This window comes from Chelonia mydas, chromosome 10, assembly GCF_015237465.2.
Source record: "Chelonia mydas isolate rCheMyd1 chromosome 10, rCheMyd1.pri.v2, whole genome shotgun sequence".
Classification (NCBI taxonomy): domain Eukaryota; kingdom Metazoa; phylum Chordata; order Testudines; family Cheloniidae; genus Chelonia; species Chelonia mydas.
In genome coordinates, this window is record NC_051250.2 from 51,115,022 (window position 1) to 51,187,110 (window position 72,089).

General features: G+C 43.0%; 1 protein-coding gene and 1 long non-coding RNA gene across 25 annotated transcripts; one reads left to right on the forward strand and one right to left on the reverse strand.

The window, feature by feature from the left end:
- The first annotated feature begins 10,030 nt into the window (after positions 1 to 10,030).
- On the forward strand, positions 10,031 to 31,724 carry LOC122461922. Its single transcript, XR_006284186.1, has 3 exons — positions 10,031 to 10,043; positions 21,410 to 21,412; positions 31,323 to 31,724. It is a non-coding gene; the product is annotated as an uncharacterized LOC122461922 (long non-coding RNA).
- TPM1 (tropomyosin 1) lies at positions 16,965 to 40,321 on the reverse strand. Of its 24 annotated transcripts, none has more exons than XM_007068884.4 (10): positions 39,942 to 40,191; positions 39,218 to 39,343; positions 38,907 to 39,032; positions 30,030 to 30,163; positions 28,428 to 28,545; positions 27,611 to 27,681; positions 26,688 to 26,763; positions 26,155 to 26,217; positions 25,795 to 25,864; positions 16,965 to 17,862 (listed from the first exon to the last, which is right to left on the reverse strand). In XM_007068884.4, the coding sequence occupies exons 1-10, from the start codon at positions 40,053 to 40,055 to the stop codon at positions 17,780 to 17,782; spliced, it is 981 nt and encodes a 326-aa protein (XP_007068946.1). In that variant the 5' UTR covers positions 40,056 to 40,191; the 3' UTR covers positions 16,965 to 17,779. The 24 variants fall into 24 exon arrangements, with proteins under 24 accessions (XP_007068946.1, XP_037766323.1, XP_007068949.1 ...); XM_037910395.2 differs by lacking the exon at positions 39,218 to 39,343 and adding an exon at positions 24,395 to 24,473 and having other exon boundaries at positions 16,965 to 22,763; positions 39,942 to 40,188; XM_007068887.4 differs by lacking the exons at positions 26,688 to 26,763; positions 39,218 to 39,343 and adding an exon at positions 27,258 to 27,333 and having other exon boundaries at positions 39,942 to 40,321.
- Between the last annotated feature and the right edge of the window lie 31,768 nt (positions 40,322 to 72,089).

A 72,089-nucleotide genomic window follows, 5' to 3' on the forward strand; every position in this document is an offset into this window, starting at 1 on the left:
GTGTAGACAAACCCTGAGTCACATGGTCTTGTTTCTGTTTCTTGGTTGGCTGACCGAATCTTTTAAAATAGGAAAATAAGGCATTGTGCCCTTCCAGGATGAATTTACAGGTGTGTAAACATTTCTGAAGCTTGCAGGATTTGCAAACCTTTTCAGCAATTCACAGAGGTTGTCTGAATGATCACCAATAATTAAGGCTACATTTTAGTCATGGGTATTTTTAGTAAAAGTCAGGGACAGGTCATGGGCAGTAAACAAAAATTCCTGGCCTGTGACCTGTCCATGACTTTTACTATATACCCCTGACTAAAACTTGGGAGGGAGGAGGGAGTGGGGAAGGGCGGCCCGGATACTGGGGGAAGGAGGGAATGGCGGCACACAGCCCAGGACCTCTGCTGGTGCTGGGGTGGGGCGGTGTTTGGTGGGGCCAGCAGGCTCCCTACCTGGCTCCGCGCCTCCTCCCACCCCCAGCAGCAGAGTTTGGGTGTCGGAGAGAGCAGGGGGTTGGGGCATGGGATGGGGTGAGGCGGGCTCTGGGCGACACTTACCTGGTGGGGCTCCCTGGAATTGGCGACATCGCCCTCACTCAGCTGCTAGGCGGAGGCATGGCCACCTCTGCCTGCAGACACCGCCTCCACAGCTCCCATTGGCCAGGGTTCTGCAGAGCTGTCTGGCCATACCTCCACCTAGCAGCTGAGTGAGGGAGATGTCGCTGCTTCCGGGGAGCCTCCCCCCCCAGGTAAGTGCTGCCCAAAGCCTGCCTCACCCGGTTCCATGCCCCAACCCCCTGTCCCCTCCCATACCCAAACTCTGTTGCTGCTGTGGGGGGAGGGGTGCAGTGGCCCGAGACTGCCCCAGCAGCAGCAATCCCATTTGGCTAATAACTTGGTGCAGGGGCTGCCTGAGCTGTGACTTCCGTGACCTCTGTGACAAACCCGCAGCCTTACCAATAATGAATAATGTGACCCAAGAAATTGAACTCATGGCTTTGACTCATAAAAATATTTACAAATCAGGGTTTGTTTGCTTTATAACTATTTGACCAGCTCTAATATGCATCATCAACTGGCTTTTTTTAAGCAAAAGATCTATCTTTTTTCATTTTGTCCCTCTAAAAAGCAGACCCATTGCTTTTTAGAGGAACAGAGTTTATAGGTATGTCTGGCGACACATTCCTCTGTCCTTCCCCATATCAAATGCAGGATAGACTAGCCAACTGTTTCTCACCAATGCTTATTTAATTTCAAGATTCTGGGAATAAGATACTATGGACTCAGTCCTACTCCCATTGAAGTAAGTTGTAAAATGCCCATTGTCCACACCTAGACTAGCAAAATAGTAGCATTGAAAAACATGGTAGCAAAGTCGTTTTTAACTAAGAATTCTGTAAACACTAACAGACAATTTCTAACAACGTTAAAAATGAATTAGATGGTCATGATTAACTGTAGCTGGACCACAGCCAGCCAACACAATTTAAAGGTGTTACATCCTGCCTAGTCTAGTTAAGCATGACCTAGCCTAGACAAGACCACTGATATAATGTGGCAGGACCGGTGTTATAGCAATGCTCTATATCTGTAAGTAGTTAATAGATAAGGTGGCAGTAGGTCGGGGTGAAAAAACTATGGCCTGTGGGCCGGATCCGGTCCATCAGGGCTTTGGATCCGGCCCATAGTATTGCCACCCCTGTGATGCCGCAGGCCCCGCGCTGCTGCTGGAAGCGGCCGGCACCACATCCCTGCAGCCCCTGGGGGATGCAGGGGGAGGCAGAGGGCTCTGCATGCTGCCCTCGCCTGTGGGTACCTCCCCCAAAGCTTCCATTGGCCATGGTTCCCTGTTCCCGGCCAATGGGAGCTGCGGGGGAGGTACCCACAGGTGAGGGCAGTGCACAGAGCCCTCTGCCCCTCCTGTTCCCCAGGGGCTGCAGGGATGTGGTGCTGGCCACTTTCAGGAGTGGTGCGGTGGGTCGTGGGGCCAGGTCAGGCAGGCAGGGAGCCTGTATTAGCCCCACTGTGCACCGCTGCCACCCCAGAGGCGCTCCAGGTAAGTGGCGCCGGGTCGGAGCCCACACCCTGAACCCCGCACCACAACCCCCTGCCCTGATCCCCCTAACCCCCGGCCTTGAGCCCCCTCCTGCACTCTGCACCCCAACCCCCTGCCCTGAGCCCCCTCCCACACTCCACACCCCTCTCTGCACCCCAACTCTCTGTCTTGAGCCCCCTCCCACACACCACACCCCCTACTGCACCGCAAGCCCCTTCCTGCACTCCACACCCCAACTCCCTGCCCTGAGCCCCTTCCCACACTCCGCACCCCTCCTGCCCCCCAACCCCCTGCCCTGAGCCCCCTCGTACACCCCGCATCCCTCCTGTGCCCCAACCCCTAGCCCTGAGCCCCTTCCTGCACTGTACCCCCTCCCAAATCCTGCACTCACTCCCGTACCCCAACCCCCTGCCCCAGCCCTACATTTATGGCCCTGCATGCAATTTCCCCAACCCGATGTGGCCCTTGGGCCAAAAAGTTTGCCCATCCTTGCAATAGGTGGTACTCACAATTATGTAGCACAGCTCCTAGGTACTGTAGGAACCGGTTATGCACTGCAAATGGCTTCCTGCACAACCATAGGCTGTTTATTGTTTCTTTATACATATCACAAAAGTGATGTGATTAAATCTTGATTTACTCCCCTTTCCTGTATGTGCATGGGATGTTAGTTGCTGAAGACTGTTGACTTTAAATAATATAGAAAATGAGGATGTTTTGCAGCACCACAGTGCTACTTAATTGCTATATCAGACTGACACCCTTCCTGGGAACAATGAATGGGCACTGGAAAGTTATTATTACTACTCCAGATGCCTGGGAAAATAATCCTGATGAGACCATGGTCTGGTTGCAGGCAAATTAGAGGGGCACAGATGTGTAATGTCTTCATGGAAAAAAAGAAAATTATTTAGAAACTCCATTTTCTCATGTGGACGATTTTACATACTTTGTACTGAGACCATTTTAATTCTCCTGGGATTTAAAAAGATTTTTTTTTTTTTTTTACTAATTAAAAATAAGTGGTGGGAGAAACTTTTGGGAAAGACATCTTTTAACGGGGTAAAAAATAAAAATATAAAAATAACAATCAGGTTTACCTCCTGATTTTCCTGAATTTCTCCTCAGACAAACCCCCCTTTTGTAGTCCGCAGGTGTTTTTGGGCTCTGTAAGAAGTCCAGAATTTGATCCTTAAAAGTGGATTTATAACTAGAAGTAAAGCCAGTTAATTATCTGTTTTGATCTCTTTGCTAGTCTCCAACTTTTCTCCTCATTCAATGCCTCTATTTTAGTTTTCATCAAAAGAGCTGCACTGATCACCCTGGAAACTGCAGTTGTGTGTGTGCACACATTTGCGTATACACAAAGGTATATAGCATGGGCAGCTCACACTGTAAGCTTCCTCTACACCGTGGCCAGGGCTGGCTTAACTCTCCTGTGGGCCCGGGGCTATTAGATTTTCCTAATTTAAAACAAAATGATCACAATTATGGCATGAGGCTATTAGCGCTATACTAAACTTGCCTTTTAATTAACATAAAGCCGTTCTGTGGTTATATTTCAGTCTTAAAGTATGTAGAATATAGTTAAGTTAATTCAAAATAGCCTACTTCTTACCTTAGAAAAGCTGTTATATTAGTTTCTTTCTGAGAGGGAGTTTGGGTGCACGAGGGGATTCTGACCTGGGGCAGGAGGTTGGGGTTCAGGAGGGGGTGCGAGGTGCAGGCTATGGCTGGGAGGCGCGTACCACAGGCAGATTCCAGCTGGTGGCGCAGCAGAGCTCAGGCAGGCTGCCATAGCTCCATGCCACTCCCGGAAGCAGCTGGCTGCTGGCACGTCTTTGCACACCCCGTGCGGGGAGAGGGACGTGTCTCTGTGTGCTGCCTGCCCCCACAAGCACTGGCCCAGCAGCGGCAGCGTGTGGAGCTGCTTCCTCCCCTGCCCCACTAGGGGATGCAGAGACGTGCCAGCAGTTGGCTACTTCCGGGAGTGGCATGGGGCTACGGCACACAGGCAGCCTGCCTGAGCGCTGCTGCGCCACTGGACTTTTAGCGGCCCGGAGATCGCGATCGACTGGCAGAGACTCAAGGATTGACCAGTCTATCATGAACAATGGGTTGGTGACCACTGAATTGTATATAATTATTGATTTATTTTTGCAGGGCCCCCCTTAGCCCGAGGCCCTGGGCTGCAGCCCCTAAAGCCCCTGCATTAATCTGGCCCTGACTATGGCTTTCCTAGAATAGCCTTGGAACCAAAGCACTTGAGTTTTAAACTTCATGTATAAAGGCCTAAAAGTTTCAAAGTAAGAGAGAGAATTCTGTGTGTTTATCTTCCTTCCCGATTTGGCTAATAAATTCCATAAGCAATTAGGCAGAAAGTGTCATTCTCAAGCTTAAACCCCAAAGATGCAATTTATATAGTAAGCAAGCTCAAAATGCCCCCTGAAAAGCCCTCTGACTCCAGAATGCTGCACAGGGGAAGCTGTAGGAGATGGACTGGCCTCTAGCAGCACGGTGATTAAACCCCTTTCCCCTGAAAAACAATCCATTTAATTACCGTAAGCCAGAAACACGGTGACAGCTACTCTGGCTCCCTGCCACAGGATCACTTATCCAGCAGCTGAGCATGCCTGCCAACGGCATCCAGCCATTCAGAAGCGACATGCTGGAGTACCATGTCCACAGCAGATGTTCAGATGGATCAAAGTAAAATATAAGGCACAACAGATCTAATACAGATAATATCTAGTGGTGTCAAAAACATATTTCCAAGCTCTCTGTTGGGTGTGTATGGAAATCCTTGCACAGGCGCTTGGCTGAGAAATGTATAGCACATATTAATGTTTACCTTCATTCTTCTTCTACAGCAGGGTGGGCAAACTTTTTGGCCTGATGGGTGCGAAACTGTATGAAAGGCCAGGCAGGGAAGGCTGTGCCCTCAAACAGCCTGGCCCCTGCCCCCATCTGCCCCCTTCTACTTCCCGCCCCCTGACTGTCCCCCTAGGAATCCCTGACCCATCCAACCCCCCCTACTCCTTGTCTCCTGACTGCCCCCTCCTGGGACGCGCCCCCCCGCCCCAAACTGGCCCCCCTGGAATCCCACCCCCTATCCAACCGCCCCGCTCCCTGTCCCCTGACTGCCTCGACCTATCCACACCCCTGCCCCCTGACAGGCCCCCCGGGACCCTGCCCTCTATCCAACTCCCCCTGTTTCCTGACCACCCCAGAACCTCCGCCCCATCCAACCACCCCCTGCTCCCTGTCCCCTGACTGCCCCCCGGGACCCCCTACCTAACCCCCACACTGCTGCATGCGCGCCGCCACCGCCCCCTTACCATGACACTCAGAGTGGCAGGAGCTTGCAGTCCCACTGCCCACATGGCAGCGGGGGAGGGTGAACAGCAGGGGAGGGGCTAGGGTCGAGCCTCACAGGCCAGGAGCTCAGGGGCCGGGCAGGATGGTCCTGCAGGCCGGATGTGGCCTGCGGGCCGTAGTTTTCCCATCTCTGTTCTACAGTCAGGACACAAAATAAGTTGTTTTGGTTGGGAAGTCACCAAGTTTTCCAAATTCTCTGGTTGCTTTTGAAGCTCTAGCATCTCTTTGTAGTATTCTCTTTAGTTCATACAAAATACACATGTAGATATAGCAATGAATCGACTCTTCCCCCAGCAATATGGTCTGAGTATATTTGGGCTCCTGTACTTTTGGATCCACTCTCAGTGCTCATGCTCAACTCACTCATACTCTTTCCACGATAATATGTTGTCTTATCTGTTGCATTCTTAGAGCTGGACCTGAACCAAAACCCCAGAGTTAAACACTCTCACACTTTAAGGTGTTCCAATCCAGAGCCACATTTTGTGCCTGAAATCCAGCTCTACTTCTCCATCTAAGCTGGTGCCCCATTAAGTCAACTGAAAGATTTACACTGATTTCAATAATCTTTGGATAAGGCCCTTGTCATTTTACTTGCTTTTAAAGTACTGTGCTTGAGCCTTGAAACCTGAATCACCAACAATTGTATGCATCTGATGAAGTGGGTTTTAGCCCACAAAAGCTTATGCCCAAATACATTTGTTAGTCTCTAAGGTGCCATGAGGACTCCTTGTTTTTGCAGTGTTGTTTATGACCATCAGGCACAAGTGACTCACCAAGCACTATCAGGCAACAGTACTAAGAAAAAGGAAAAAGCCTCTTGTAAAATCAGAAATGTCTCCAGAGGTTGGGTGGAGGCATTTAGCTTTGAGCCCCACGCATCCATGATGTAGCCTATGTTGCAGTCTGCAGGAATCACTTCTGGTTGAGACTGGTTGAAATGGTGGCGCTGTCGGAACTGATGGAAGTGCAGGAGCCTCCGCGGAGCAAGTGGGCACATGGCCTGAAGGAGGAAAGTTCAGTGGGGGGAGCACACTCTGTGAGGAGGCGATGGCACATGCAGATGAGGCAACCTCTCCTCAGCTAAGGCAAACAGTTCATGAGGCTCAGGGGCTGACCCAAGTCTCTCCAGTGTCAGTGGGTACACGCTCCTCAGCTGCAACCGGCCCTGGTACAGGAGCCGGAGTGGAGGATTGCCATGGACCCGAAGATTCCCTGGACCTTGGCAGTGTCAGCCTGGAAGGACTGTGAGGTTCAGTCGGCGGTACTGATGGATCCGATGGTCTGTGTGGTTTCTTGTGCTTGTGCACCATGGAATGCGCCGCTTCTCTGTGGCCAGAACTCGTGGACGGGGAGAGGATTCAAGAATTTCATTGGTTAATGGACAGAGCTCTCATACCCACCGAAACTGCATCACCCTTGAGGAACAAGAGCTCCATATGCCTGTGTGGGGCTCATTTTCACCTTACAGCAATAACAACTTCCGAACAGAGCATTTTCTGAGGATTAATGACCAGCTGGGCCCCTTGCACTGCACCTTGCACCCACAATACCTTGCAGCTGGTTTTAATCCCCAAGAAATGCCCTGTACTGGGGTCGTACATACATACAAAATACACTCACTCACTCATTTGGTACCAGGCTGTTGACAGCTGGAAAAAAAAAAAAAGCAATGGGGGAAAATGGTGGGGTCTTTGGCCTTTTTTAAACAGTCAAGAAACTTCCTGGGTTTTGAAGTCCTAGCCCAGTGCGCTTCCACTGAGGCAGCCAGAACGACCCTGAGAATTATTCTTATTAATTTGCAGTAGCCTTGACTTATGTTGTGGGTGCTTTCCAAGTGCTTCAGTACAGTCCTGCTCTGAGGAGCACTCAGTCTAAGGACTGTGTTGTAACACAGCAAGTGCCTGTACCCAACTGTGTTATGGCAGTTGTTGCTGATGTGTGCTGGAATTCAGGCTGTAACTCTTTCTGGGACATGGTTTGATCTCATCTAGACAGCCAAAGACAACAGGGGTAATTGGGGCCTAACGCAAGGTCCTTTGTGGCTTGGGAACTCTGAAGACTTATTTACAGCACTTGGGCTAACTTAATTCAAACCCCCCCCCCGCCCCAAACCAACCAACCAACCAACCAAAACCCCACAAGCTTCTGAAACTTGAGGGCATTCAAAGAGAAACAATACTGGCTCCAGCAGTCAGCAATACCTTACAATCCACTGCATGTACCCGCCAACACCATTAGTGAAGCCAGGTTAGTTTACTCTTGGGGGTATAGAAATAGCAGTAAGGAATGTGTGCCTGCTCGTTGGGGAAATGGGGCAACTCTGTTGCTACAGAGACTTGGACAAACAAAACCGTTTTTCAATGGTGCAGTAGCTAAATCACCAAAGGCCAAATTGGGCCATAGTCTCTGGGGCCTTGTCCCAAGAGCCCACACTATTCTGCTGCATGAAGATTGCAGTGGGGAGAATCTGAAGAACTCACGCAGGAGTCCACACACTGGATGCATCACAGGGCTTTGATCTGCGCGGACTTTTAGCTTTTTTTTTTTTTTTAAAGTCAGGGGAGGGCAGTCAGTGGATCTGCTGCTACATGTATTTTACCAGCCATTTTCACCCATGGAAGAGGAGTGCACTGGCTGGGAGGATGGGTGATACTGCAGACCCAAAGCAGTAGCAATACATGGCAGGAGGCCTAAGGGGAGGATTCCCCCCTACCCCCTGAGGTTCCTACAGCTCCCTTTATAGCATCTCTGACAACATTTCTGGTTGGCTCTTAGCCTCCTGTGCAGAGCTCTGCCCTATGGTTTCCCTTGTTTAGCTGCTTTTTCTGTACTTCATTTCTCTTCCTGGTTTTGATTTTTTCTGGACAGCAAAACTATCTGCACAAATAAAATCATCCTGCTCTCCTGTCTGCTTCACACTCTGGAATGTGCATACTACTCTTTAGCATGTAAACAAGTAGAGTAGCACTAAGGGTGAGGAGGGAAAAATCTGTGCAGGTTTCCTGTAACACTGAAATAGTACTTTTTTCTCTCAAAAGAAGGTAGAACATTTTAATGCTAATTTTAACCACACAAACTAGTTCCTCAGCAATAAGGAAATACTGTGTTTTAAAATAGAAATGTATTTGCTGAGTCTCCATAAATTCTGACACGAACAGGAGTTCATAAACAGCTTAGATAGACTCAGGCTATGGCTGCATTAGACATCTTACAGTGTAGTCAGGGTAGCAGTGTAGTTGCCACCCTAAGCCGACAAGAGCTCTCCAGTTAACTTCATTAATCCAATGAGAGGTGGTAGCTAACATAGCGCTGTCCACACCAGCACTTAGGTCAGTATCACTTATGTCACTCGGGGGTGCGTGTGTGTGGCTTATTCACACCCCTGAGTGACATAAGTGGAAGTGTAGACATAGCTATGCAGTAACTCCTCACTTAATGTGGTCCAGGATTAATGTTGTTTCATTGTTATGTTGCTGATCAATTAGAGAACATGCTCGTTTAAAGTTGCGCAATGCTCCCTTATAACATTGTTTGGCAGCCGCCGGTTTCGTCCACTGCTTGCAGGAAGAGCAGCCCGCTGGAGCTAGCTGGTGGGGGGGCTCGGAACCAGGGTGGGCCGGCAGCCCCTGTATCAGCTCCCCTAAGTTCCCTGTGCAGCAGCCGCCCATCAGACTATCAATTGCCGGGCAGCTCAGCTGTCCCTCCCCACACCGCCCTGTGCTGCTCCTGCCCTCTGCCTTAGAGCTGTTCCTGGGAGCCTCCTGCTTGCTGTCGATAGGGCTGTTTCTGTTGACTGTGAACCGCTCTCTGCTGGTGCACTATGTTGGGGTTCAGGCTCCGGCTGAGCCTCTTGTATGGGGTTATCTGCTGCTGCTGGTGCAGGTTCAGTGGGCCCTATGGCGTTGGGGTTGCAGTGTGGGCACTGGTTCTGGTGCTGGTTGTTCCGCCGGTTCCGGTTCTGAGACTGGCTCTCTCTGGGTCTCTGTGACTGGTTCCACTATTGCTGTTGCAGATGTTGGTATGGGGTCCGGTTCCATTACCTCTGACTGGGTCCTGGTAGAAGTTTCCGGAACAGAGCTAGGCGTGACAGCTTGCTTAGCCTGGCTGCGGGTGACCATTCCCACTCTCTTCGGTAGCTTCACATGATTGGCCAAGTCTTCCCCCAACAGCATGGGGATGGGATAATCATCATAGACTGCAAAAGTCCACGTTCCTGACCAGCCCTTGTACTGGACAGGCAACTTGGCTGTAGGCAAATTAAAAGAGTTGGACTTGAAGGGTTGAATTGTTACCTGGATCTCTGGGTCGATTAAATTGGGGTCCACTAAGGAAGCATGGATAGCTGACACTTGTGCTCCAGTGTCCCTCCACGTGGTGACCTTCTTCCCGCCCACACTCACAGTTTCCCTCCACTCCGAGGGTATCTGGGAGGCATCTGGGCTTGAGGACCTCTAGTGTGATTCCGGGGCAATGAACTGTAATCTGTTGGGGTTCTTGGGGCAGTTGACCTTTACATGCCCCAGCTCATTACATTTAAAACATCGTCCAGCTGACGGGTCACTGGGGCGAGGTGGGTTGCTGGAGAACGGTATGGAGGACGATAAGGTGTCTGGAGTGTTCCTTGGTGTGTAGTTGGGGCCTTGGGCTGTCCCCGGTAGTAGGGTGAGGTCAGAGGTTGTCCCTTCTGGTCTCCGCTCCAACTGCAATTAGGATTGTTCCTCTCTCCTCCCTCCACCCGTTTTGTTCCAGTTTGCCCCTTCTGATATTCGCCCCAACTGCTACTAGTTTTTTTCTTTTCTGCCACCTCCACCCATTTGGCTCCAATCTCCCCCGCCTCGATTACAGTTGTGGGCTTCCCATCTAGAATGTATCTTTCTATTTCCTCAGGAACACCCTCTAAGAACTGCTCCATTTGCATTAGGAAGGGCAACTCTTCTGGAGATTTAACACTTGCTCCTGATATCCAGGCATCCCACTGTTTCACAATGTGGTAGGCATGTCGGGTAAATGACACGTCTGGTTTCCACCTTAGGGCTCTGAACCACCGACAGAAATGCTCGGGTGTTAGCCCCATTCTGACTCTCACCTTGGTTTTAAACAGTTCATACTTGTTCATGTGTTCCTTAGGCATTTCAGCCGCCACCTCGGCTAAGGGTCCATTGAGCTGCAGCCTCAGCTCAACCATGTATTGGTCTGTAGAGATGCTGTATCCAAGGCAGGCCCTTTCGAAGTTTTCTAAGAAGGCCTCAGTATCATCGCCTGTCTTGTAGGTGGGGAACTTCCTGGGATGTGAAGCGGATCCTTGGAGAAGGATTGCTAGGGTTTGTTGGTATATTCTGCTGAGCCTTTGCCTTCTCCATCTCCAGTGCATGCTTCCTCTCTTTTTCCTTTTCCTCCCGTTCTTTTTTCCTTGCCTCCATTTCTTTTTCCCTTGCCTCCATAGCTTTCCTGTGGGCAGCCTCTTGGGTTTTTTCTGCCTTTCACTGCCTCCAGTTCTCTCCTGTGGGCAGCCTCCATTTCCTCCTCAGCATGCTTCCATTCTTTTTCCTTTACCTCCATAGCTCTGCTGTGGGCAACCTCTTTGGCTTTTTCCACCTTGGATTCTGTCATCTTAGCCTCTCTGTTTTTAACTAACTTTACACCCGAGAGTTAAAACAAAAAAACGTGGCTTGTAAAACTTTGCCTTGTTCTTGAACCCTATGCTGCCACCACCAAGCGTGTTAAACAAAGAACAGGGAAAGAGCCCACTTGGAGACATCTTCCCCCCAAGCCCTACACCCCCTTTCCTGGGGAAGGCTTGATAAAAATCCTCACCAATTTGCATAGGTGAACACAGACCCAAACCCTTGGATCTTAAGAACAATGAAAAAGCAATCAGGATCTTAAAAGAAGAATTTTAATTAAAGAAAAAGTAAAAGAATCACCGCTGTAAAATCAGGATGGTAAAAACCTTACAGGGTAATCAGATTCAAAACATAGAGAATCCCTCTAGGCAAAACCTTAAGTTACAAAAAGACACAAAAACAGGAATATACATTCCATTCAGCACAGCTTATTTACCAGCCATTTAAACAAAAGAAAATCTAACGCATTTCTAGCTAGATTGCTTACTAACTTGTTACAGGAGTTCTAAAGAGCATTCCTGACCTGGTCCCGGCAAAAGCATCACACAGACCCTTTGTTCCCGCCCCCCCCTCCAGCTTTGACAGTAACTTGTCTCCTCATTGGTCATTTTGGTCAGGTGCCAGCGAGGTTATCCTAGCTTCTTAACCTTTTACAGGTGAAAGGGTTTTGCTTCTGGCCAGGAGGGATTTTATAGTTCTGTATACAGAAAGGTGGTTACCCTTCCCTTTATATTTATGACAGAGGGTTGCTAATATCAGGGTGTCCCACTCTCCCTGCTCCTGTACCCCATCTCCACAAAGCACGGGCGGGGGGAGAGGGGGAAGGACAGGACAGGGCAGGGCTCAGGACTGAGGGAGCTTGCTGGCAGCAGCTGCTGTCTCAACTTGCTGATCTACTTAAAAAGGCAGTGTACTTAGAGCGGGGTCAGCATACTTAAAGAGGCAATGTGCGTCTCTCTCTCTCTCACACACACACGGTGTGTCTGTCTTTCTGCCATGCTGTGTCTCCTCTCTCCATTTGTGCTGCCATGTAGAGTGTGAGGCTACATTAACGTGTTAACCTTTGAGGGCTTAGACGAGTGCTAGTTCATCATTTAGCAGCAAGGCATTCCCCGGGAAATATCCCACCCTCTTCCACCCCCTGACTCCACCACCTCAACCAAGCTTCACAATCATCGTTGTGTACAGTATTAAATTGCTTAAAACTTAAACTGTGTGTAGATATCTATATATAAAATATAGGCTTTTGTCTGGTGAAAAAAATTTCCCTGGAACCTAATCCCCCTATTTACATTAATACTTATGGGGAAATTGGATTAGCTTAACATTGTTTCGCTTAAAGTAGCATTTTTTCAGGAACATAACTACACGTTCAGCAAGGAGTTACTGTAGTTAAGCTTGTATGCAGTGTAGTTGTAGCTGTGTAGGTCCCAGACTATTAGAGAGACAAGATGGATGAGGTAATATCTTTTACTAGATCAATTTCTGTTGGTGAGAGAAACAAGCTTTCAAGCCACACAGACCACTTCTTCAGGGCTGGGAAAGTACTTCAAGCGGCACAGCTAAATGCAAACTGGAACAGATTGTTTAGCATAAGTAGTTAGCACATATTGTAAGGGGCTGTTTGAGGTAGAGTGCCCCATTATGGTCATTCTCCCACAAATTTCTTTTCAGAAATATTACAGGACTGTATCAGAGCTCTCACTTGGCCTTAGGCCCTCATCCAAAGAACCACTGAAGTTGAAAGACTAATTGACTTCAGGGGACTTTTCATCAAGCCCATAGTATACACAACACTTTCCAAGTGAAAAATGGCCAAGTCTTTGCTGCCAAAAGGAGCTTGCAATTAAATTATTTCTGGTAGCATTTTAGTATGGAAACTGGAGAACACTGTTAAAGGTGCTGATCCTCAAAGAGATCTGCAAATGCAGTTTCTAAGCAGGGCTCTGCATATGAATAAGGGCCCACACTTTGCAGGACTGGGGCCACAGTTAGTTTTTTGTTCCCGATACTTGTATCTCATATTTGCTGTTCAATGCTGTATACAGATGAAACTGATTTTCATATGACTTTGCAAGCTGCTGTATGAAATGTGCATCTCATCTCATACTTGTCAGTTGCAGTGGACTAACAATGTTCAGGAGGAACTGCTGTTTAAAAAAAATTGCAAAGTAGGAAGAAGAGACCAATATATATTAATGCTACACTAACGACTCCTGGCATTAGATGACCTGTGAGTGAAGAAGTGACAAAATGGGACCCAATAAGGGTGTCCTTATACAGCCAAATCTTCCACTTAAATCAATGGGAATTTGGCCTTTGTAGGACATGCGGTATTTGAACGCAATAGCTTCCTAGGTTACAAGGATGTAGAATTTCAGTGGGTTACAGAAATCAGATTATGAGGCTGTGGGAAATGGTGCAGCCAAGGTCAACATCTTTACTAACTATTAACAGAAATAGCATTTGAATTCTCTGTACAGAAAAGGTTTTTTGTGAATTCTTCAATGCTCTCCCCTATATAAATCAACTGACCCACATCCACATTGCTTACTAAGCACCATTCATTTTTAGGGGTACGCTATGTTTATGCAATACTCAGGAATAGTTTACAAATTGGCAGAGCTCTGGGTTAGAGACAATGAGATAGGTTTTCAGTTGCAGCCAAGAATCCTATTCACGTTTATACTGATTTTCCATAGCGTAACTCTTGGAAAGAACGCAAAACACACTGAAGAAGGAAAATTACACAGCCTTCCTCCATTAAAAAAAAAAAAAAAAAGTATTCCTGTGTGTGTTTTCCAAGAGAACGTATTAGGATGGAAAATCTCCACTTATTTTCTGTCTAATATTAACCTTTCATTAACCTTTTTGCCTTAATTCCCAATCATTCTTTCATTGATGTTCCTATTTTATTAAATAAAAAACCCCCTCCAAAATACAAATCTTTGTCCAAAAAAAATGTCTGAGGAAAGATATCCCACTTCACAGTGGACTGGCTGATATTTTTTAATCTCCTCCTCTTTTGATTCTTTGTATTTTTTTGCTTGCTAATTATTTTGGGCCAACTTCTGCTCTTACTTCCACTTGTAAGAATTGAGAGTAATTCCACTGAAGTTAGTGATCTTAACCCAGTTTTCCACTAGTGGAAATGAGAGCAGAAATTGGCCCGTTAAATTCCTCTTAGAGCTAATTCTCTAAAGGGTCATGTCCCATTGATGGGGACTGACAATATTTTAGTGAGAAAGGACAGATCACAGGCGACTGGGAAAAGTACCTAACAGACATTACATTTGCAAAGCACTACAGTATGTTTAAAGTGCTAGACAAGTAATACATAATGGTAGATTTCAATCTGCCAAATGCGTTCTGGCATTCACGGAAGAAATGAATTGGACTGTCACACGAGAACGTACGCTGCAGAAAACTCAAAATGACATGGGATTCAGTGATTTAACAAAATCAATTTTCTATTAACTCCATTTCCTGAGTTAGCATTTCTGCTGTAAGGAATGGGCAACAGCAGTAGGGAGAGAAACCCATGTTTGTTAGGAGTTAGATTTGAGTCTAAAAAGTGGAACAACTGATCCTGCATGCAAACTATCACTCTCTAACATCAATGTGTCTTGCCTGCTAAAGAACTACAGGAGTGGGCCCACAATGGCAAGTGGCTCAGGGGTATGAAATACATGATTAGCATGATCCAGACAGATTTTATTGTGCCAATACAAGTGTACGTTTGTGTGCACTGCCTGTGGCTAGAGTCAGCACATAAAAGCCACGTGGGGCTGGCTCATTCTCTAGAGCTCACATTTACCTTCAGTTCTCCAAGGAGAAGGCAGGCATTTATTTGCCTATTGTGAAGGCTCATAATAACCACCACAGCACTTCACTTGAGGAAAGTTACTAGAGGAGCTGAGAGAAAGAATGTGACTTTCAGCTGAATTTACATCTCTGTTGGCAGACATTTGCCATTTTAAGATCATCTCATTCAGAGATATTGAAAACATAACAACCACACAAGAAGGGGGAAGCATTATTCATTGCTTCCTTGAAGGCGAGAGATTTTAATGTGCATACATAAAAGGTTTGTCCTTACTCAAGCGTATAGTAGTTTAAACCTAAGCACACAAGGACAGTCTATAGGACCATTAAAACAGCCATTGGGAGAGGCAGTATACTCTGCAGCATTTAACTAAGGGCTGAGAGCCAAGAATGCCTCCATTCACATCCCAGCCCAGCCAATGACTCACTGCGTGGCCTAGGGCCCAGTCCTACAAACCAATACTACCTAGCATAGGATTTACTACTGTGAGCAGTCCCATCGACTTCACAACAGTGAGCAAGCACAGGATTGGACTCTTACAGGCCCATTATCTGGCATTCCAGCCTTGCACTAAGGAAGGGTTGACTATTATTAATCTATTTTGCATCTCTGGTATTTTCACATCTTCTGAGGGACAGCCCCATCCAAGTTAGATCAGACCTAGAGCTCCTCTAACATATTCTGCTTGTTTCCTATAGCCATGGGTCATGGGAAACAGATAATAGCTGAAGCAGGGAATTGCTCTGGCAATGTTCTAGCCCACCCTTACACTCGGGACTTGGTGGGGGGCAGATATAGTGCCATGACAGTAGCTCTGCACCATTGAGGGAGGCCTGTGACACTGGAAATATTCCTGCCATGTTATTTCCATCCCCTTTCTACAGTGGCCAGGGGCAATGGAGAAGCAGCTCCAGTATATCTTCCCTCCTCCCCAGTTAGTACCTGAAAACATTTCATGCTTCCTTATCCTTCCACTATTTCTTACAGAGCACAAGACATTGTGAGTTCCTTAGTTTCCATCAATTGCCCAGGATCCAGTAGTACAAACCTTTGGATGATCTGGAAGCATCTTTTTAACTTGCTCCCATTCCACTATCCTGGCTGCTGGGAGAAAGGAAGAAAGATGGATAGCGTACCCCCTCCCCCAGCAACCAGGTTGTGTGCATAGAAAAGAAAGGGGATGAGGCATAATAGTCACCAATCCACCCCATCCCCATTTTTTCAAGTTTTCCAGATCAGGCAATTAAAATAAAGACAAATACATGTTTAGAATCCAGCTGCTGAAACTGTGAGGGGGGAGGAAAAGAATAGCTCATTCAGAGTGGGCTTGACCACAGAACTTTCAAAGAGTTACTATATCAAGTACGTTAATATCTAAGATATACAAATATGCCATGTGGGATATTGTTGGGAGTTTTGTCACTGACTTCACTGAGAACCGAGTTAGGCCAAGGCCAAGGCCTTTTGAAAATCCTATCCACCAGTAAAGAGAGATGGGTCTGAGCTGTAAAACTGGTTCAGAGTGTGAGGATACATGTCTTTACTGCCCAGTTAATGACTTGACTGTGAAATAATGTTCAAGCTACACAGAATGGTATATTAGCAGCTGGCAAGACATGCTAACTAGAATTGTAGCCTATATCCCAAGGAGCCAGACAATTCGAGTTAAAAGCACCACCATACTCAAAATAAGGGTTTGGACAGACTCGAGTTAGGGGCAATACTTGAGTTATGATTTGATTTAACTCTGCGGTGAAGACATGTCCTGAGTGTGTTTGGATTGGGAGGTTTGGTTTGGACCAATCTCTAAGAATATACACGCACAACAATAATTAAAAATTAAGAGCATGTTATTATAGCACATATAGTTTTTTAAAAATTTGTTAACGACTGTGACCCTCTAACATATTACATTTTGTTTGCCCTATTACTATTCATTTTGGCATTGTTTTCACTTTACTTTTAGAGAAGATGGAAAGCCAGCTTTTCAATATATTTTATCCCGATGAGCCACATCCATGCATACTCATGCTTTACATAGACAAAAAGCTGAAAAGATTAAAAATATAAATCACAGGACAGCAAAATTTTAAAAAATGTCCTAAAATGTGCGTTTTATTTCATATCATTACACAACGTTTACATACAGGTATACTTTTAAAATTGCTCAGTATGTGTGTAAAATAAAGTGAGGCAAATACCAATTTATAAATTCCCCCCAATTCCACACAAATAAAATACATTTTAAAACAATCTCCCAAATGTATGTTTTCTCCAGAATTTACTTAATCTTTCATTTCAACATGAAAAATACAATGGAATGGATACTCAAGTTGAAATGCTGACCTACACATTTGTAATGAGCTGCAGGTATACAAGTTAAAAACCAAAAAGTCTTAAATATTGTATGTGGTTTACAAATCCTTGGTTTTATTGAATTAGCACAGCTCAATAAAACGCAGATAAAATAAATTACCATGATGGACTAACTTCTGATTTGTACAATATCAAACAAAAGACCACAGCTGTACCTTTTATTCAAAGTAGCACCAGTCCACACCTGATTTGTCTCTCCAACATTAACTGTCTTGTTATATAGCTGGCACTTGAGGTGGTATTCTTTCTGACACATCAAAGATGCCTGGACAGACTAAGCATACTGGTGTTGCTGAACTCTCTACAAAGTGTAGGCAACATTATATTGGGAAATGGCACATTGAAACCATAATAGTTCAACCTGCATATGGCTTGCCCATTTTGGTGTTTCCCTGACCCCTGCCTAGTATTTAGCAGATGTTCCTGTGACTGTGGTGAAACTAAAATAAAAACATGTTTAAGGGGTTTCATGGCAAGCAGGTGTAAAAACAAAGAAATATATATGTGGTTGCAGCTAAGGAGGTTTTCACATGTTGTTTAACTCCAGTAAAGTTTGATCCAGCATCTCATGCATACTAAGGTTTTCTTCTTTGGCATGCGCCACTTTCTCTGTTATGGGATTAGAAAATCAAAATGTGAATAGCAGCTCTTTGGACACATCAATTTTCTTTACATGAAAGCATGCAATCATCACTTATAATGGAGGGGTTTATTATGATAAGAAATGTACATGCTCATAAATACCAATGTTCCCAGCCAAGACAGCAAGGGAACGGTCCAACTAACAAAATGAACTGCAAGTGATGCAAGTTTTGAACTGTTCTGCAGCTATGTATGTTAAAAACAACACATTGCCAAAAATAGACTAGATTTTTGTAAATTCCAGAAGCCATGTGCTGTGGAAATGGGGAGGTTTAATTTTTTTTTAATGAACACGCTAATAAATGACAGACTTTGCTAATCTGTATTCTAGGCAGTGCCACACTTTTGAAGTCACATTATAATTCATAACTTGCAGAGAATGAGAACAAAAGAACCAAAAACTGAAATTAACAAGTTATATTAGCTGCTAAATAAAATAACAACAGTTTTATTGGCAGTTAGTAGTTTTATGTTGCATGCACACTTTTTTTTTTTTAATAGAACAGTCATTTAACACTCTTACGTGACATAGTATGTGAGCACAATGTTCTGGAGCTACATGCTACCAGAATCCAGTAAAACCGACTTTATTCTGATGCAAGCATACCTCTAAACTGACCAGGTATTTCCAAAAGGGGTTCCTATTTCAGGACTGCTTTTATTCAAATACAAGCCAATTTTATTGTAATTCAAAACAGTGCAGCATTAAATTCCAGATACAAAACAGCTGGGAATATATTTTATTTTGGTTTTGAAACCTGAATCTTGGTTAATATTTTTCTTCCTCTATTTATCAATAAAACTCCAATTTGTGACATCAGCTAAAAAGGATTATGATCTCTCTACAAAGAGGGGGGCTTGTTTTTAAAATAACATCAGCTACCTACTGTAACTGGTACTGAAGTGGAAAGACACTATTACACAGGCAAAGAAAGAATTTGTGGCTGCTCCAAGATACTACGGGAGCCTTATCAAAAGCGTTACTTCTTCCACTTGCACTTCTTTCCCCAAGAGTGAACTGAGAATTTCATCCATTAATTTACAGCAGTTATAATATGTTGGAAATCAATTTATAGGTTTCTTGCATATTTCTACCTTGACTCATTCATTCTTGAGGAACTTCAGAGTAAGTATGTTTAGACACAACTAAGTTTATTCACACTAAAGTTTAATCCTCATTCAATGCTAGCTTTAGTTCATTAGTTAGGCGACTGTTTTGCTCAAGTTGCTGGTAGAGTTGGTCTGTACAGTCAGCAAGCAGGTTAGAAGAAAAAGAGAGGCAGAATGAACAAAGATTAGAAGAGAAACAGGAGAGCAAGAGTTAATAAAGAAACTAGTCACACCACAGACAGTTCAGCAACTAGTTACACATTGAGAGAAAATCTTTACCTTAGGGATCCCTTTATATTCTAGCTCTCTGATGACTAAATACCTACTCCAAAGCTCAAGAAACAGTTTACAATCTATACAGGATTTCTCTAAGACCCCTTTTGTGGAGTAGGCTTGTGAGTCAGGAAAACAAGAAGAAAAATGGGACAATTGCTACAGTATTCTCAGTGAAGCCACGTGAAACAAACTTCCTTGCTTGAATTCACATACATGAGCAATGTACATAGGGTTTACTTGTTTTATGAATGCCAGGACTCCTTGCAGATGTAGAAGGGGTGGCAGAATTGTATTCAATACTAGCTAACTAAAAGCAATAGTATAATCAGCCTTCACTGCAGCAGAAATGCCTTAGTCAACAGCACACTATTTCTTGGCTCAATCCGAGTCACACTGAAATCACTGGAGCTTTTCCACTGAGTCTCCCATTTGGAGTTTTACACCATTGAGTTCAACAGGAATTTGCTCAAGATCCACATGCTTCACTGCATGTTCTCTTTATCGTGCAATTTGGTAGTTGAAATGGTACTTTAGGAAGAGAACGTGTATTTCTCAGCTATTGAAATAAGGAGATTTTGAGGTCTTTAAACTGGAATAAAAAAACTCTCAAGTGCCCCTTTGATAGCTTTCACAAAAGACACCTTTCATGTTATAGATGAAATGATAGCATGCAAATTCACAGCTGAATGTGCTTCTTGTACGCTACTAAAGGACCGTCAACAGAGTTCGTTTTCAAGACTGGACAAAACTCTACAGTATTTAGACACTAAATCTGGAAAGGACTATTCTATGAAGTTGCATTCAGTTTCCCTTTCATTTTTTAGTGTATTTTTCTTGATAGCCTGGCTGTGAATTCTGAGACAGGTCTACACGGATTTCTGAACATCCTTACTCCACAACTTATTCAATTGTGGGGAACCATCCATTTTGCTTCTTTTACCCTTCTTGATAGCTGCAACTGCAGTACTTTTCCCCTGGAAGATAGGTGGCCAGCACCTCACAAAGATGGCAAGACCTTGCCATGAATTAGTTTGTAGGACGCACTTGTGTAATGAGAGGCAAACACCAACTGCTACTCCTGAGAACCCAGGCTCCACTGACCAGGAGAGTAAGATCAGAGGATATACCAGAAAACCACTACCAGACTGCCTCAATTTCGTTCTTTTACCTTCTCTTTTCCCACATCAATGTTTTATATTAACATACACTTGGAAACTGTATCCAAACCTAGATGTAGCTAAGCTTCCATTTTGAATGCCAAAATGCATTTAGTGGTTATAGAAACAATACTGTGTTACAATTTGAATTAAAATCTGAATGTTTACCTGTGTCAGTCAAACCTAAAGTTATATAAATCATTGAAGTAAGGATTCCCAATCTTTCTGTGTGTCCAAATTGAGACTAGTCTTAAAATAACTAGCCACACTTGGAAATGCTGATCTTGTGCTTAATTCACTAACTTTTAAATGTATACATAAAAGGGGAAAAAGCCAAATAGGGGCTTTTAACCTTAATAACTAGTGGATTTAAATTAGAAAAAGAAAAGAAAGAAAAACCATTGGCAAGGCCATAGTCAAATTTAAAAATAAATGTGTTTATAATCTGGACAGTCTTCACAATCACAGCAACTATCTGGTTAGACTCTACTGAAGTTACAATAAATAAATAAATAAACCCATTGTGTTCCCTCCACAGCTGGTTCCAGAACTTTTTCTAATAAGCAGTAACATGGGTGAACAAACAAATATACTGAGCTGACAAGATGACATGAGCCGAAGTTATTAAAGAAAAGGGGAAGAGGTAATTCCCAACTGTATTCAAAAAATGAAGGGAGTAAAGAACAATTACTAAATGAGAAGAAACAGCAGGGAGGGATGAAGGAAGTATTTTCAAGCCTCATGGAGAATTGCAACTAATGGCAGGTTTTAAAAATATAAATGGAAAAGCTCTACATCAGGTTACTTGATGGTACCTTTCAAACTGGAATGAGACATAGCCAAATTAAAAAGTTACTGTTCTACAACTTTAAAATGGACCACCCTCAAATTCAAGCTCAAGGCCAGAGCTTATAAACGTTTTGAGCATTAGAACTTTAGCAACAAAATCAAATGAAAGCAATAATTAGTAGTCAGTTCAGTTTCAATTGATATTCACTTTAATGTAAAGCTATTAAAAAAAGGACTTTTTCCATTGTGAAGGAAATGAAGTTAAAATAGTTACAATGAACATAAGTCCTCCTGAAGCAGCATTAAGGCTTAGTTGTACATTACAGTAGGAGAGCAAGAAACCTCAGTATTTAGTGGTTTGTATTTAAAAGGAACACTGTCAGGTCAATCTGAACCCATCATTTTGGTTTTGTCAGACAAAATTTTACAAAACCTGAGATCAATGGAAAGATTTTAATTATACATGACAATGATACAATTTTTTTTGGTTCAGATTTAAAACATTCCCCTGAAGTTTCTGCAACTTGAACTTGCAGCTTTGTGCTAGCACAGTCTGTGAAACTGACTAAGAATGAAAGTGAAACTATTGAATTTCATCTCCCCAGTGAAATGTAAAAAGCAAACTAACAGTACCTATCTATGGTGATAGATCAATCAATTTTTAAAATTCTATAACCCATGTTGTTAATGAACACAGATAGGGACATTTGGTTATCTTATTTTGAAAAGAAAAAAAAAAAAACCATAGGATTTTTCACCTCATGCTACCCCTTTAAAAGTTCTTTTACTAGACGTTAAACAACAAACTTATATAATGCAGGAAGTCTTCCACATCAAGACTTCAAGCTAGTAGGAAATTTTGGACTCTAGAAAAACACAACTGTCAAACGCTTAAAGGCCAAACTGGACTCTCAGCTATGTTCCCACGACCGAATGACCCCAGAGGGAGCTGTGTCCTTGCAGATTTTGGCCCAACAATAAGACTCTAAAAAACCACTAAACTCTAAGGAAAAAGTCTTTTCATCTGAATTTTAATTTGAGAGAAAAAGAGGATCGCGTTCCAAAAGCGACCAATTTAAGATAGCCAAGAGTAGCATTATCATGCCATAGACTGTATTTTTCATTTTGAAATTCTGCATTGTTGATATTTTGGCAAGATGTTTGCTGGGGTCAGTCAGAAGGGGGAGGAAAGGGCAGCAGAAAAACAAAGAAAAAATCAAAAATAATTCCTTAATGGCAAAAAAGGCAGATTTTTAATATGATTAATAGTTGAAATGATCATGTAAATAAATAAAAGGCAAAGGAATAGCAAAAGGGATACATCTTACACAGTGGGATGTTTATTTTACATTGAAAGAAGTAGAGTTTCTGTACAATAGAAGGCATGAAGAGAGCAATGTCCTGAGCCAGGATGCTAAAAGGAAAGAATAAGCTGGAGGACAGGACAATGAATCCATGAAACATCCAAGAGCTTGGAAAGGTGGTTTATCCAGCTTGATGAAGATATCTTTGGAGAGGTGAAGCAAAGAAATTTATCTGCATGAAGATAAAAGGTGGGAAATAAAAGTGGCACAATGGAAAGAACTCAGAAAGCAGCAGCAATAGTATAGTGGAAGCAAACATGCCAAGATGATTCCTAGTGAAATATCACACCACACTCCTTTTGGAACGCTATGGCAATGCCTCCATTTACATAACCATAGAGAAATGTATTTACAGTTGAGAGTCAATTCCTGATTATCGTTCCATTTGTTAAACTCCATTTACGAAAAAAAGTTACCTATAATTCAAAGATAATTACAGAAATGCAGTTATAGTTACTAAACCTTCAACGTTTATGGTGTTGTCTCAGATTTTAAGCCTACTTTCAAATTGGAAATCTCCCAAATTTAAATTATGCTACAATTGTTAGCGAGAAGATTTTGCATGCAAGGCACTGCACGTTATTCTCTGTAAATGGAGATAAAGCTGTTACAGTCCTACAAACTGTTTATAAGGACATTAGTGTGATAAATCACTGTGTGGAACTCTATTTCTGGGCTTAGAATCAAAACATACAAAACAGATAATATTAGGCCATAACCAAGAAGTTCCAATACTTGGAAGTTAGGGAAAAAAAATAAAAAAATGAGTTTGTATATTTAAGGATGTAAAAAAAAATTAAGCAGGGTGAAAAAATGTAAAACCTTCAATACATGCAAAAAACACTGGTGGCTCTAACCAAAGGCTAAAATGTGTTGAACGCTGAAAGTGAAGTGTAGAAATTGAAAGTAACATCTACAGGTAGGTGTGCTTTAGACAGAGCCGCAAGTGTTCAGGGTTTTCTGATCTCAGTTTTAAAAAATTAGTGCACATGAGAGTTATCAGTATGGGGAGAGGGGAGAGAATGTAAAGGTTTCAGCATAGCTGACTTCTGTTCAATGTCTTCAAAGCACACAAGAAAATTCAGTTTGCTTGAAACAACACTCTACCAACCAAACAAGCCATTGGTCGGTCAGACCCTACATATCTTTCAATTTTATCTCTTTTTCATTTTTTCTACTCAAAGTAAAAATTTCTGCTTTTTTACTCAAGCCAATACTCTATACTTCCACCGCTTTTTCTCTCAAACTACTTTATTTCACCGCTAACAAATGTGTGAAGGTTTATTTTTCAAATGCTCTTCACAGAAACAACCCACATCTCAACAGCTGTCACTTCTATTTTTAAAAATGGTCTTAAAGAGGTAATCATTATGATAAAATGAAAAACATTCTCTGTATGGCATGTAAGGAGACTCTTATCTTTTGGCAACTTCAAAATGATGAGCATTGTAGAAATTCTTGAACAGAAGTGAACTCAGAAGTGGAAAGTAAAAGAACAACCAAAAGGGAAATGAGCCAGATAACTGCAAGGGAAAGAGGGTTTATGGATACAAAACAAATGGGTAAAAGTGAGTTGATTAAGCCACCCTTGCAAAACTGTCAGGAAATTTACCAGGCCAGGCACAATACTTGTCCGCCCTTTAGCATGGTGAAGAAAATACTAATGATGCTTTAACACTGAATCACACCCATTCAACGTATTCCTCCCCCTAAAGAGTGAGCAAGTATAATTTTGCAAGGCTGCAACTGAACAATCATGAGGGTAGAGAAGCAGGTGCAGGCACAGGTTGAGAGGACATTTACATGGAAGTCATATCATTGAGAGCGTGGTCCAGCTCCTCGCTGATTGCTTTGTACTTCAGTTTCTGAGAATATAACTCATCTAACATTCACCAGGGAAGGCAGAAGTGAAAGGAAATGGAGAACGATCAGGTGATTGAATGTGAAGGTGGTGGGATGGGACACCATCCGGAAACAGCATCAAAAAAAGGGAACAGTGCATAGAAGGAAGTGGCATGGCAGGCAGAGAACAAAAACAAACAATATGTAAATTAGGAAGGAATACAAATGGTGAACAGCTTTATGTGAAAAGTCAATTAAAATTACTGCATCATCAGCGAGCCAAGCTGAGATATAGATAAAGCCGAAAAAAATAAAGTGTGCGACGAAAAAATAATTCCCATTTCCCTAAACTGTATTTAACTTGCATTATATAAGTTATCAAGGCACATGCAATGAGCTACAAGCCAGCAGGAGAGGGAAGAGTCTTGAAAATGGTGCTTAGGGAGAACCAGGTATCCCACTTCCGCCTTAAAAATGTTTTGGGTTTTGAATGATGTCATACCCTCAAGCTTTTCCAGAGGGTTAGTTCTTCCCAAGCATCTTATTTTTCTTTTTAACTGAGAAAGTGACTGTAAATTCTCTGCAGCTGGCTGGCTCTTTTATAACCTTTAAAGACCTCTTGCACAAGTCAGCTTTCTAGATCAGCACTTAAGGTTCTCACAATACTGAACTTAACGTCAACACAATTTTAGGAGTAAATTTCATATAGCTTAACCTTTAATTACAAAGCACTATTGAATTCTATTCTCGAGATAAAAGAGAATTCTATTCCCTTTACTGCAATTCTGATAGATTTATCAGAGCCCTAAATGCAAACTGTGTGGCGTTAAATAGGCTGTGCCCCTGAATGTGTATACAAACCATTAACTTCACTGAAAATAGCAGCTGTTCTATGCCATGAAATAGTTGCCCTGACCTGCACTTATCTCAGTCATAAATTAAATTAACTCAATATTCCTAATTATAACAAAAAACATACTACTCGTTGCTGATATTTTAAAGTAATTAAACTAGCATATTAATAACATTTACCATCTGATCATTTTCCTTATCTGAATATCCAAGTAGAAGAGTTTAAAGCAAAAAATAGTCTTAGAATATCAAAGAACAAGAAACAGGCAAGAGCAAAACACTGTCCAGCTAAAATGTTTAATTACGGGAGTAATAAATTTGGATTGGAAAACACATCATTCATTTAGGATCTTATCCTGCCCATTTTAATTATGTGAGTAGTCCTACTTATTTGCTTGGGACTAGTCACATGGAATAAAGATTTGTAGGACTGGGCACTAGACGAAGCCCATGGGTGAATATCAGCTTTCTATTCTGCAGGAAGCGTGAAAAATAAAGCACAATCGTACCTTCTAAGTCGTCGATGCTCTTCTCCAGCTTGGTTACTGACCTCTCAGCAAATTCAGCACGGGTCTCAGCCTGGAGTTAAAAAGACATACAAGGTCAAAAACTATACAAATGACATTAGGAAACTTTCATGATATTTACAAATACAAAGGTAACAATGAGTATGAGAAAAAAAAGTATGTTCAATGACAGAATAATAGGAAATAGGTGTAAAATCACAATCATCCTCCAATATTGTCTAATGCAATATAGCTTTGATGCTGGCACCTAACATTATGCTATTTTCCACACTGACAAGTTAATTTCACATTAATCAGAGCAGTATCGTAAAATCCATTAATACAGGATTTTTCTAATTTTACCTCCTTCAGTTTGTCAGTCAGGATCTTAATCTCCTCTTCATATTTGTCTTCCTTTTGTGAGTACTGTAATTAGAAAGAGCATGAGATGTCAGACCAAATATTCTCTATATGAAAATACAACATGTATGACAATCTTACATTGTAACGATAACCATATACTAGTTCTAGGTATGGATGTACTTTAATTTATCTTTCAAGACATAGCGGTCTTGCTCTCATTTATTAAAAGGGCCACATTTTGCCCAAGTTGCCGAGTGGTAACTCAGGGCAGCATTTGGTACTATAATTTTAATGTAGGAGGACAAGTTGGAAAAAATTTAATATCTTAGCACACAAATTGCATTTGAAAGCTATAAAGTTTTAAGTAACACTGACGGATAATTAATGTTATGCATATTTAAATATAATTGATTATATACTTGTATTAATGTCAGATATTTCCATTTACCAAAAGCCTTATTGAAATATGGTGTAAACATTTAAGGACAATGCATAAAAATTCAGGCCACTGGAGTTATAAGGCTCTAGCCTACCTTCTCAGCCTGAGCCTCCAGCGACTTCAGGTTGTTGGTCACAGTTTTCAACTCCTCTTCAAGCTCAGCACATTTGCTATTATTTTGGAACAGAGGCAGGAAAGGGGACAGGTGGGAGATCAGTCAAGCAAAAGAAATAGAAAAAAAGGGGGGAGAAAGATTGAGAAAAATGAAAACTGAATTACAGAGCAAAAGAACGGCCTAAAAAGCAGCTGAATCCATCACAAATTGAAAGCAATTCATTACAATGCCAGAATTCTCTTTAAAAAACAAAAACAAACCCCATTACAAACAAGTTACCTACAGCACCAGGCTTACTTGAAAGTACTGACAGACCCTTTAAATATGAGATAGTTCAGCTTCTTTTTGGCTGCCAAAAGATCAGTTGTAAAGGTTAAATAAATAAAATAAAATAAAAAAGACCAAAGAAAGCCACCAAAGCAAGATGCAAAGAGAGTAAAGAGTGCAGTGAAGGTTCATTCATCATTACTGAGTGAACTAACAGCTATGAAAGCTCATCAAAGACTTGGGTTGCAGTTAAACCTGAAAACTGTATATTAGTATCAGTACCTTATCCTCTGCAGCCATTAATGCTTTCAAGGTTTGATCCATTATTCTTAATTGTTCTTCCAGCTGTCGGACTTGGCTGTTAGTGAACACATGAAATGCACAAAAGCCATTCACAAAATCAGTGTGCAGGTAGGGCATGCAGTGACAAAAACAAAAACAAAAAAAACACACACGCACACACATACACCTACACCCGTTTACTTTGGTGTTTAACATTTATCTCAATCGTTACAATAAATGAACAAAACATAGCTTTGAGCTGAACACAAAGAAGTGTACTGCCAACATCTCGTGCAAGTATAGTACTGTCTCGCAGCATCCCACACACCTCTCCGGGAAGTCACAGCACTTACCCTTCTGAGAGTTCAGCACGTTCCTCAGCACGCTCCAGATCGCTCTCAATGATCACCAGCTTACGAGCCACCTAGAGTGGCAAATAAAACAAACAAACAAAATCACACATTATTGCACACTATATGCTAGTGCAGCCAAAGCCTTGGATAATATCTCTCACTATAATGTTCTATGTACAGGGACAATACACTTCTCGTGGAATTACTGATTCAAGGAAATCTAATGGGTTCCTGGCTGCACTAGACCCTTGCTACTTATATAGGCCTGACTGCATCGCCTGACCAAGATTTTCATGTCCCCTATTCCCATTCACCAACATGACAGTTTTAAAATAAAATTTTCTTTTTATAGCTTCTCTGAAGACAGCAGTGATCCTTCTCTCAGCCATTTTGGAGCAATCATAGCTGACGCACCAGCATCTTGGTATGCGATGTCATGATATCACATAACAGGATGATGGACAGGCCAACATGTGCTTAATCCTGTCTGTGCTATTATTGTCCATTTTTGTCTGCCTTTTTATCAAATATGGTTCTGTGCAGTGGGCTACTCTCTGTGAAGGAATGAGTACAGATCTCCACTCATACTTGTGCAGTGGAATCCGAGTACGGATCAGATCTCTAGCAGACAAACCACAGTCTTGTCTCTCGAGGCACTCAGGAGCCTATTTCTCATATCAAACCTTTGTGGGAACAGTGCTGCTCTCTTATTGACAGGGATGCTTGTGACCTTTTGTACTTTAAGGCAAGCAAAAGAGAAAAGCTGTAGTCAAAGCCTGTAAGGCCTCAGCTCTTCGATTTGCACTCAGGAACTGACCTCTTCATACTTGCGGTCAGCCTCCTCAGCAATGTGCTTGGCCTCTTTAAGCTGGATCTCCTGGATTTCCATTTTCTCCTCATCCTTCTGGGCTCTGTTCTCTATGACCTTCATTCCTCTGAAAGTCAGGAAAAACAGGAAATACGAGGCTTAGTGCTTCCTAGTTTATCTCCAATCCTGACACCATTTGGAGTGCATCTTTCTAAGACAGACTGAGATGGATGCAGCATGTCAGAGGTGTCATTTTATTTTACAAACTGTGAGGCAAAACTTCTCAGGTCTAGTCCTGGCTCCCTGCGTGCTTTCATAGGAGGTTGATAAGAAACTAATGGTATCTGAATTAAACAAGAGTGGTTCGTTATGCTGCTTGCACAACTCAGCATTGCATGAAAGTTTGCAATCAGCAGCCTGACCACATTTTTCTTCAATTCAGTTAAAGTGCTCCCTCACCCAAAGGTGAATGACAAAAGGGACCTGCTTTTGATATCCTAAGAAAGTGACTAAGGACAATATGAAAAGGAGGACTTGTGGCACCTTAGAGACTAACAAATTTATTTGAGCATAAGCTTTCATGAGCTACAGCTCACTTCATCGGATGCATTCAGTGGAAGTATGTAGCTTAAGCCTCAACTCTCTGGCACTGCACGTTCAACTCCCTGCTGGGTATTTTTCTGAAGTAGATAAATAAAGTTCTTTGTGAGCTACTGTATCTGGACCTTAGAACCTAAAGTCCTTTCTGATCCGCACAAACAAAACATTTAGCATTTTTTCAAGAGCCAGGATTTGCCCAGTTTGCTAAACCAAAATTCCCTTCCCCAACTGTTGTGCCATGTGCTGTGTGTCTGTCAAATGCTTCCCACCTCAAAAGGTGGCTGCATGATGAATAATGGTGTAGAGTGAGTCTGGAAAGCGTTTAGCGACCTTTCCAGACGAAAGGCACTATTATGGGTATTAAATATAGTTTTACAAGTCTACAGGTGGGATTTTCAAAAGCACTTAGTCCCTGGGCTCCTAACTCACTTAAGTACTTTTGAAAACCCTACCTCAAATCCCAGTCTGGACTGACTGTTTCTCTCCCCTTCCTTGGCCAAGAAAGCAGAAAACTGCATTAATGCACAAACCATACGAACAGGCAGAGCAGCAGTCTTTTCAAAGGCCTGCCAGTCTCTGGGTAGGCTTCTCAGTTGGATGCTCCGGAGAGATGGACTCTACAGTCTCCCATCAGGAGACTGAGTGTGCACCACCACCACAGAACTCCTGGCCCAAGATACAAAAGTCTTGGGGTTGGATTAACCTGGGTCTCTCAAGAGGTAGCACAACACATCAAAAGCCAAAGCACCAAGCTTAATGGTCACAGGATATCTGTAAAGTTATCTCAAAACCTGACATATAAACAAGGACTAAAGTCTGCACGTTCAACATGTTCCTCCAAATTTTAACTGATTGAAGTCAACGCATGTAAAGGCACAGTAGATTACATGCAATCACAAGATACAGAAAGGTGGTTAATTTATTTTTATCCAACCCACATCTGGACAATACTTGGCTTGTCATAAAGATAGCTTGCTGCTCAAATGAGAACATGAATCAGGCCATACCCACCTTTCACTCTCATCTGCTGCCTTCTCAGCCTCCTCCAGCTTCTGCAGAGCAGTTGCCAAACGCTCCTGAGCACGATCCAACTCTTCCTCAACCAGCTGGATACGTCTGTTCAGAGAAGCTACATCGCTCTCAGCCTAAGTAGAAGCAGAAAAGAAAATTAATCCATAATACAACCTAAGAGTCTTCTTTTGTAAAGGACCATTTAGATGGTTTTAGAACAACAGTTGGGAGAATGTAATAAAAGAGAACACTAGTCTAACTGGTTAAGTGGCCAACAGGTATTTTTTATGTATCTCTACAGATCTGCGAGCACACACTCACTTGCGCGCTTTCTCTCTCTCCTACTCCTTCACTGAATTGTGTAGTTATCTCATAATGGAGGACAGCTGATCGATTTTTCACCTGATATGAAATACCTAAATACTGTACAACATGCCCTAAGAAACTCAAGTGTTCAGTGAGTATATGTTTATTTTTGGTTACTGTGTATTCAGCTTGCACATATCCTCAGATTACAGAATCTTTACGTAAACATTAAACAATGTCAAAATTACGCCCACTTTACCCAGAACATATTATAGGAATATAAAGGGTTTTAAATCCTATATCTTAAATCTGTATGTGGGAACTTGCCCTTCTTTTAACAACGGAAGTTGTATGAACATTTCCTTGAGCTTAAGAAAGGTAGGAAGCAGCATCTCTATGACAAGGCATAGAGGAAACACCCAAAATTACATGGGTGAAGGTATTTGCAAATATCCAGCTCATAAAGAGTGAACAGAACACTAAAAAAAACCCCCCAAAATAAAACATGGAGTACTGGATACTAATGAGTTTTGTTCACGGGAGGGGACACAAGGCTGAAAAACAAGAGTCTAGCCTATGTTACTTTAACACAGGAATCCTGGCCTTACCAACTCTCACAACACATTTGGTTACATATTTTAATAATACTATCTCCATATTACTCTCAGCTTTGCTTTACTTGCATTAGAGATTTGCTTAATCTTCTGTGTAACATTTACACCAAGACTATGCGCCTCTTATCTTTACAAGCTTTCACTTCTGACATTTTCCAAGCTACATTTGTTCTAGTCACAGAGTAAGTACTGTGACAGCATTTTGTAAACAACTCCCTTATTAAGCCTCTCTGTTTCTTTCCAAAGGATATGAAGGGCAGTAGTGTTTAGAATAAAGCGTCACTATTTTAAAAGGAAAATTACTTCCAGGAATACAAATGACTTTTAATGCGCTGAAAACTATTTCAACATTTATTAACTTTGCTCTAACAAGGAAGTGTGATTATGGTGCCTGCCATCACTGAATTCCAGTTTAGAGGTGGATTCGGTCATGGACGTGATCAGCCTCCTCAGTAGAATTCTCTGGTCATGTTTTTGTGTAGAATAAAATAGGTGAAAATAAAAAAAAATAAAAAATTTAAAAAAAATCACATCTAATTGAAACTACACATTTCTTTCATGGCAAAGGTACAAGTCAGTGCCTTTTTGCAATTAAAGTTTTTTAGGATCCATCATTTACAGCCATAATAACAATAATATTTGTATTACAGTAGTGTCTAGGAATGCTTGTCATGGACCAGGATCCCATTGTGCAAGGTATAAATGAGGATCGCTTATGTACTGGATAGCATCTATCCTTTGATGCACAGCCGCCACTAGAATGAATGAAATTATGCACACACAACAAGGGCACAAATTGGTAATCTATTTGAAGTCAATGGGAGCATTGACAGTAGGACTGCAGGACTAGGGCCAAAATAAAATAAAATAAAAAAATCCCTAAGTGTCAGTATTCCCTCCAATTTTATTCTTTTCCCAACCACAAACTCCAGCTCAGAACTCTTATTAAAGGCCAGAGGTTTTACGAAAAGCACTTGGATATTTTAACTTGAAAAGTACAACTTTTTATGGGGGAAGGGGTTTTCAAATGTTAGTCTAAAAACACCTTGGGAAAGTGGTAATATTACAAGTTAACAATTATGTTAAAACTATTCTTAATGTGATAAGAGCACACAACATACTTAGGAAACACAGGATGATTAAAGTTCAAGTCTTACTTCCTGTTCTACAAGCAGTAACTCAGCAAGGGTTTACCAACTGGCCTTATAAGGCCTATGTTATTCTGCTGCAGAGCAGGACTTCTGTCCTTATATGGTAAGGAAAGGAAAAAATTACTGATGACATGGAGGGGCACTCCCATGGCTAATAGATAAACACAACCCTTTGCACTGATGCCACAGCATTCACTATATACTGCATACTTTTACAGTGAGAGATGACATGAATAATATACCATTGTGTGTTAATTATTGTTCCGTGTAAAGAAGATTTTGTTTTCCAGCTAATCATATAACAGATTGGAGTGGAGTGCAAAATGTATTATCAAATGTGGTCACTAGCAATGTATAAAATGGGGGGCGGGGGGAGAGGGGGCCGCGCAGAGAGGGGAAGGTAGAATGGAGCATCATTCACTTATTATATTTTAAGAAAATGGCAGCCAATGGTGCAAGAAAAGAACAGTCTGGCTTAGAGTTCAAAAGTGGTAAGCTATGATATCGTTTGGCTAGAGCTTTAGCTTTTTTATTGTTTGCATTTCTGTACCTTGCACAAAAGAAAAAATATCTAGCTGGTCACATGCCATACAAGTCAAGCAATACACTATGGAAAGGATCATGTAGACTGCTTGCTGCAGTTCACTCTTGGGGAAGAAAAATGGAGTCAGAGTGCAGCTTCAGCATGGATGCTTATTTCATATAGCAGAGCCACGTATTTAGATGTGCCCATCAGTTCTGTTTTCTCCATTTATTCACATCAGTGCTGACCTCATTCAAAGGAACTTAAAATATCATGCAAATAAATTCTGGAGAATTTCCACAATCTAAATAAAATATTCCAGGAAAGGAAGAAAACCTCTAACTTCCTCTAATGACAACACTTGATAAAATACTTAAGACCGCTCGTATGGATTTGATCCTGCTTCCAGTGAAGTCAGTGGCAAAACTGCCACTGTTTTCAATAGTGTAAGATCAGGCCCTAATAATTTAGTAGCAAAACTCGTTATATACTTAAAAGATTCCACGGTAATCAAGCTATTACCTCAATTGGGGAAATCAGGGTCCTTTACTCCAGGGATCTTATTATTGTTCTCAAGGTCTTAGAAGAGGAATCCATGTTTAAGGATGTTTAATATGGGAACAATTAAATTAGCAAAACTATGACATGATCTGCCTCTAACTGTGAAAATGGTATGTGAAGTGACTGGTGAGAATGTAAAGTACTGTTACAGAATTCGAATGAGCCATCACTGTTGTCTCTGAGAAGGCCATCTGCAACCAATCAGGAAGCATTCCACTTGCTGATGGACCTCAGATAACATGCTTGTGCATTTACTACCTAGATTAGAACACATACAAAATTCCAGATTATAGGGAAAGGCCACTAGAGACCCTACAACCAGTTTTTCTATTATAATGAAATAAATGAATGCTGATAGTGACATCAAAGAACAAAGTTTTCTATAAACACTGAAGACAGAAAACACCTCTGTGAGGTAAATTTTTACCTTTTTACATATGGGAAACTTTAGGTACAGAGAAAAGGAGTACTTGTGACACCTTAGAGACTAACAAATTTATTTGAGCATAAGCTTTCTGAAGTGAGCTGTAGCTCACAAAAGCTTATGCTCAAATAAATTTGTTAGTCTCTAAGGTGCCACAAGTACTCCTTTTCTTTTTGTGAATACAGACTAACACGGCTGCTACTCTGAAACCTGTCATTATTTAGGTACAGAGATACTAAAAGCATTACCAAAGGACAGTGGCAAAGCAAAGAATAGAACTCCCAGTCCCTTGCAATAACTACTAGACAAAACCACATCCCTAGACACATACTGGGTGATGCTCCTTGTTTTTTAGTAATGTATTCTGTATAAAAACCTGAGCAAAACAAATATTTCTGTAAGGAGTATCTTGGTTCCTACTTTTTATACCTAAGCCATTAACTGACCTTTAAATCATTTGCTAGCCTGAAAAAAAGAGTTTGTTCACTTTAGAGAGAGGAAGGATGGTTAAGGCACTACCCTGGCCCTCAGTAGATCCAGGTTCACTTCCCTACTGTTCTTATAGACTTCCTGTGTGACCTTGGGGAAGTCACTTAGTTTCTCCGTGCTTCGGTTACTCATCTGTAGAATGGGGATAATAGCACTTCTCTACGTCACAGGGGTGCTGTGAGGATAAATATATTAAAGACTGTGAGACACTTAGATACTAGGGTAACGTGGGCCATATAAGCACCTTAAACACACAGATTTGTATAGCATTTAGAGACATTGTTGCCAAATGCTCAGAATTGGCTGCCTCAGTTCATAGTCACCTAAGTAAAAGTAACCTGATTTTCAGAAGAGCTGAGTACTTACCTCAGTGGGAACTATAGGTACCCAGCACTTCAAAAAATCAGGTCACTTATTTAGATGTCTAAATATAAACTTAGAACCCCACTGTATGCACTCAACTTTGAACATTTTGTTCACGGTTCTTTAGCACGAACGTTTATGCTAGACAACCTAGTCTACCTAAAATATCTTCAGAATCTTTTATTTTTAAACTTAACATTTTAGACTAATAGCCACAATTATCTAGTACTTATCTGAAATCCAAACCGTACTTGCTAAAAACGATATCGGTCTTGAGGTGTCTGTCTGAAGCCTGATGTTACATTCTTCAGAAAAAAACAGAACCCATTTAACTGGCATTTAAAGTAACCATTGTGTTAGAAAAAAATGTCAATGAAGTCTCTAAGTCTAGGTTGTCCAGGAAAAAGAATGCAACAATAAATACTTCTGAAATTTGCAACCGATCAGGTACAGACTGCTGTACATCAGTGATCACAAATCTGAAAAACAGGCTATCCTCCCAGGAATTAGGAGGATCACAAACACTAGCACTGAGTTTCACAATGGAATTGAGATTATGAAGCCTCATTAGGCCACTGAGCAGAACACAGCCCACAGCAAAGGGCCAGCTACACGCTTCCCAGTGTAAAAACTAATTTAAAGGGAAAGGGTGTATGTGCCCTTGCCTAGCCCCTAAAAGCTGCACAGAACTGAATGAAAGGGTGGGGAAAAGGGGAACAGGGGACAGCCTCCGGGTATAACTTAGTCTCTCCCACCACCTCTGAGATTTGTCTGCAGGATACTGTTGTTCTGCTGTGAATCTAAGCACAGCCCTTCCCTTCCCCTACACACACACGCTCCCACCCGAGCCCCTGCAGAGGCCACATGCAGGGAGCGAGAAGAAACCTGCCCTGCAATCAGCTCTGCCCTGCCCCAGCCCCAGGAGGGGCAGACAGGGATGTCGCTGGGTGTGTCCGCCAGCAGGGCGCAGGGCAGAGGCTGGGGGCAGAGGGGATGGGGCGAGCAGAGAGCCCTGGGGAGGAGCGGGAAGGGCCGGGTGCCGACCCCACGGAGAAGGCAGGAACAGCCCTGGGAGGCGCTGCCCGGGGTCCGGTACCTGCTCTCGCAAAGCCCGCTCCTGGTCCAGGGCCCGCTGCAGGCTGCCCGCCTGCTCCTCGGCGCTGTCCGCCTGCTGTTGCAGGCTCCGGATCTTCCTCCGCACCGCCTCCAGCGAGCTCAGCCCCGCCATGGCCATGGTCCCGGCCCCGCACCGCCACCGCCACTCCCTGCGCTGCGGCTCGGCTACCCCTCGCCCCGCCTCGGCCCCGGAAGTTCCCCCGCCTCCCCCTGCGCTGCCCGGCGGCCTCCGCACAGCGCCCGGGGCTGCCCCGCGGGCTGGGCAACGGGGCTCCGCACGGAGCCCCAGACCGGCCGGTGCCACAGGGAGCGTGCGGGGGCAGGCAGAGGGAGCCCCAGACTGGGCTCTGCAAATGGGGGGAGGGGCGGAAACAGACTCGGCTCTACAGTGGGGGTTAGGGGAGGAGGAAGGACTCAGGGACCCGGCTGGGCTCTGCACTGGGGCGTGGTGGAAAGGCCCCAGGGACCCAGGCTAGGCGCTGCAATGAGCGGGGGGGAGGAGGTAGGACCCAGGCTGGACCCTGTAATGGGGGGTGGGGTGGAGGGAGGACACCGGGACCCTTGGACTCTGCAATGACGGGGGGAGGGAGAGAGAGCGCGAGAGATATGGACCCAGGCTGGGCTCTGCAGTGGGGGAGGGGGAGAGACAGACAGACATGGACCCAGGCTGGGCTCTGCAATGGGGGAGGGGAAGAGACAGACAGACAGACATGGACCCAGGCTGGGCTCTGCAATGGAAGGGGAGAGAGAGAGACATGGACCCAGGCTGGGCTCTGCAATGGGCGCGGGCGGATGGAGGACACACGGACCCAGTCTGGGGTCGGCACCGGTGGATTCAGCATGGCATATGCAATGGGGGGTGGAGATGGAGAAGATCCCAGTGTAGCCCGTGCAGTGGGTGGGGGAAGGCACTGGACTCTAAACAGGTTGGGAGGACGGGAGACGCTGGCCCGGCCCGTGTGAGGCAGGGCCGGTGGGCACGGTCCTGTTGCCTCCATGCATGCACGGGCGTTGCGGGGGGAAGTGAGCATCTAGCCTGGCAGCGAGGGGCGGCAGCGCCACCTGCCGCCCACATTGAGACCCATCGTACCCTCTGTCCACGGGCTGTTCCCCAAGGCGTGAGAAGGGACGGACGGTGGCGGTGTGTGAAAAGTCACCAGTCAAAGCGGGTGGAAGGCCAGGAGTTCCCCACCCTCCCCCTACATCGCAGAGGAACACTGAATAGGGACAAGGGCCCGACTAGCTGACTGAGTCGCTCGGGACGCTATACCTTATATGCCACGTGGTGGGGTTTAAGGCACAGAGGCTGGAGCCTGCCAGGGAGACTGTGGAGGGGTTTTAACATCTCCGAGCAATGCTCAGGGGGTTGTTAGCCCCCAGGGGAGGTGGGTTGGTGGCTCTCAGGCTCAGGAAGTGGTTTAAGGAGTGACTGAATTTTGCATTGGTGAGTCATTTGATTTTCCACACTCCCTCATGTGAGCTCACCCCAAGGAGCTCTTCCCCTCCCTCCCTGTGACAGATCTCTCTCTCAAAGCTTGGACCGATGTGCAGTAGGAGGAGGAATACTCTGAATAAACGATTTGTGCTCCCAAAGATACTCTACATATCTGCTTCACCACAACCCCTTATCACAACAGGAGACACTGCATACACCAGGAAACAGTATTGCAGAGCAGCTTTTAAATCTCTGCCTTTGTCTCGAAGAGAAAACAAGCCAGGCATCCTAGCTACCCTCTGCTTGAGCGGTACTGCAAATAAAACTGCTTTCTCCACACCAATTCCAAAATGGTGTTTTTCTTCCAAGTAAAGGGAAATGGCACCATGACTGCATTGGAGACGTCTCTCTTTTCATGAAAGCAATCTAGTAACATTTCTCTCCCCTCTCCTGCCTTCTTCTTCAGGCAAGCTATTCCCAAATAGTTTGCATACTTTTCCTTATAAGGAAGATCTCCCTGGATCTATATGCGGCTCCTTTGAACAAGTTAAATAAACGTCCTGCGGGAGAGCTGCCTCTCATCCATTTAGTCTTATACAGAGAAAGAAAGACATCTGATCCATATTATACAGAGTCTCTCTCTCTCACACACACACTTTTTTTAAGATCCTGAGCTCCATCTGAAAATTAAGAATCAAGTTGTACAGTCTATACTGGGACTGAAACACGTTTTTTTTTTAAAAAGTAAACAGAAATGTATTGTCTTCTTTCACACACAATTAAATCTTTCTTGTTTACATTTCATCCTCTAAAGTATTTTCCCTGCACCTAAAATACTTTGTTTCATCATCATCATCTCTAAAACTCCTTCCCAACTGTATTATTTTTAGAGATTCATTTTAAAAGCTGAGTTAAGGGGGGAAATACATCATCAATTTGGAAGAGTTGTGCATCACCTAATTCTATAATTCAGTGGTGAAATTCACTCATAGTGAATTGAATCCTACAATGGTGGCCAGAGGGATCTGGATGTAAAGCTGTAGAAATGCTAAATTTGTACGTACTACATGCATGAAACTAATGCTTGTCAAGGGGCAAACAGATGGGTGGGATGAGGGTTCGGGTGGGGTGCAAGCTTTCACACTATACCATATAAAGCACTGAGCTATATATAACCCCCAGCTTGCTCTCTGGATCTCTATCCCACTGACTGCAGACCTAGCAAGTATCATCTTCCGGGGGGCTGTCTTATCCTTTAACAGGTGAATTATTAACCTCAAATATCTCCAGACATTAAAATCTAGGAGATGGCCTTCAACTTAAGAACCACGGAGTTAGGGTAACCTAAGCTGTAATGCTTCAGTGAAGGCCTAACTGATGTTAGGCCTCTTTTGTACCCCAGCAGGTAGCTGTGTATACGTTAAAAGACCCTGTACTAAGAGTAAAACAGCAATCCTTACTGTTCTTGGCCTAGGGAAAAACAGATGCAACTAACTCACCAATAAAAACATCTTTAAATGACTGCAAATACTTTTCTCAGACAGGAGAAATGGTAATTTTTTCCTCTCTCCCCTGCCCCCTTTTAATCGTCTAAACAAACATCCCACCCACCCCTTACTTACAAGCTCTGTCTAGAGAGGTGAGTACATATGAAATGCACATGTGCTGAGTGAGCAGAAATCCATGTCTGTGCCTTTGATGGTGTGTGCACCTCATGCAAGAAGGCAGTGTGGTTTCACCCTGACCAGGAAACACCTGGCCCCTACAGCAAGCATGTCCCTGGGATGCAGCTGGACCGAAGCACAGGCATGTCTCCTGTGCAGAGGGCAGTAGGGTTTGGGAGGGTAGAGAGGGTGTTGTGTGTGTCTACTGGAAGAAGGGGGGCACTAACTTACGTCTGCGGCCTTTTTCTCAGCCACTTCCAGCTTTTCCTGGGCATCTTTCAGGGACTCGGAGTATTTGTCCAGCTCATCCTCAGTGCCCTTCAGCTTCTTTTGCAGAGCCACCAACTCGTCCTCCAGCTGCGAGACGGGTGGAAAGTGGTGGGGTAGGAAGAAGGGAAGGGGGGCGAGGAAGGGTGCAGCAGGCAATGTGATCGCGCAAAGGAGAAGTGTGGGTGCAGAGGGACAGAAAAGGACAGACGGACAGAGAGAGAAAAGGAGAGAAAGAGTTAGATTCCCTTTTGCTCTTGGCAGAGGCACGCTACCTTGGTGGCCTTCTCTTCTGCTGAGAAGAGGCTTTCCTCAGCCTTGTGCAGCTCCTCCAGCACTTGGTCCCTCGTATCCTCCGTCACATGCAATTGCTTTTCCAATTGCACAATGTCCTCCTCAAACTAGGCGCACACAGAGGAAATACAATGCACAGATACATTTTTTTCTGGGTATTTCCCCCTCTTCCCTTCCCCAACCTCCCCGTAAATGCAATTTAAAAAAAAAAATCCAACTCCATCCCAGGAAAGGAGTGGAACACATCTGGAAAGCGGCGCTGCAGTTGCAAGGGAACACTTCTGCTTTCCGATGCTTAGCATAAAATGGGGGAGAGGAGGCTGGGGAACACATGGGCTAACTTGCACTTAGCTAAATCAAAGCAGAGCTGTCCATCACCAGCCAGCTACTAATTTTTACACTTTATTCCGGCTCTAAGGGACATTTTAAGTCTGTCTGGCCCCCTTTTCCCCTTTCCCCCTCCCCAAATCCCTCGGGTAGTTATTCAAATCTACTCCACTGGTGTAAATTCCGCTCTTGCGAGTTACTCAGTCTCTTTGGGCGGGGAGGGGAATCCCATGAAGCAAAGTCCAGGCAGTCGGTAAGAGCCCACACGGAGGAGAGCTGGGGCAGACTGCTGCTCCAGCCTGCGAGCTGCATGAGGACCCCGAGGGGGTGCTGCTGGCGGCTACTGACTCGCGCGCTGGCACGCGGCGAAATGCAGACCTGCTTGCTCCTGTCCTCCGCCGCCTTCTTATCCGCTTCGGCTTGCTCGGCTCGGTCCAGGGCGTTCTCCTTGTCGAGCTTCAGCATCTGCATCTTCTTCTTGATGGCCTCCATGGTGGCGGCGGGCTAGGAGTCCACACACACAGGCAGGACCCAGGCGGAGGAAGGGACGGGGCGGGCGGGCGGGCTGCGGGAGGCGGGTCTGTGCTGGGGCTGAGCGCCGGGCTGCAGTGCGAGCGCCGGCCGGGCAGCGCCGCGCAGATATGTACGTTCCACGGGGGCTGCCTGCATTCCTCAAGCCAGCCATCCAATACTTTTTTGGAGAGGGCTTTTCTCCCCCCCGCCCCCTGGCCTCGTCCCTACCCCCCTGGCTCTCATCACTCCCAGCTTTTTTTCCACCTCCAGCCTTTGCTCTCCCATTCGCTGCCGCCTACCATTTGACCGTGGATATGACTATATATGGGATCCGATGGGCTAGGGAGGGAAGGCAGGCAGGCAGGGGCAGAGTTTTGTGCCTGTGTCTACCCTGAAGACGGGGGACGGGACGTTTGCCGCTGCCGGGGGCAGGCCAGAGCGGGTTGCGCGGGTGATGCTGTGAGCCAGGGCGGACTGTCTGCAGGGAGCGAAGTTATGGCTGAACTGCCCGTCTTGCAAAGTACTGGCGTGAGCCGAGCGCTTGGGTGATTGTTCTGCTCCGTAGCGGGGCTGGCTCGTCCCATCCCGGACCCTCCAATAAATCCCAGCCCCAACGTCACCGGGAGCCCACCGAGCTTTCCTCCCTTCCTGTAATAACAGGCTTCTTTCTAACAGACCACAAGGTATAGGCATTAACTCCGTCGGGTCATTCCCTGGGGTGTGGTGAAGGCTGGAGGGCTCTCTCTGTGTGTGTCTGTCTGTCTGTCTCACAAATCCATTCACAGTTTTCACACACAGCTTTAAGGAAACCTTAAAGAGCCTTGAGGCTCAATGATGTACAGGGCTGGTGAAATTTTCTTCGCTTTTGCCCTTTGCGCAGGGAGGAAGTCATATTTTTGCAACCACAACTGGAACCGATCATCTTCTGGCTTGTTACTACATTTCTACTGGAACTACCAGATTTGGGAATACAGTAGGGGGAAAGAAGGCAAGAGGGCCTGCTAGAGGTTAACTTTCTGCATTTAAAAAAGGGATTCATTTAAAATATTTCATCTCCTGGCACGCACATGGGGACAAATTTGTAAAAATCATCAGTTTATCTGATTGGAGAGGGAAATTATATTCCTAATAGAATGGAGGCAGACTGTGAGCTCTCAGAGATAGGGGCTGTCTCATGTTCTGTGTTTGTACAGTGCCTAGCACAATCCTGACTAGGACCTCTGTAATATCAATTACAATTACAAAAACTCAATTAGGACACTGTAATATCAATAATAATTTAAGTAAAACATGCAGTATTGTAAATAGGGATTGATTTATAAACAGGCATATCTACTTCCCACATCCCCTTCTAATAGACCAATTTATTTTATTTTATTTTTTTACAACAGTTTTCCGATTTGTTTTCACAGTGAGCAAGCATCACTGCAACCAACCCCCAGACAAAAGAATGTTGCAGCCAGAGGGATTTCTCTGAGTGTCTGTAAAGTAGTTGTGACAAGGAGGAGGAGTCTGTTCAGTGCCCCCAGAGATATGGACTTGGCCCTCTGAAAATAGCTGAGTTGATAAGGTTGACCAAACAACTTGTAAGCACTTCTGAGGTCTATCATATTCCTCTCCAGTATTTCATCACATGCTCAACCAGGAGGGAGGGGGTGGGTGGGAAACTCCTGTTACACATAAAAGTGGTGCAAGTGTTAACTTTCTAGCAATTTATTTTGGGCTCACTGGGCAGTTAAACTACAGAAAATGTTGAGGCAACTGGTTGGGTATGGGGAGTTGGGCAGATCTTGTAAATCGGTTAGTCTCCAAGGTGCCACAAGTACTCCTTTTCTTTTTGCGAATACAGACTAACACTGCTGTTACTCTGAAACCTTTGTATAGTTTGTGCTGTAAAGAACGAAGACAAGTAGATGCGTGTGAAATGATAGATGGCTGCTACTCCTGGGCTCTTCTCATATGAAATTAAAAGATTTACACAAAACCTGAAAAGTATGAAGGAAATGTTTAGATAATTTAAGTTAAAAATGAGAGACTCAAGCATCCCTGAAAACAATTAAGAAAATGATGTATAATTAAATGGAGACTTATTTTCCCTATTGTGGTTTTTCCATAGTGAAATAAGGTGTTATGTCTCATTAGCACAAGGAGCAAGATACAACAGGATCTCTCCGACCCTGACAAACACAACACAGGTGTACCTTCTCACAATTTAAGAAAGTAAATTGTGCTGTATGGGGAAGTGCATGATCTGCAGGATTTGATTGCACAAAGGTGGCAATGAACCAACCTCATGTGGCTTTTGTCCAGATTAAGGAATTTTAGCAGAAAATTCCTCAATGAGGCTATGATTGGTTCAACTGAATCAATGTTAGCCATAGCAGAGGCCAAGCTCCAACAGCTTCTAGCATGCTTACCTGCTGCTAGGGTGATCAGACATCCCAATATTATTGGGACTGTCCCGATATTAGGGGCTTTGTCTTGTATAGGTAACTATACCTGCCTCCCTGGAAAAAAAAAAGTGTCCCAAATTTTCACACTTGCTTTCTGGTCACCCTAGCTGGGGCAATTAGAGCTGTGAATCAAAGGAGCCAAGGGAGGTAAGTACCCATCTCCCTTTGAATTTCAATGTTCAGAGCATCAAAGGCGGGAAGGGGGAACAAACCAAAAAAACAACCAACCCTAAATTTCAACCCACCAGAGTTTGGGTCTGTGGGTTGGTTTCAGCCCATTATAAAGGCAGTGGCTATTTGCAGGATCTGAGTTCACATATCAAATGGTGTAAAGTCAAAGGTGTTTGGACCAATCTCTACTACAGAATGTACAATTTCCCCAGCGAAGGATATGCTTTCTGTATTGTTATCCCTAGCATAAAGGTTAATTGTAGTGCTCATTGCAATGGTATCTGATCGTCCTACAAGAGTAAAAATTAGTAATAGGGATATCTCTAGAGGATGAAATTCTTCCCTCTGTCTTCCTTTAAAATGGATTTCAACTGAGCCCAGGTGTCAGTGGTTAATTCCATCTGGATGAGGTGTCATAAAACAACATTTTGGGAAAGATATTTTAAGTATACTAGATAGGAACAAAGAGTCTGTTTTTAAAAATCCTTTGTAAATTAATTTGTCTGCTTAGTCATTTATTTGTGACCACCTCTAACTTCCATCAAGTGGAAGCAGGATCGGGCTCTTATCTGGGTTAGTATGGATTTTAAAAAAAAATTACATTTTACATGGCAAACCGATTTTATTTTGAAATGCAGCAATATGTTTCAGGCAGATGCTAGGGTTCCAAAACCAAAAATGACTTTAAAAGTGTAAAATGCTGTGGGATTGGGAATACTATGCAGTAGCTCTGTCGCCTCTGGGTAGAATTAATGTCTTGCCAAATTAAAATAACATTCTGAATAGCAATTAAGGAGTGGGACTCATAGGCACGGACAAGACTCGCATCCAGTTCCCTTTAGCTGAAAGGATGTTGGCCCTGACTGGGGGCCTCAAGGGTGGGATGGGGAAGTTGGAAAGTAACGTGTATATTGGGAAGGGGGGGTAGGGGGGAATACTTGGATCTCTGGAAGATACCTAGAGGAAGTTGCTGCCTCCCCAGGAAAATGGAAATCTTGAGGTTCTTCTCAAACTAAAATCTCTGATTAGTGCGGTTTGTTTATATCATGACTCCAAGGTCCCCCATGGATCTGAATTTTAGAGGTGATTTAAATTGTTTTTCTGTTAGAGACGAAGAGAAGCACAAACATGTACAAACATAGTCATCTTACCTTTCACTGAACATTTCAAGTTGCTTGGGTATTTCTGCTCCATCTGGCTAGAAAAGGTAGGCCTTGCATTTAAGAGATATACATGATTGTTTTCTCTCTCTCTGCTTTAAAAAGTGATACTTGAGGAAAGTATGTTTTGAAGTTACTTATTAATATTGAAAAAAGATGCAGCACAAACACTGATTTTCCAAGATAATGATAATACTCATACGTTACTGGTAGCTACAGTTACTCTTTCACCACTTTCAGCCAGAGATCTCTGCCATAGCACTTCGGCTGAGCTGAGGTTGTAATCCCTCTTAATTCACAGCCAGCACACTGGCTCCTTAACAACAGTTTTACCTGTCTCTGGCAAGATGACAAAAGATAATGGACATTGCTAAAAGATAATACCTATTGCAGTTATATTGTGTTTTGTTAAATAAATTAGGCTTTTTAAAAGTTGGACAATACAGAGAAGAAAGATACAGAAAGAGTATGTTTAAACAAAAAGAAAAGGAGTACTTGTGGCACCCTAGAGACTAACCAGTTTATTTGAGCATAAGCTTTCGCAAGCTACAGCTCACTTCATCGGATGCTGCATCCGATGAAGTGAGCTGTAGCTCACGAAAGCTTATGCTCAAATAAACTGGTTAGTCTCTAAGGTGCCACAAGTACTCCTTTTCTTTTTGCGAATACAGACTAACAGGGCTGTTACTCTGAAACCTATGTTTAAACAATACTTTTAGTTTTCCCTGGAACAAAGGTTCTGTTATCTAGTAAGTTTAATTGCCAGATGGTGTTACCTCTCAGAACATGACTGGAAGCTGCCTTTTCTTAGACCAAATACAGCAGTGGAATGTAACTTGAGAGGGATGTCTCTCTTTGTTCAGAGCTCAGGTTAAGTCTGAAAACACACAAAGGAGCAAGTGAATGTAGTATTCATATGCATATTGCCTTGAAACACATCCCTTCCTGATAAGTCTGTTTTTTAGGAATAAAACTTTACACCATCACAGATGCATTTCAAACAGGGTTTTTGAATTTGTCAGGTTACACACACACACACACACACACACACACACTTACACTTTAAAAAATTGTTCTTCTCTCCCTAGATGGCTGTTGTCTGAGCTGTTAAGACATGACACCTAGCTACTGATGAGGACTGGTTTTGCCAGTTCTTGGCAAACAGATAAAGGTGATTAAGCACTCAAATAGGTCAGCTGTATGAGCTCATAGGTCTGTTTCATGCAGGGAGAGAGTTAGCAACACTAATTTATTTCAGTACAGGCAAAACCTGATTTGAACAAAGGTCTCACAGAGATCTGAAACATTTTTATAATTAGGGTCCATAAAAATGAATTTGGGATGGAGAGAACGACATGAATTTTGGGGGTCAGAAAAAAACATCACTAATTTTTTTATATATTAAAATAAAATATATAACAAATACAACACTAAAAATCGTAACTACTGATCAATTAGGCAGGCTTTGCCAACAGTTTGTATTGATCTTTTCATCTAAGGATCTCAAAGAGCTTTACAATAAATTAGCTAAACCACATAATGTTATGGCGAGATAGGTATATTATACAGAGCATAAAGTGAGAAAATAAAACGGAAGCAACTGAGAGGATAAATTACCTGCCCACAGTTCCACAATTCAATCTTGAGCTTGGGCTTACTGAAATCAATGGCAAAACCTCCCACTGATTTCAGTGGTGCAAGGCTTAAGTTAGTGCTAGAACTTGAAATGTATCACTGGAGTCTTGACTCCCAGTTCCCTGCTCAATGCACTGGATAATACGCACATGCAAAAATGTCTGTGAATATTACAGCTACATGTACTAAAAGCTCTCAGTGTCACCACTGTGAATGTTTTCAGTCATGTTTCTAAGACGAGCAGTGCAGATGTTAATTTAAGATTGGGAAATAACAAAGTGGGTAATAAACCACTGGCATTTTCTAAAATTATTTTACAGTTTTTGCTTTAGAAAATACTCTGTTCCCATCTGAACTTCTGTCATCCAAGAAGGCAGTTCCCAACAGTCTGCTAGTTTCCTTAAAGGTGAAAGTATTTATAGTACAGTCTTCTGCACCTGCCCTGATCTATAACGCAAGGGTCTGTTCAGATGCCACACCAAATGCTGTTGGTTAGAAAACATGAGCTAATGTCTTAAAATATCTCCAAGGAGGTCTTTTCTTGTAAGACTCACTTAATCCTAGTCACTCTACTATTATTAATACTACTAAACTATGCAATATTACATGTCCCCATTTTTTCCTTTTTTAAATCAAGAGGCCCTTGGGTTCAGGGAGCAGGTAAGTATGAAATGCTATTTTCATTCTCTGAAAAAACAACAAGAGCTGAGCAGTGAAGAGGCAGAAAAAGACCAGAATTGGAATATTTTCCCACATCCTGCCTTTCATAGATTCAGAGAGTTTAAGGCCAGAAAGGACTATTAGATCATCGTGTCTGACCTCCTGCATATTGCAGACTATTAAACTTCACCCAGTTACTCCTGTATTGAGCTCACTTACTTGTATTTGGCTAAAGCATCCACTATTCTTAATGGATGACACTTGGGGCAGGTACAGCACAAGGGGATCCTTGCCCATTACTCGGACTCCAAGGCTCTATGATAATACAAATAATAATAATCAAGAGATGGAAAATCCAACACTTGCCTTAACAGTTTGTTTCAGGGGTTAATCATCCCTGCTGTTAAAAACATGTGCCTTATTTCTCATATGAATTTGTCTGGCTTCAGTTTCCAGCCATTGGTTCTTGTTACACTTTCTCTACCAGATTAAGTCCTTTGGTACCCGGTATTTTCTCCCTGTGAAAGTAGTTATACATTGTAATCAAATCACCCTGTAATCTTCTTTTTGATAAGATAAAACAGATTGAGTTCTTTACGTCTCTCGCTGTAAGGTATTTATTCCGGCACCCTCTACAATTTTTTCAATATCCTTATGAAAATGTAGACATCCAAACTGAACGTAACATTCCAGAATTATTCTCACCAATGCTGTATACAAAGATAAAACCATGTCGTTACTCCTGTTTACATCTCCATTATGGGCATTAGCCCGTTTTATAACAGCATTGTGCAGGGAGCTCTCGGTAAGCTGTTGGTCCATTATGACCCCTAAATTCTTGTCAGAGTTACTGCTTTCCAGGGGATTTAGTTGCTGCCTCTGTCCTATTTTCTTGAAAGGGATAAGTATGGAAAAGCCTGATTCCGTGTGTTCTGGTCATCCCCTCTTACTCTTCAATATCAAAGCCTGTAATATTACACAAGGCGGGGAGCGGTGGGGGGGAGGTCTTTTATGGGGATTCATGGTTTCAGTTGCAATCAGATAAATCATGAAAGCAAGGGTGTAAAAACAGGCGAACATACACTTCTTCCAGCCTCTTGCGAAGCAGAGGCCCCGGGTAGTGGGACTTGAAGAGCAAGCCCTCCCTGCAGTGGTGGCTCTTGTCCCAAAGGGCTGGGCTGGCTCTCTGCTCCAGGCGTTGCCACCTGGTGCACAGGGTTGCAGCGCTGTTCAGGGTAGGCCTGGCTACCCTTCCATCATGATGGAAGGGTGGCTGAGCCAATCCAGAGTGACACTGTGATCCTGTGTGCCAGGTTGCAACATAAGGAGCAGAGAGCTGGGCATAGCCCCACAGGACAGGAGGCACTGCTGTGGGGGGAGTGCAGGGCTGGCCCCCTCCCTCAGAGCCTTCCCTTTGCATGCTGGGATTAGAGTTGTGGTGCTGTGGTGAAGGGTGTTGCTGTGGGTGGTCAGTGCCGCCTCAGCAGTTTAGTATAGTGCAACCATTGAACTGGGAGGCTACGTTCACCCCTGACACAAGTTTGTTCTCCTTCTCCGCTCCTTGCACCTAAACCCAATAAATATGGAAATGTTAGGTAGGAAAAAAAAACTTGTCACTTCCTAACTGAGTGTATTTAATATGGAAGTCAATGAGGCCCAGTGAATATGGGACCCCCAAATGCTCTCTTTACAAAGTCACTTTTAGGGTAGAACCACATTGTCAGGTTTGTGTGGGGATACCCCACACAATAAACAACATGTACCTAACCATGAAGCGCGTGTCTGCCTGCTTTCATTTAAAGAATACACTTGGGATTGTTTTTGCAGGAAGTCTATTGAAAGGCCTGGAGGAGCAGTCAGTGAAAATGTTCCATCTCTTCCATTCATTTTGATTACAGTCTGTTTGCTCTTGAAAGTAGTGAGCATGGTACTGTGACATAGAAGGGAAGAATGCCAAAGATGATAAGTAAAACTCAAGGTAAAGTTTTCATAATGTGTTATGGAGGTAAAAATATGACATAAAGCCTGTCCACACAAACACTAAGCTGAAATGGATTGTGCTTTAACTACATCAGAGATCAAAAAAGAAGAACTTTTGGACTCGGGGCTGACTGTCATCTCACATTGGTGTGAAACTGGCATTTATTAACTTAACTGAAGTTGCTCCTGATCTACATCAGTGCAATTGCTAATCAGACTCAGCCCTTTTGTGTGTGAGGATAGGAAAAGAGTGGTAAAAATGGCCACCATGTAGGCCTGGTTAGCAGATTGGAGTGGGACAAACTGGACAATAATAAAGACCCTACATTCAGAAGACAGTAGTCCATTTCTATTAAGCAGTTCTTTTGCCAATGCACTGAGATATATATACACACACACACGCTATGATTATAATGTCCACCAGCACATCTAGATAATTACAAGGTCTGCTAAAGTATAGGTTTGCAATTTTTTGGCAGAACAATAAACATATCCATTTATGAAACCACTGAACTGTTTTACATTGCTGTCCGTATTGATATGAGGACATATAACAACAAGTAACTGAGATACAATTATGATAAAAACAGCAGCCAAAAAATGTGATGGCATTTTTGACACTCACCCTTTAGCACTCCAGCTCAGTGGAGGAGGATGTAGAAATGGATTGTGGCAGCAAGCTATTTACCTCTTCTTGGTGCCTGAGGGGAAACCTGATTAGGAATGTCTTGAGATCCTGTGGCAGAACCTGTGACTGTGACTATGTAATAACAGGTTTCAGAGTAGCAGCCGTGTTAGTCTGTATTTGCAAAAAGAAAAGGAGTACTAGTGGCACCTTAGAGACTAACCAGTTTATTTGAGCATAAGCTTTCGTGAGCTACAGCTCACTTCATCGGATGCATCGGATGAAGTGAGCTGTAGCTCATGAAAGCTTATGCTCAAATCAATTGGTTAGTCTCTCAGGTGCCACTAGTCCTCCTTTTCTTTATGTGATAACAGCAATTTCTAGAGCAGCAGAGGCAGTGCAGAAAGTGGAATAAAAGAACAGCATCAGTAACTGCATGGGAATGGTCATTTCCTTGCAGGAATTACTTTTTGCATTGAGGTAGTGCTCAGATATCCTAGTTTGGATTGGGCCTCATTGTGACAGGCACCGTACAAAGACATAGGAAGAAATTTTGGATACAAGAAGTAAATGTTCTGCTTTGCCATTCATATCTGAGGCTACCCGAATGGTTGATCTTCAGATATATTTAAGCTTCAAAAACCACTGATGGTAGACATCTCAAAAATGGGACAGTAATTACACTGTTATTTTAAAATTATATTGTCATATTGCGTTACGGGGTGAAACAAATGCTTCTGGAAGACAGCCAACTTTGCTCTGGAGCTCACCCTTTGAATATGAATTGATTTAAATATGTACTTTTTCTCTTGGAAGAGTCAGGGAGCTAAGCTAACAGACAGTGTTCAATAATCACTACTCTGTCTTGTCAGTTCCGTGTTTACGTAGTATTTTCCTGCTACTTAGTCAAATAAAATGTTTATTCTAAGTTAGTAGTCAGTCACCCCAACATTGTGACTGATGAAACTTCTGGGACAAAACTTTTTATGTCAGATGACTGTGGAATGATGAGTGCTTGGTCACATGCATAGCCCTGTCAGTCAAACCTAAAGGAATTCTCAGTTATGGAGTTCTTACAATTCTAGACTTCCACCTGTCAAAGTCCCCATTTAAAAAAAAAAATTCTGAAAACATTCTGTATCTAAACCCATTATTTTAAGCATTAGCAGTAATACCCAAGAGATTTCAAGGTGAAATGCACTTTGGGTTCTGAATGTAGGTAGAAATTGTGTCTTATTTTGAGGGTGTGACTCATTACTTTATTACTAGAAACAGAGTTAGGTATTTAGGCTCTGATTCAGTAAAGCACTTAAGCACATGCTTAATATAAAGATCCCAAAGATGCATACGGAAATGAAGAGTTCCAATGGGCAATATAAAAGCAAACAGTACCCAGAACCACCAAACTCACTCACATGCTCATTCCACCCAAACTCTGGTGAGACATTTTTAATGGTAGCTGGATGACCTATGGTATTGATTACAGGTACACAGACAGACAGTTCTAAGCAACTGAATCTAGTTAACGCTATTAGTGACTTAAGCCTTGATCCTGAAACTTCTTACATACCGACATTCTGCTATCCAGGCATGGAGCCCCATCGACTTCAGTAGGCTCTATGCAGGGACAGCACTCTGTCACAATCGTCAAGTTGCAGGATTGAGGCCTTAATGTGGATGCCATCTAACAGCTGTTCTGTTGTCTATGTAACATGAATTTCACATGAATGACCAAACACAGGCATCGCAAGAACCACCATTACATTTGACCCCTCTATTGGCAGCTGGGGCAGAGGGGTCACCAATCAAATGGGCTTTGAATATATGAGCTACCGTCTCAACTATGAAGAAGGTTCCTTGAGGTCATTGCTGTCTATTGAGGTACATTGGCAGAGCCATGAGGGGAAGCTGCCACTCTTCTGTGTTTTTTTACCTAGTCTATTAGTAAACCGAGGACTTTGATCTGTCAATCTAGCACCTTTATTGAGCATTCAACTTACTCTAAACAGACATTTTAAATAATACAATATTTTTGTGGTTGGGGATAGGAGTGACCAAAATGTGCTGGATTGTCAAGCCTTCAGACCCAACTCTTATTTATGCACAAACCAAAATGTGCGTGAGCACAGCCTAGGTGCTGTTCATGCCCCCTTGTACCACCCACATTCTGCTGTTTGTTGTGATATCTAAATTAGATTGTAAAGATACACTGCATGGATCACATCTCTTTGTTCTGTAAATTTCTTAATGTGCTTTGGGAACTGTATAAATAGCACTGGCAGCTTCTCCAGCTCACCTCAGTTCTGAGCCAAAGGGATAGACTTCAAGGTGGAGTGTGTTCAGTTTCAGTGCTTATTCAGTTTGGTCTTTCTGTTGAGACTCCGCACTGCCGGTGAGTGCCAAAGGTGTGATGCAGACACCTGTCCATTTAGAACTTGGCTGCAACTGTCACCTTATTTCAAGAACAAATTTCTGTCAATACAAGCTTGGGACCAAATTTGATTCATAGATACTAAGGTCAGAAGGGACCATTATGATCATCTAGTCTGACCTCCTGCACAACGCAGGTCACAGAATTTCACCCACCCACTCCTACAAAAAACCTCTCACCTATGTCTGAGCTACTGAAGTCCTCAAATCGTGGTTTAAAGTCTTCAGGGAGCAGAGAATCTTCCAGCAAGTGACCTGTGCCCCAGGCTACAGAGGAAGGTGAAAAACCTCCAGGGCCTCTTCCAATCTGCCCTAGAGGAAAATTCCTTCCCGACCCCAAATATGGCGATCAGCTAAACCCTGAGCATATGGGCAAGATTCACCAGCCAGATACTACAGAAAATTCTTTCCTGGGTAACTCAGATCCCATCTCATCTAACATCCCATCACAGGCCATTAGGCTTATTTACCATGAATATTTAATTACCAAAACCATGTTATCCCATCATACCATCTCCTCCATAAACTTACCGAGTTTAATCTTAAAATCAGATAGATCTTTTGCCCCCACTGCTTCCCTTGGAAGGCTATTCCAAAACTTCACTCCTCTGATGGTTAGAAACCTTTGTCTAATTTCAAGTCTAAACTTCCTGGTGGCCAGTTTATATCCATTTGTTCTTGTGTCCACATTGGTACTGAGCTTAAATAATTCCTATCTCTCTGATATATTTATAGAGAGCAATCATATCTCCCCTCAACCTTCTTTTAGTTAGGCTAAACAAGCCAAGCTCCCTGAGTCTCCTTTCATAAGACAAGTTTTCCATTCCTCGGATCATCCTAGTAGCCCTTCTCTGTACCTGTTCCAGTTTGAATTCATCCTTCTTAAACATGGGAGACCAGAACTGCACACAGTATTCCAGGTGAGGTCTCACCAGTGCCTTGTATAACGGTACTAAAACCTCCTTATCCCTACTGGAAATACCTCTCCTGATGCATCCCAAGACGGCATTAGTTTTTTTCACGGCCATATCACATTGGCGGCTCATAGTCATCCTATGATCAACCAATACTCCAAGGTCCTCCTCCTCCTCCGTTACTTCTAATTGATGCGTCCCCAGCTTATAACTAAAATTCTTGTTATTAATCCCTAAATGCAAGACCTTACACTTCTCACTATTAAATTTCATCCTATTACTATTACTCCAGGTTACAAGGTCATCCAGATCCTCCTGTATGATATCCCTGTCCTTCTCCAAATTGGCAATACCTCCCAGCTTTGTATCATCCGCAAACTTTATTAGCGCACTCTCACTTTTTGTGCCGAGGTCAGTAATAAAAGGATTAAATAAGATTGGTCCCAAAACCGATCCTTGAGGAACTTCACTGGTAACCTCCCTCCAGCCTGACAGTTCACCTTTCAGTAGGACCCGTTGTAGCCTCCCCTTTAACCAATTCCTTATCCACCTTTCAATTTTCATATTGATCCCCATCTTTTCCAATTTAACTAATAATTCCCCATGTGGCACGGTATCAAATGCCCTACTGAAATCTAGGTAAATTAGATCCACTGCGTTTCTTTTGTCTAAAAAATCTGTTACTTTCTCAAAGAAGGAGATCAGGTTGGTTTGGCAGGATCTACCTTTTGTAAAACCATGTTGTATTTTGTCCCATTTACCATTGACTTCAATGTCCTTAACTACCTTCTCCTTCAAAATTTTTTCCAAGACCTTGCATACTACAGATGTCAAACTAACAGGCCTATAGTTACCCGGATCACTTTTTTTCCCTTTCTTAAAATTAGGAACTATGTTAGCAATTCTCCAATCATACGGTACAACCCCTGAGTTTGATGCAGCAACCTAGTGGGGAAAAGGCTCCATATCCAGTTCCCCTGCACATTTGTGTTCTTACTCTATAGGCCAGGAGCCTCACTCTGAAATCTGTACATCGAGTTTTCCAATGAAAACAATGGAAAGGTCTGTGTTATAACCAACAGCAGGATGTGTCATGATCTTTTCTGAATTTTGGCCAGTAAGGAAATAAAGTAAAGAAAGAGACATTAAGCTTTAAAATAAACAATCGTCTTTTTCAAATGTCAGTTTGTCCTCTGTCCATATAGCTGAACTGATGCTACTTTATCCACTGCAATAGAAGCCTTATATTTGCACAGCATGAAAACTGCTACTGAAGCAAAGAAACTGTGAAAGTGTTTAGTCTCGGGTCAGGAAATAGCATGTAAACTAGGTACAGCACAATAATTGTAACTCTACCATTCCAACATCTCTCTCTATGTATTCAATAAGCTTAACTTGCTTTTTCCTTCTCTCCTTGATTTCAGACATACAACCTACATTATCGAGATCTTTGAGCTGGTTACTTGACTAATTATTTAAGAATGACAAATGAGATTCAGCATTAGCCAATGTAATAACTTCAGTCCACTGGAAAAACAACCATTTTAAATTGTCCCTGCATTTCTTCTTTGATAGTTTTTTCTTTGTATCTCTGAATCCTTTTACTAATTTCTTAGCTGTTAATAGTTTTCTAGTTACAGAGCTTACTTCTTGTTCCCATTGGACTAAAGCCATTTTTTGCCATAGAAGAGCCATAAGGATACACAGGCTCTGAATAGCTTTTTGAAAGTTTAAATCTACACCTAATTTTGTTCCTGCACTAGAGTGGGACCTGCTTAGAATGAATTAAAAGAAAGACCCAAGTTGTCTCCCTGGCCTGATTCTCCTCTAACTTAACCTGGTTTTACACAAGGGCTAGCTTCATAGACTTCAATGGAGTTACTTCTGATTTACACCAGCATAAGACAGATCTAAGTCATTACATCCAACATGCGGATTTTAACACCAATTATTGGAAACTTCCCTTTAGTGTGAAATTGTTCTTTGGGTTAAAAAAATACTTCTCTGTGGGTTAAATTCATCCCAGCCATCTATGCCTGATGCCAGAATGTAAGGCTTTGTTTGGAGAAATTACATAGGGCGGGTTAGAGAGATGGAATCTACCCCAACCTGTGGGCACGGGGCAGGACAGCCATTCTGCATCTGCTACTCCAGCTCCTGGGTTAGACCAGTGGCTGCGACCCTTGCAGGCTTTTCATGAAGACATTTTTATATTAAGTTTGATGCATTTTAATGTGTTTTGCAGTTTCAAACTGTCTTAGTTTCAAGAGGCTGAGACAGCTCCAGGGTATTTATAGTTTATAGCAAAACAGAGTTCTTAAGATATTTTTGTTTTTCATTCTAAACAGGAAGTGGTCTGTATACTTCAAGTGTCCATATCAATATTTCTGAGGGTATGGCTACGCTGAAATCCCAGGCTGTGGGTGGAGCTGGTGCAGACACACCTGAGCTATCTTTAACTATCTCGCGAGTCCCAGAGCTGTGAAGCTGCAGCAGCACAAGCTTCGGCACTGCCTAGTCCCATAATTTCCCAGGGCTCTGGGTGAGCTTGTGCTGAAGCATGGGCTGCCACAGCTTCACTGTTCTGGGGTCTGAGCGAGCTAGATTAAAGCCAGCTTGGCTCTGTTTACGAGCTTCAGTCTCACACTGCTACTGCAGCAGAGACATACTCTGCGTAGCGGATCGTTGTTTTAGACACTTCTAGTGTCGCATGCCACGCGTCTCTCATCTGATCACTGATGTAGTAAGAATGGGTATCAAAATAGCAGCTTCCAGGTGCCAACAATGAAAGCAGAGCTAATCCTCAGTGTGTCAGCATGTTTAATATCCATCCCAACCATCCCATGGTCTGTGTGAATTGTTAATCAAGTAGAATTGAAAACTGGTGCTGAAGTGGCATAGCTGTTACAGCTGGATAACAGGCCAGGAGCCAGCCAGAAGCTAAGGTTTCGTTAGAGGCTATTTTAACATTCATTGGTCCATAGGGACAGTAAGCTTAGTAAACAATTGGATTTTTACTATAGCCCTCTGTCAGAGTGACTCTTGAAAGTTCATCACTAAGATTAACATTTTACAAAGAAACAACTGTACATTTCTCCTGTGGAACTAGCAGTGAGGTTAACAAGGGACTAAATGCCCCAATGGCCTCTTTGGGGAAGTTTTTTTCTGTTGAGCACAATTGCTCTTAAGCCATTTATGAGAAAGAAGGATAGTTTCTAATCTAGATCACAAGGCTTCTAATTCCACTTATGATGACACAACAATGTGGTTCAACTATAGGGTGACCATATTCCCCAAAGGGAAAACAGGACACCATGCAGGGCTCGCCTGAGCACCCCCACTTGGGGCTGGCCTGAGCCACTCACCCAAGCCCTCCTCTCCAGATGGTGGCAGGCAGGGCTCGGGCGAGCAGTGATGCGCATACTACATAGGGTGATCATATTTCCCAAAGGCTGGACTGGCATTGCTGCTCACTGGAGCCCTGCCCCCCTACCCCCCACACGCATGGGGCTGGCATCACCGTTTGTTCCCCCCCCCCGCCCCGAACGTTCTTCTGCACCCCACTTTTATGACAAATGCCCACTCTTGCCAAAAAAGTCAGGACAGCTGGGACAGGGTTTAAAAAAGGGACTGTCCCAGCCAAAACGGGACATATGGTCACCTATTCAACTGCCCAGTGAATCTCCAAGTTCGACAGTGCTGTCCACAGCTGGCTTCATCTTTAAGCTGGAGCAAACTTTTCAAAAAACCCTAATTGATGAGATTTCAGAGTAGCAGTCATGTTAGTCTGTATCTGCAAAAAGAACAGGAGTACTTGTGGCACCTTAGAGACTAACAAATTTATTTGAGCACAAGCCAAAGAATATTTCCAAAACACCTCTGAACAACATACTAACTCACAGAAGCCTTCCTACCAACACTACAAAAAGAAGGATTCTGCGTGGACTCCTCCTGAAGGTCAAAAAAACAGGCTGGACTTCCACATAGATTGCTTCCATCGATGTGCAGGGGCTGAAATTGTGGAAAAGCAGCATCACTTTCCCCATAACCTCAGTCATGCTGAACACAATGCCATCCACAGCCTCAAGAACAACTCTGACATCATAATCAAAAAGGCTGACAAAGGAGGTGCTGTCGTCATCAGGAATAAGTTGGAATATGAACGAGAGGCTGCTAGGCAGCTCTCTAACTCCACATTCTACAAGCCATTACCCTCTGATCCCACTGAGGATTAGTGGGAAAGAAACTACACCATCTGCTCCAGAAACTCCATGAAAAAGCACAGGAACAGATCTGTGCAGACACATGCCTAGAACCCCGCCCAGGGGTATGCTATCTGCTATCCAAGATCCATAAACCTGGAAATCCTGGATGCCCCATCATCTCAGGCATTGGCACCCCAACAGCAGGATTGTCTGGCTATGTGGACTCTCTCCTCAGGCTCTACGCTACCAGCACTCTCAGCTATCTTCGAGACACCACTGACTTCCTGAGGAAACTACAGTCCATCGGTGATCTTCCAGAAAACACCATCCTGGCCACTATGGATGTAGAAGCCCTCTACACCAACATTCCACACAAAGATGGACTACAAGCCGTCAGGAACAGTATCCCCAATAACGTCACAGCAAACCTGGTGGCTGACCTTTGTGACTTTGTCCTCACCCACAACTATTTCACATTTGGGGACAATATATACCTTCAAGTCAGTGGCACTGCTATGGATACCCCCATGGCCTCACAGTATGCCAACATTTTTGTGGCTGACTTAGAACAATGCTTCCTTAGCTCTCATCCCCTAACACCCCTACTCTACTTGAGCTACACTGATGACATCTTCATCATCTGGACCCATGGAAAAGAAGTCCTTGAAGAATTCCACCATGATTTCAACAATTTCCCTCCCACTGTCAACCTCAGCCTAGACCAATCCACACAAGTGGTCCATTTCCTGGACACTGCAGTGCTAATAAGCAATGGTCACATAAACTCCACTCTATACCAGAAACCTACTGACCGCTATACTTACCTACATGCCTCTAGCTTCCATCCAGGACACACCAAACGATCCATTGTCTACAGCCAAGCTCTAAGATACAACCGCATTTGCTCCAATCCCTCAGACAGAGACAAACACCTACAAGATCTCTATCAAGCATTCTTAAAACTACAATACCCACCTGCTGAAGTGAAAAAACAGATTGACAGAGCCAGAAGAGTACCCAGAAGTCACCTACTACAGGAAAGGCCAAACAAACTAAATAACAGAACACCACTAGCTGTCACCTTCAGCCCCTAACTAAAACCTGTCCAGTGCATCATCAAAGATCTACAACCTATCATGAAAAATGAACCCTCACTCTCACAGATCTTGGGAGACAGACCAGTCCTTGCTTACAGACAGCCCCCCGAACCTGAAGCAAATACTCTCCAGCAACCACACACCACACAACAAAAACAATAACCCAGGAACCTATCCTTGCAACAAAGCCCAATGCCAACTCTGTCCACATATTTATTCAAGTGACACCATCATAGGACCTAATCACGTTAGCCACGCCACCAGGGGCTCGTTCACCTGCACATCTACCAATGTGATATATGCCATCATGTGCCAGCAATGCCCCTCTGCCAGGTACATTGGCCAAATCGGACAGTCTCTATGCAAAAGAATAAATGGACACAACTCTGACATCAGGAATCATAACATTCAAAAAACCGGTCGGAGAACACTTCAACCTCTCTGGCCACTCAGTAACAGACTTAAAGGTGGCAATTTTGCAACAGAAAGGCTTCAAAAACAGACTCCAGCGAGAAACTGCTGAGCTTGAATTAACATGCAAACTAGATACCATAAACCTGGGTTTGAACAGAGACTGGGAGTGGCTGGGTCATTACACATATTGAATCTATTTCCTGAAGTTAAGTATCCTCACACCTTCTTGTCAACTGTCTAAATGGGCCATCTTGATTATCACTACAAAAGTGTTTTTCTCCTGCTGATAATAGCTCATCTTAATTAATTAGCCTCTTACTCCACTTTTGGATGTTCTCTGTATGTATATATATATCTTCTTACTATATGTTCCATTCTATGCATCCGATGAAGTGGGCTGTAGCCCACAAAAGCTTATGCTCAGATAAATTTGTTAATCTCTAAGGTGCCACAAGTACTCCTGTTCTAATCTATCAGAATTATTCGATTGAAAGTCAATGGGATTTAATTGCTTTTGTAAATTTTAGCCCTGTTCAGTTCACTCATTACTGAATTCACTCAATGGACTCTTTATTTATCCATTTAAAGAATATAGGAAAAGTGCAGACAAATCAAAACTTTTCACCAATCCCCCACAACACTGATACCTTAAGGTTCTATACTACTATTTAGCAAAATTTGGCCTCAGCATTCATGTATTGGCAAAAAAATCTAACTCACACTTGTTATGCAGAAATCAGTCTGGCATTCCCAAATCCGACCTGTAATAGGTAAACCATTTCTGTTTAATCATTGTATGTTTCTGATAGCACTCAGTGTGCTAGACACTAACTAGACTTTCAGGATGACAATTCCTGCCTCAAAACATATCTTAACAAATCATAAAAGGAAAATCTGGTCTCAGACATGATGTTGGCACATTTTGTTGTAATTAAAAAGCCTATATTTAGAATTCAAAGCCACAGGGTCTTTTCATCCTTTGTCTGAGCCTGAATAATTCATAGTATATGTTAATGTAGGTGTCCCAAGGTGAGAATCAGCTCTTTATAACAGTTTCACTTTCCTTCTGAACTCTGTGTGACTTATTTTAAATTTGATTTCCCTGTACAATTTCTTTGCCTAACACCTGTGGTGTTGGAAAAAGTGAACGCAAGAAGTAAAACCATTTTAGATTCTCAGGGAATCTGAGAAAGTGGTTGGAAAAAACCAGCAATTTAAAAAATGTAAAGTAATTTATTCATATATAATGAAGTCTTAATCCATCAAAGCACTTCATGCTGTGCTTAACGTTAAATGTTGGTTTTAAGTTAAGGACAAGTTTAAGTGTTTTGCTGACTTGGGATTAAATAATTAATACCACTTCCTGTATTAAAAATAAAATGTCATCAAACATGTTGCAGAGACAAGTAGAAATGAATTTTAAATACTTGGTGGATGATGTTATAACCATTAGAGAGGCAGCACAGTCTATGGCTCTGACCTAGGACGGGGAACAAGGAACACCTATGTTCTAACCCAGGCTTGGCCACTGACTGTGGTATCTTTGACAAGTCACTTCACCTCTCTGCGTCAGTTTCGATATCTATATCTTGGGCAATTACAGAGGTATAGTAAAATTTGACATTCGCAGATGCAATGAACTATATGTGTAACATGTACTAAACATTAGCACAGTAATCTATTACAAGTGTCAACTTGAATACACGAAAATAATTTCTAGCAGTCTGTGCAATGTCTTTTAAGATTAATAACTGGGGAAAATTTAATTTCCAAATGTCAACATAAAACATTACTAAAAAACATTGGAAATAGGAGTCAACATGAAATAACTTGATCAGTTACTTTATCAGTTCCATATTTACTCACGATGTTAGAGTATGATGGTAGCTAAAATTCTAGGTCTGTGATTCAGGACAGCACTTCAGCTAACTGTAAGCACATGATTTAACTTAAGACTTTATAGGAATTCTAAATATTGTCCTTTTAATTGCAACCAAATGTCCCCAGAGTCATATGTTAAAACTAACTCTAGGCTTAAGGGCTAGAGGAGAGGAGAGAAAGCAGAGTTTAAGTGCAAAACTGCTTCAGATGGACTCACCAGGACAATGCCTAACAAATCTTTTTGACCCTGTGCCCATGTTAAGTTAATATAATGTTTTGCCAAGTGAAATCTATTCGTTTGGGAAGTTGCAGAGAAGGAGGAAAAGTACTGAAAATCATTAGAGAGCTAAGCAGGGAATTGGAACTTGATCTGGAAAATGTGACTTTTCATAAGAAATTAAATCAATAACCAAACCAACAAGAGTTGGTTTATAGGAAGACACATTATTTTGAGGCTAGTCTAATTGCCAGAGGTTGGCGGAGAGAGGCATGTGTATGGGGAATTAACTCAAGTTTATCTTAAGTGAAGTCCATTCTATTATCTGTCAATAATATCTAAGCACAGTTCTTCATGTGTAATGCTCTCCTTTGCTTACATTGTTGAAGTTTGTTGTTAGATAGTCCAGCTGTTGGCAAGATATGGAACTGTTGTTTTTCAGTTGCTTCATTCCTTGTTTCCAGGAAGACAGCAGTTTTTTCCCCTCTTGACATTAAGAGCATCCCATTGGGTGAAGTGTCAAGAACAGCAACAGAAAATGCTGATGCAAACCGATGCTACAAGTCTATTTGGGTAAAAAAAAAAGTTGAACAACGTGAAAAGAAATCTTAAGAACATTCTAAGCTCATCCCCCAGTTATAGCTACAGTGTAGGTAGTGCATTAAAAACTCATAACTTGGTTCAAAAAATGTCCTATACTGAATCTACTAAAAATGAGATTTTTCATAAACATTACTGTTGATCATTATGTGGAGAGCGGTATCCTTGATTTAAAGGACGCTGTCAATTTAGTTTAGACCCACAATTTAGTAGCCTCTTTGTTTTTAAGACAACGAGTTTCTGTGTAAATGAAAATAATCTAGTGAGAAAACATTCTGAAGGAATTTAAGCAACTCTCTTCAGAATTTTGAACAGAACCTATGTAACATTAAGTCCCTTTTAAAGACCGCCAGGCTTTCAGTGAACCATCTGGATGCACATATAACTTGCCTGTTGTTGTTTCCCTTCCCTGACCTCTGTTTACTGCTCTGACCCTCAGTTGCAAACAACTCAGAGCAGGCACCATCCTTACTGAGTGTGTGGAAAGTTCCTCACATGTAGTGTGCACTATTAAAAACAAAGAAGAACAACAATGTGCTGGTCCATGAAAACCAGAAGGAGAAATCCATATGCACCCACAAAGCAAAGCTGGCCAAACTCCAGTAGCATTATTATCCCGGAGGAGAAAAATACTAAAGGTCAGCAAACTATTGACATGAGGAAAGGAAGTCACGTTTTTAAAAAGTCTTTAGAAACTGAAGTATTATTAAGTAACCTAAGTAATTGTCTCTATAATCCCATGGGGAATTGTATAGCCCATGCCCTCTGACCATGAGCAGTGCAATGAGTTAAATATACCCACTTCCATAAAGCTGTTTTTAAACAGAAAAAGAATGTTGCACCACTTTAAGGATGGAAAAAAAAATCCCTAATGACAGCTCATTTCTTATGAAGCTAATAATTCAGTTAGTAAAAATATACTTAGTCAGCCAGTGGTTATTCTCATAGATCCAACTTGGACGGCACATATTCTATACAAGGAGCACTGAAAAGAGTTTAATTCATTGGGCTCCACACATGCTTTGTACTGTGCACATACCTGCCCACAAGAGGAAATGAAAAAGCCTTACATTTCCCCCTCAGTTCTTTATACTTTCTGGCAAAAAAATTGACAGCAAATATATCCTCTTAAATAATATCCCTTCTCCTCCTTGAAAGGAAGCAATGCTCAAGTTCTATCACTCTTAGAGCAACATTAAACTCTAGTATCTCAATCAAGAATTGTCTTCTTTGAAGCCTGCCTGGATAGGACCCATTTCAAATTCCTCCTTTGACCTAGTCAGTGTGTCAATTTCACTGCTGTGACATCAGTGGCCTAAGTAGCTCTGGCACTCACCATGCTCCTAGAAGTCCCGAGCAATACAGAATCACTGGTCTGAGGTTACACAAACATGACTACACATTAGGATTTACCGGTTTTAAAAAGGGTTCAGAGTAGCAGCCGTGTTAGTCTGTATTCGCAAAAAGAAAAGGAGTACTTGTGGCACCTTAGAGACTAAAAGCCACTGAATGCATCCGATGAAGTGAGCTGTAGCTCACGAAAGCTTATGCTCAAATAAATTTATTCGTCTCTAAGGTGCCACAAGTACTCCTTTTCTTTTTGCGGTTTTAAAAAGTTAGCCCTATTTGTCTACTCACAGGCAAGGCTGAACAAATGCCATGTTACCTAGGTTTTCTCTATTAGTGTTTCTACCTGTATTTGTAACACATGGGGCTTTGTAACCCATCTGTAAATATAATTTGCCGACACAGCATGTGTCCTGGGGCATAGGGGTATTGTACCACCAATCAATCAAAGAAACAGTTCTGTTTCCTGATTAAGCTCATTGGGGCTTTAAACCAACCTTTTAAAAATAGAAATAAAATATACTTTTATTGGGTTCTGGTATTCGATAGCACAAGGATCCATCTTATTGATTAGAAGATTGCATCACGTTGTTACTATTGGCATTTCCCCAACCATGTCGTGAGGAGCTTCAGGAGGAGAACATGCCCAGCTATCTGACCTGCAGAGGCAGAGGGTGTGTCTATACTGCAATCAGAGGCTGTGATTGCAGCTCTTGTAGAAATACCTGAGCAAACTTTAATGTCGCCAGCTCGGGTACCAGTAAAGTCACAGCAGCATGGGCCAGCCACCCACATAATTACCCAGGGTCCCAGGTGTGCTTGTATAACCATAGGCACGGGAAGAAGGGGTATGGGGGTGCTGTAGCACCCCCAGATTTTACCCAGGGATCTGTTCCTGGACCCGCACCTGGGCTCCCAGCTGCCAGCCACGTGCCCGAGCTCCACTCTTGGCGCCTGGGGCTTGGCTCCTGGCTGCCGGCCTGCTCCTGGGGCTTCGCACCCGCTCCCAGCTTTGGCTCCAGCCTCAGCCCCCTTACCCCTGTCCACATCCCCCCTCCTGGAGCCACATCCCTGCTCCTGGCCCAGCTCTTGGGGGCAAGGGAAATGCAGAGATGTGTAAGGAGGGGCGCTATAAAAAGTGTTCCCGTGCTGAAGCGGCTTCACTGCTACTGGTACCTGAGCTAGGCAAATTAAAGCTACAGGAGCTGCAATCGCACCCTGGGATTGCGATGTGGACACACCTTAAATCTGTGATGGCAAAGCCAACCCGACAGTGTAAAAATTATGAAATGGCTTCAGAGTGTCTGGTTGTTAGCATCATACTTGTCCTTCTGATATTCAGAAAGGATGAAATCCTGCTGTTGGCAGAGGACAAAGCAACTCAGCCTGGTCAAGGACTGATAACGAGCAGAGACTTGCTTGAGAAAATGAATATAAACCAGCTTGAGGCTGGCCTCAGCAGCAGTACTCTGTGCCACCAACAAGGGGATCCAAGTCTGTGGATGACCTCAAGGCTCTTGATCAGTCCCACACGTGGATTCTGGCCGCAGGGAGTGCTGCATGAACAAAGTTAATGAAGGTATTAGACTGGAAAGATCGTCCTATGGTTAAGACACTAGACTGGGATGCAGGATGTCTAGTTTCAATTCTCAGCTCTGCCATGGACTTCCTGTGGGATTTTAGACAAAGTAACCTCAGGGTGATGCATTTCCTGAGTATCCTTTTCCTGCAATTCAGTGTTTACTTTATTAGAAACAGGAGCAAAACTCATTCTCTCTATTAAAGTTCTCTGACTGTCTTGAATCAGATGCTTGGGAGCTAAGTTTTTCCTCCCCAGGCTAGGAGGGCATTAACACATTGACATAGCCAGGGTTAGGGTCCAGACAGCAAGAGGAGGGTGACAAGAATCATCTCCTGCTGGTTGATTCAAGATAGCACTGGCTTTATAGAAGGCCACTCACCCCTCAGAAAGTGAGGAAAAGAGCACTACAATATGCCAGCTACAGGAGATCAAGGATGACTAAGGGAGGTAGGGAACTTTCAGGCCTCTATCAGGATGATTTCATTTGGATTGGACATAGGCAGAGAGAACAGTCATTGCTGAAATGGAATATTCAGTAAAGGAGAGATTTTCAAAAGCACCCCAAGTGACGTAAGAGTGCAAATGCAACTGAAAGGCAAAGGGGATGTGTGCTTTTCAGTCAGTCGGGTGCTTTTGATAATCGTATCCTGAATAGCTCCCCACACATCAGACCCTTTAGAGACACATTGTTTTCTCCCACTTAAAATGGCCAAATAAATTAAATTCAAACTTGCAAACAAAATTCATTCCTGAGCTGTCTTTTTTATGCCAAGTTTCAGCCCAAAGCAAAATTTTTTGTGGCTGAGTTATTAACCGCCTCCCTAAAACCAGAATAGAAATGTGGATAGCTGAAATTCTCACTCACACATACTCACACACACAAGTTTTCTGAAGTCCGTGACTTAATCACATTAACCTAACTACCATGCTGAAATTAAAAAACAAACAAACCACCCAACACATTCATTTAGTCTTGCAAGAGGCTTCAAACATCACTTCTGGTCTGTAGCACCAAAGGCAGTCATTGTAATATAGAACAACACAGGCCAAAACTTTCTCTTGTGGGTGCCTATGCGCCAAATTCACACTTAAGTATCTAAATAAATGAGCTACTTTGAGGAACTGAGTGGCCACAGCTCTTACGAACTTGCAGATGCTCAGAACCTCTAAAATTAGGCCACTTTAGTGCCTAAGTATGGATCTAGGGCAGGGATACTCAGACCTCAGTGGTTCAGAGCCAAATTAGTGATCAACACTACCCAGAAGAGCCACAGTAGTGTGAATTCATTGTTTCATTTACTATTTATAGCAAAATGACTGATCAAGTATTATTTTATCAACTACAATCGGTTAATAACATAGTAAAAGCATCCTGATTAATTAAGATTGGTTAATAATTAAATCACACAGTGCTTTAATACCATGTGCTGCACAGAGCCGCAGGAGACCTATTAAAGAGTCACTTGCAGCTTGCGAGTCTCAGTCTGAGTATCACTGATCTAGGGGGAGATTTCACGGGCACAAAAGTCAGCTGAGCACCTCACTTCCATTGACAATGTATCTAGGGTTTCAACAGGATCATACTCGGGGCAGCATAGCCACTTGTGCTGCCCACTGCAGCTACACTTCTATTTTTAGCACACTAGCTCAGTTAGAGCTAGTGGGGGTATGGCTACCTGAGCTGGAAATGACATCCCTAGCTCCAGTGTAGACACAACCTATGGGAGGTAGTAGGTACCTTGCTACTATTTATGCCTTTGAAAATCTCCCATTTAGGACTTAACTTTAGGCTTCCATATTTGGAAATGTTGGCTACAATTCTCATCAAGGCAAACATTGCGCATGGGTGAAATATATTGCTAGCAACAACAGTTACACATTAAAAGATTTGGGGATGTTGCAATTTTACAGTGTTAAAACCAAATGTTAGCTGGTAGGAACGGATGACATTAGGGCAGCTGTGGAAGTTTTACAGACTTACAGGGTTTTTTTGTTTTGTTTTGTTTTAAAGAGTTGCCATTTCCAAGTGGTTTTGCATTAGAATTTGGTACACATTGCTTGGGGCTATTTTGGAAATCCACAATCTGCAGCACTGATGTGTAATTTAACCACTGTGTTCCTGTGTAAATCTACTGTATGGTAAAACAAGATACTCCTTTATTTGTTTTACACTACCATTGAGTGCCTGGTACAGATGAGATCAAAGATGCAAGTTAGTCTAAAAAAAACAGTAATAATAGGTGATTTATTCTATCTGCATATTCTAGTCAAATGTCACAATGAAGCAAGGTTTAGAGCAGTCGTTCTCAAACTGTGGGTTGACACTCCATTTTAATGGGGTTGCCAGGGCTGGCGTTAGACTTACTGGGGCCCAGGGCCAAAGCTGAAGTCTGAGCCCCACTGCCCAAAGGCTTCAGCCTTGGGGGCAGGGCGCAGGTTACAGGCCCCCCACCTGGGGCTGAAGACCTTGGGCTTTGGCTTTGCCCCCTCCCCCTCAACCTGGGCAGGCTCAGGCTTCGGTCCCCCGTTGTGGGGTCATGTAGTAATTTTTGTTGTCAGAAGGGGGTCGCGGTGCAATGAAGTTTGAGAACCCCTTGACACCTTAAATATCTTATTGCGGTTAATTTTAGAGCACAAAATACTACAGTCTACTTCTGACTTGTCTAAGTAATATACAGGAGTTAGTTCAAAAAGTAATGTTTAGAGCTGGTCCAAAATTTTTTGACAGTAGAATTTTCTGTAGGAAAATGCAGTTTATTCAAAATCTAAATGTTTTGTGAGAACGGGTTCAATTGTTATGAAAATTTTGATGGAAACAAGTTGAAATGTTTTGTTTCGATAAAATAAAATGCTGTGTGTCATTTCATTTTGGCTGTTACATTGAAATATTCATTTTAATACACTTCTGTTTAATTTAATATAGCCATTGAAATGACACGTTTTGACATTATTGAAACAAAACGAAATGGTGCAACATTATTTTAATGAAACGTTTAAAAAGTTCTAAAAACTAACTGTAACCATTCAGGAAAACGACCTGGGTTCATTGGGGGCAGCTCAATTAAAACGTCTGCTCAATGTGATGTACTAGGCAAAAGAGTAAATGTTTGGATGGGAGAGCAAATACTGAAAATATTATAGTGCCATTATAAAACCAAAGGTATGTCCTCACTGGGACTGTGCGTTCAGCTCTGGTCAGCCTATAGCAAAGAGCAGAATTAGAGGAGGTTCAGAGATGGGGGATGGAAACCATTAGAGGAATGGAAAGACGGCCGTATGACTGGAGAGAGAGTGAGCAGATTGGAACTGTTTATATTAGAAAGGAGACTAGTAAGAGGGGATACAGTTAAGGTATATAATGAACAGTGTAGATAAGGTAAATTGGGCGTTTCTAATTACCCTCTCTCATATGACAAGGAAAATGAGACATCACAGTGAAAGTGCAAGGTAGCAAATTTAAAACTGATCAAAAGAAATGCTTTTACATAACACAGTTAACCTGCAGAACTGATTGCCACCAAGTATCATTCAGGCCAAGGCATTAGTAGGTTTCTAAGTAGGATTGTATATTTATGCAAATAATGAGAACATCCACTGCAGCATTAGATAGGACACTTTTTTTTAAAAGGCAGGATACAAATTCTCATGCCTCAAGGTATAAGTCAGGCACCAGGAAGAAACCTAACCTGTGGGCAAGTATCAGAGGGGTAGCCATGTTAGTCTGTATCCACAAAAATAACAAGGAGTCCGGTGGCACCTTAAAGACTAACAGATTTATTTGAGCATAAGCTTTCATGGGTAAAAATCCCACTTCTTCAGATGCATGGAGGGCAAGTTATTCCAGAAATGCATGATACAGATTTTCCTACACCTTCCAATGAAACTGCTGGAACTGGCCATCAGAGCCAGAATCCTGGACTAGACAAATCAGTGCTCTCAGCTGGTATGGCATTTCCTGTATTTAGCATTTGCCTTCACATGTGGGTATTTTGCTTTGCAAATTCCCTATCTGTTACAGACACAGTCAAAGCTTCCTGTGTTTATGGAATGTCTGCAGAAACCACTGGCTTTCTGGGCGGGGGAAACTGACCACAAGTGCTGAATGTTCATATATTGTCTCAAAATTCATCTGATACTTGAAAGCAGCCTTTAGGAACTGGAGTTCCCCTCTTCCTTCTCCACTCCACCCCAAAGTGTATTGACTTAAATGTTTGGGGGTTTTATATGGAAGATTTAATCAATTCTTTTTTTAAGAGAAAGGAAAGAAACTGCATCCAGTAGCAAGATACTTGGTTGTGTCAGCCTTGAACTTTGTGAACTGTTCCCTTCCCGCTTGAATCTCAGGCTGGCATCCCTCCCCTGCTGCATGAACACATGAAAATGCTCAACATTTTTTGTGGGGGAAGCACATTAAAAAACTACCGCCAAAATAATTCAACTAACTCCTTCTGCAGTCCTATGAAAGGAAACCACCCCCCTGGATCAACAGGGACTAGGGGATGAATCACGCTTGCCTTATTATCCCAGGTAACCCTACTGTCCCAGATTCTCTCCTCCTGTTCTTGCCCTAATTGGCCAACTGAGAATTCACCTTCCTAGCGTAGGGGAGTTCTTAGAGAAGGAGTAAAGTGGCATAGCCTGGTCGACACCAAATATCTCTGTACACACAGTGATAAGGGACAGGAATCAGGGGGATGCACCTGTAGTACACCAATTCCCAACTAGCAAGTGGTCCCATGCAGACTATAGCCTGTGGGCATAATTCAGAGAAGCTTCTAAGCGGCTTTAACTGATGTCAGTGGGCTAGGCCAGTGCAAATGTCCAATGAGAATCAGAGGGTCATAACTCGCTCCCGGAACTCCTCAACCCCACTCTCCTGTTCTGAGATGCTTGGTAAAAGTGAGATTCTGGGCCAGGGAGCTGGCACCACTTGAATGGGTGAGCAGGACTTGACCCAGAGTCAGGAATGTCCCTTACGCTGGCCATTATTTAGTGCAGTATGGTAATGAAGGACTCCAGGATCTTTTTGGAAGCGTGCTCACAAACCCAATGGAATTGGCTTAAAAAAATACCCCTTGTGTTTAGCAATAAAAATGGTAACATTTACAGTCCCCAGAGGCTTCCTTCCTTCCATGGGAACAGAAGAACTGTGAGAGAGAGAAGCCTGTGACACTCTTTTCTAGAAGAAAAGCTCTGGTTTGGAGCACTGATCAAGGTATGTTTCAACGTGTTTAAAATCTGTTGTAAATAAATCCAGGTTTGTGGAACTTTAACCGTTGAGGTTTTTGGGGACTTTTACAGACAGATGTAGTCTGCGATTTCTGTGACCTAGCAGGGCAAACTTAATTGTTGTAAATCAGGTTTAAACTGATGAATGAATGTCCACACACAAGATAGCTAAATCGGTTTAACATCACACCTTTGGTTAAACTGTTGCTATTTCTGTGTTTAGATCAAGCACTGTATGAGCCCAGTGTTCCAGGGAAGTGGTCACCATCCCAACACGCTCCCCCACTGCAAGATTGAAAGGGGAGTGAAGGAGCAATGTTGCCAGCCAGTTTAATTGAAAATAAAGGAGGAGTGAAAACGGGCAGGTGGCTGGCTTTAAAAGCTTGGCATTGCTAGTGCACTTCTATCTTAGGTACTAAAACAGCCCCCATTACCATAGTTTAAGAGCATCTCACAGCCTTGATGTATTTAGTCTCACAACATCCGGGTGCAGTGGGACAGTGCTAACAGCCCCATTTTACAGATAAGATACTGAGGCAGAGGAAGGCTAAGTGACTTGCTCAAGGTCATGCAGTAAGACTAAGGTGGAGTCGAACCCAGGTCTCTCAAGTCCTCTACACATGCCTCAATCACTGGACCATCCTTCCTCTTGATCACTGCTCTGTCATTCCTCTTCTTGCTTTCACTACTCCCTTACCCATGTGACAGCTGCAGGAATAGGCCCATAATATAGAAAAATGTGAAAAAATCAGAATAGTAGGTTTACCTTACCATGTTAATAGTTTTAATACAGTGCAGTGGTCTCCCCCTAGAAAAGGTGTTTGAGAGGATTGGACAAAACACTTAGGGAGGGGTTTACAAAGCCATCTATGGAATTTGGACACCAATTTCTATTAAAATTCATGGGAGTTGGGCATCAACTCCCTTAAACAGCTTTTAAAATCTCAGTCTTAACAGAGGGTCGGAAACAAGCCTGTGTTGTGAACAGAAATGATGCACTTTACAGAACTGTTTGGGAATCATTTTTTCATCAAAAATTGCCAATTCCTCAAAATCAAAACTGTTCCTGAAACGGGGTTGGATTCAAGGAATTTCCTCAGTTCAAAAAAATGGCAAGAAAAAAAGTTTCAAAGTTGTTGACATGTTTCGTTTTAATGTTGTCAAAACAAAAGAGTCCAGTGTTCTTGTTCAAAATGACCTGTTTTAAAATTTAAGCTAATCAGACTAAAAAAAGGTGAAACAAAAGGGGGAAAATAAGGTTGAAATTGAAACAAAATGTTTCAGTTGGCCCAAAGGAAAAACATTTTCATTTTCCAAGTGTGAATGTTTTCAAGATTTCAACTTTTTCATCCCAATTTGAGATGGGGAAAAAATTGAAACTCTCAAAACTATTTGTGGGACAGAGAAACCATTTCCCACCCAGGTGTCCTGCTCGATGGACTCTTCATGTTCCCATAGATATGGCACTGGACTGGGAACAGGAGACCAGGATTCTCCTGGCTGTACAAGGGGCCTGCTGGTGACCTTAGGTAAGTCATTTCACCTCCCTGTACATCTGTTTCTCCTCTCATCTTTTGTCTGCCTTGCATAGGTGCTGGAACTAGGGATGCTGGGGGTGCTGCTGCACCCCCTGGCTTGAAGCAATAATAACTACTCAAACATGGTTTACGCCTTCCGCACCCCCGCTATAAAAACTGTTCCAGCACCACTGCTGTCTTGTCCATCTAGGTTGTAAGCTCTTAGGGGCAGGAACTGTCTCTATGTTTTTATATAGCGCCTAGTACAATGCAGCCCTGATCTCTGCAATTCAACAACAAACATGGAAGGTCGGAACTTGCAAAGAGAGATTTAAAAGCAACATTTTGTGTGTCAAAAAGCACCTTCCCTGGCAGAAAAGATAGCAGGAAGAGCTCTGTTGGGCAAGGGAGGAAAAACTCATACAAGTTTTGTACTCATACATGCGATCAACATGGAAAGCTTTCTTAGGCCTGGTCTACACTGGGGGGAGAGGGGGGAGAGGGATCAATCTAAGATATGCAACTTCAGCTACGAGAATAGCGTAGCTGAAGTCGACGTATCTTAGATCGACTTAGAATCACTTACTTTGCGTCCTTGCGGCGCGGGATCGAGGGCCGCCGCTCCCCTGTCGACTCCGCTTCCGCCTCTCACCGTGGTGGAGCTCCGGAGTCGACAGCAGAGTAATCGGGGATCGATTTATCACATCTACACTAGATGCGATAAATCGATCCCCGATAGATCGATCACTACCAGCCGATCCGGCGGGTAGTGTAGACGTGGCCTTAGGAGAAACTCCTGATGAGCATTGCTGGGGAAGCAGAGGTGGCCAAAGACTCTCAGAGCCTTTGGGATGGTTGGAAGTATTGGAGCCCCTTTGGCCGTGCCACCCATTGGGAACAGCCTCCCTATAGCTCTCTCCACTATTAACCATCCCTCATGTGTCAAATCTCAAATCTCAGCTTCTCTCCCTTTCCTACATCAAGATAATGGAATAATAGAAATGTAGGAACCTCGCAAGGTCATCTAGTCAACCCCCAGCCTCCCTGCGCTGAGGCACAATTAAGTTTACCTATATCATCCCTGAGTGTTCTTACGATGTTTGTGATGGGCTTTGGGATGCAGTTTGTATGGAAAATGCCACACAAAATCTCTAATAAAAATTCTCTCTTGAGATTGTCACCAACATTCTCCTTATGAACTCAAGCTAGTCCTCAAGAATTCACTTCACTTGCATTGGTGTACCACACACAGCAACTATTTAATTGGGTGCAGCAACACTATGCAGTTTAATTCAGCAGATAAAGAACACATTGTCCAATCAAAACTGCAGGGGAAATTTAGGTAGGCAGAATATACATGCTCACGCTGGAACTTAGCCAAAAAACTGGGCTAATGTACCTGCTCTTGCCCATAGTGTCATGGAACCTTTAAAGACAAGTGGCTGGGACTTCAGTTTATGCCATATCCAAGAGCCCCAGTAACATCACAGTGCCCCCATAACAACAAACTAAGGCATTTTGTTCTGTGTGAACAGAGGGAAGAATGTCACTCATTGAATCACCATCACCATTTCCTGCAGCATCTGGATTCCAGGCAGTTTAGGGCCTTGTATACACGGGTAGTAGCTAGACTGATGGAAGAATTCTTCCGTTGATCTACTGCTGTCTACACTGGGAGTTAGGTTGGCCTAACTACGTCACTTTGGGGTGTGGATTTTTCGCACCCCTGAGTGAGATAGCTGGGTTGACCAATCTTTTTAGTGTACGCCTGGCCTACAAATCACACCAAGTGAGATCAGTTACAGCTCCCTTTGTAGCCAAGTCCCAGGTACTTGGAACCTGGACCACTCCAACTAGGTGTTGATCAATGGGTAAGCTAAGTCATTGTGACTTTAG

Excerpts from the sequence above, each read along its gene's own strand:
- TPM1 (XM_007068884.4), bottom strand. The coding sequence starts at position 40,055 with ATGGAGGCCATCAAGAAGAAGATGCAGATGCTGAAGCTCGACAAGGAG. Across the intron at positions 39,344-39,941 it reads CGGAGGACAGGAGCAAGCAG|TTTGAGGAGGACATTGTGCA; the intron begins GTCTGCATTTCG and ends GTGTGCGCCTAG. Across the intron at positions 30,164-38,906 it reads CTGAGAAAAAGGCCGCAGAC|GCTGAGAGCGATGTAGCTTC; the intron begins GTAAGTTAGTGC and ends GCTTCTACTTAG.